Source organism: Centroberyx gerrardi, chromosome 7 (genome assembly GCF_048128805.1).
Source record: "Centroberyx gerrardi isolate f3 chromosome 7, fCenGer3.hap1.cur.20231027, whole genome shotgun sequence".
NCBI classification, from domain to species: Eukaryota; Metazoa; Chordata; class Actinopteri; order Beryciformes; family Berycidae; genus Centroberyx; species Centroberyx gerrardi.
This window is the reverse complement of record NC_136003.1, coordinates 32,705,585-32,763,471: the sequence shown is the minus strand read 5'-3', so window position 1 is coordinate 32,763,471 and position 57,887 is coordinate 32,705,585. Positions and strand designations below refer to the sequence as shown.

The window sequence follows — 57,887 nt, the reverse complement described above, 5'->3', positions numbered from 1 at the left end:
TGTCCAAAATCTCCACAGATTTTGATTGTCTGCCTATATCGGGTGATCATTGATAATCCAAATGATAACCATGCTATAGAGCTGACTAGCATGCTTGAGGCTTTTGGTCTGTCTCAGCATGTGTCGGGGCCCACCCACAATCAGGGGCATACCTTGGACTTGATTATCACTAGGGGTCTCAATATCACTAAAACTGCTGCTATTGATGTTGTCATATCTGATCATTTGTGTTTTCTTTGATGTGTCTATAAATCTGGAACAAAAAGCTAGGCCAAAAATAAAAAATAAAAAATAAAAAAAAAAAAACGCTACATCAACAGCTTTTATGAATGCCACATGTCACCAATGACCACTGCGAATTGTACTAATAACCTTGTTGAAAACTTTTTCAAATAGGAATGCCATTGATGACATTGCACCAGTTAAGGTGTAATTTTCTGGTGAGCAAAAAGCACCCTGGAGAAATGCTGTGTCTGTAACACAACGGAAAACAAAATGCCAGCGACCACCTACAACAGTGTTTCTCAGCTCAGTCCTCAAATACCATCTGTCCTGCAACTGCACTGTCGCACACCTGATTCAATTTAGGGCCACCCCCTCTCATGACACCCTAACTGAATCAGGTGTGCAAAAGTTGAGCTGGAGCTACAAGTTGTGTAAAAGTGTAAACTTACTGTTCCACTCTGGCTGAACATTTTACAACAAGTTCAAGTTTTGTTTATTTCTATAGTCCTTCATCACATGCATGTCTCAAAGAACTTTACATAGAATGAGCCTAACTAAATCAACCATAGAACAGAATGAATCATTATCATTAATAGACACACACACACACACAACACAAACTGAGCAGTTAAATGGTCACTCTCCTGTGTGAACTCTCATGTGTCTCTTCAAGTTTCTTTTATGACAAAAACTTTTACCACAGACTGAGCATTTGAATGGTTTCTCTCTTGTGTGGCTTCTCATGTGTAACTTCAAGTATTTATTTTGCGTATAACGTTTATCACAGACTGAGCATTTAAATGGTTTCTCTCCTGTGTGGACTCTCATGTGTGAAGTCAAGAGTTCATTTTTACTAAAACCTTTACCACAGACTGAGCAATTAAATGGTTTCTCTCCTGTGTGGACTTTCATGTGTAACTTCAAGTGTATATTTTGCGTACAACTTTTATCACAGACTGAGCAATTAAATGGTTTCTCTCCTGTGTGGACTCTCATGTGGATAATCAATTGTATTTTCGAACCAAAACTTTTACTACAGACTGAGCAATGAAATGGTTTCTCTCCTGTGTGGATTCTCATGTGTCTCGTCAAGTATTCTTTACAACCAAAACTTTTGCTACAGACTGAGCAATTAAATGGTTTCTCACCTGTGTGGTTTCTCATGTGTGTCTTCAAGTGTTTATTTTGACGAAAACTTTTACCACAGACTGAGCAATTAAATGGTTTCTCTCCTGTGTGGATTCTCATGTGTTCCTTCAAGTGTCCTTTATAACCAAAACTTTTACCACAGACTGAGCAATTAAATGGTTTCTCACCTGTGTGGTTTCTCATGTGTGTCTTCAAGTGTTTATTTTGATGAAAACTTTTACCACAGACTGAGCAATTAAATGGTTTCTCTCCTGTGTGGATTCTCATGTGTGCCTTCAAGTGTCCTTTATAACCAAAACTTTTACCACAGACTGAGCAATTAAATGGTTTCTCTCCTGTGTGGACTCTCATGTGAATCAGCACAGTTCCCTTGCGGCCAAATCTTTTACCACAAACTGTGCAACTAAAGCATTTCTCCCCAAGTACTTCACTGTTTTGCAGTGAGTCTGAACCTGACTGAGGTTCACTAGTTTCCATCCAATCATCATCACTGTCTTGAGGTGCAGGTTCAGAAGAGTCTGAAGTGTTTCCATCACTAATTGGTTGTAAATCACTAGCTGAATCCAAGTTCCTGGCTGGTTCTGATACTCCACAGTCCTCTCCATCAGCTTCTGTTTTCATCTGTTCAGTTGAGCTGCTGGCTAGAGGCTCTGCCTCTCTGTTCTCCTCAGTTTGGCTTTGATGAAGCTGTGAGGACTGAGGTTTCTCTTCATCATCATCTTCACTCTTCACAGGGACAGGAGTGGATGGGAACTTGGTGATATCAGCCTCCTCCAGCCCTTGAAACTGCTCTCCCTCCTGACTGGTCCAGAGTTCCTCCTGTTCCTCTTTAATGTGTGGGGGCTCTGGGTCCTCCTGGTCCAGACTGGGGCTCCACTCCTGCTGCTCAGGGGGAACCTCTTCTTTACTGACCAACAGCTGCTGGAGGTCTGGAGGTACGGCTGAAATACAGACATATTCACATTAAGGAAAACTGTGACTGTAAGTCAACCTAAACTTGTTACTGGGAATGGGATGATGTGGTATCTCACGATGCGATTCAGACCCGTCTGTTCTCCTCCCATTCCACACGTGGGCATGTGGGAAATGTTTTTTCCATGTCAAGAAGATGGCTGTCTGAATTCCCGAAAACTAAAAGTAACAGTTAACGTTACATGGAATACAGCAGGGTTTCCGAGATTAGCACGCGGTCTAGCTGCTAGTCAGTGTTACGTTAATATTACCTTTTTAACTCTGACTCTGAATGTTTGCTCCCTCAATCCAGATTAATATAGAAACATATTTTAAAAAAAGGCAAAGGACTTGTCCTGAGGAGGAGCAGGGACAGTCTGGACCAGAGGAGCTGCTGAGCAGTAAAACAAAGTAGATAATGTCACAATGTTAAAGGCTAGCAATTTAACGATGTAAAGATACAGCTGAGACTGACAGCACAGAGAGATGTAGCAGGGCAGAAAAGATGATTTTTCTGTAAAAGGGGCCTCATTTCTATTCTTCTGTGCCTTGTAGACAAAAGCAATCAACAAACAGAACAGTGTAGCACTGTTTCTATTTTGAAGTAACATTCTTTGACACAACATTGAAAGGGAGCACTTTAGATATTTACAGGTTAGTTATTTGTTTGACAAATTGACCTATTTAAAATGGAGTACATTAGATACCACCCCTACTACCCACCACAAATAGATTTGAATTCTGTGGGAAACACTGTCCTGTAAGCACCGGGTAGTAGTTCATAATTATAAGGTTGGCACTAGGGGTGAACGGATACCGGAAAAAAACGGAACCGTTCGGTTCGCCACACACGGTTCGGGTCGCGCATGCGGTTCTGTGTCCCCCCACTCCCCACGTGGGTCTGATCTCCCTGGAGAGTATCTGTCCAATCAGTTGTCAGAATTACATGTCAATCTATGATGACATCACAGCTGGATTAGCCTACTAACACAGGAGTAGCCTATGGAGCAAATTGTGGAATTTGAAGTTTGACTTTCAGACTCTGCTGCTGCTGCTCTGCTGGTCTGTGAATCACCAAATGGCAAACATAACGTGATGCGCACATCGGCGCATTAGAGATCGATTTGGATCAATTTGAGCAAGTTTTGATTTTGTGGCTTCCGTGTTGATATTGCGGCAGTGCGCCGCAGAAGAGCCCGACGTCGCTCACGTCACACAGCAGCAGGAGGAGAGCCGGTAGGACCAAAACAACTTTTTGTTCCCACAGCAGCGACTTCTCAGTGAGTTCAGACAGGCACAGAGCAGTAGCTAAAACATCGGGGGTAGTGATGCGAGGGTCAGGTTTTTTTTTTAACCCGCGACTGCCCGATCCGACGCTTCAACATCTGAATCCGCCCGTTCGTTCTCAATATTATCTTCAATCGGCCCAACCCGCGGGTTTTGGGTTTAGCCGCCCATCACTATTTGGGTGTTTATAGTAAAGATTTGTAGCCCTATTCAGTAGTGGAAGATTTCAGGAGGTAGGCTACATGATTTAAGTTGCATTTTATGTTGATGCCCTGGAGTAAAACCACTGAAGGTTGCATTTTATGTTGATGTTGGCCTATATTGGACATATACATGATAGCATACTGCGTTTAGAATAATAACCTTTGCGATTCATGTGTAAACTGTTGTAAATAAAATATCTTCACGGGTGCTATGTAACTATTTTGAACATTATAGCCTTTTAAAGTAATAGGATTGTGTTTTATACTTGTAAGCTGTTAGTAATTAGGAATGTGTGTGCGTGTTCAAAACTGCATGAGAAAGTACACTGTGTGCAGCAGAGTAGGCTGTGTGATAACTTTGTGTAAGGAGCTCAAGGTCAGTCTGATACAAGACAGGTGCGGAGCTTCTCGAAAGCAACTCCTTACTAAGATATGTTAGAGAACACAGGAAACCAACTGTCACACACACACACCCATGACCTGTGAAGACATGATACAGGCGCAGGAGAAATCACTCAACGTATAACCAAGATTGTGCAGGATTGTGTGTGTGTCTTATCATCCCTGAAAGTTTAGGTCCACCCAAGGATGGAGTCAGACGAGGAAGAGGAGACGGTCCGAACCAATGAGAAGAGGACAACACCCAACTTGCACATTTCTTTGTCTGTAATAGCATAAATACACTGGATCAGGAGAAGTTAGGTTGTCAGACTGTGGACTGGCTCTGATACTGTTATTGGTCAGGGTGAGGCACATTTGATCCAGAATTCTGTAACTGCTTTTTGCTTGCTGAAAGAATCACTAAAGTTTTGAACTAAGATTCTCAGTGTGGACATTTGACTTCTTTTGGTCTTTTGAGTATTCTGAACACTCTGCTCACCCTCTGGGGGCGAGAAGTTTTCTGTTTCAGCTTAAAACTCCTTCAAAACATTGCTGTTCGCACTCATGTTACAAAATGATATCCTTGTAAATGAATACAGTGTTTATTTGGTTAAACCACTGTAAAACAAGTTTTCCTCGAAATCACCATTCCCCCGCAGATTATATGCTGTCATGTCGGCAAATGGTCGAAATAAAGTCACGTTGTAACTCGACCTCTATTAGACTTGCTGGCTTCGATGTAGGTTGAGGAAATGTTTGCTGGGAAGTCAGATAAGAAAAAAAATTTGACCGGTTATTGATTGTTACAGTGTGCTGGAGTCACACACAGTACCAGAAACAAGACCAAGACCGCGACGCTGAAGTTTGTGGAAGCGTCCCTGCCGGGAATCGTACTCTGTTCTCCCGATTGAGAGTCTGCAGTCTAACTGCCTGCGGTACACTTTTACCCACGTGACCATAAAATGGTGAACAAAGAACGACCACAAAGCGACTGCTGTCGCGGGGATAAAAAGTAACATAATGCAATTAAATGGTAACACTCTGGAGCTCTGGTTTTAGGATTAATAAAATCACCTTTTGTGGATCAGAAGTAGAAGGAAACCCACAGACCGCTGGCCAAATTGTGTCCGCAAACAATGACGCCCATGGTCTACTGCCCTGCTTTGCTCACAAGAATATCATAGCATGTGTGTGAATTATTTGATTATTTATGTGAAAGTAACACTTAATTGTCACAAACCTGCTCTGTGTAACCGCACTTGAGGATTTAAAACAGCGTCCAGCAGCTTTCGTTGTCGGTCGATCTCCTCTTTTGAACGAGAAGCTTCCTCCTCGTACTCTGCTATCGTTCTTTCAAACAGCCCAAATATCTCTTCAACAGCCGCAGTTAGTCGCTGGTTCACCAACGCTCTCAGCTTTTGGACTTTAGACATTTTCACACAGTGACAGGAACTTTTCCTACTGAACTATTTACTGACAAACTTTGTCCTTCAAAGCTCCAATAGCTTCACAGCTAAACCATTCATCTGAATCCATGAGAGAGAGGAGCTTCTTCTTCTTCTTCCTCTCAGAGCTAAACGGAGCCTCGGCTCCAGCTTCTTTATCCGTGATAGTATCATCCATACATACAGAGTCTTCTGTTGGTCAGGTGAAGTTGTAAACTATACTTTTGAAAGGAAAAATCGGGAAGTAGGCGCCATCTTGCACAACGTCACAAAGCTTTTTTCCTGACTCCACCTTTCCTTCACGCTTCTTTTTTGCAGTAGTTTAGACGCTTCCAGGCGTATTGCCTCCCTCTACAGGTCAATGTAAAAAGGTTATAATGCCGTGGTTTTCAAAAACTGCACAATTCTTCATTCAGTTAGTTGATGGTTCTTTTGGCCGAGCAAAGTTTAAAAAGAAAAGGAAGAAACTCCTAAATGTTTAACATCTTCTAATTAAACCTCCCTTTCTTTACTGTGTTTCTCGAAGCTAAAATGAAGTGGTGGAAAGAGTACAAAAATGTCCAAGTCCTACTAGAATAGAACAGAACAGAATACTTTACTATCACACAGGGAAATTTGTTTTGCAATAGTAAGCATTAGATAGATAGATAAATAGATAGATAGATAGATACTTTTATTAATCCCGGAGGAAATTTAGGCAGCCAGTAGCTTAAATATGGCACACAACTAAATACACACAATAAAAATGTATGTATTGTATTTGTGTATGCTAATGCATACATAAAGGCGTAACTTTGGTTTGAGTATTGGGGGGTTTGAGATGAAAAGTCCCCAAGAACACCAACCCGGGGGTCCGGGGCCATGTCGCCTGGGAGATTTCTTTTTAAAGAACAGCTGTGAAATGATCATTTAGGTGAATTTTCGGGGGAAAATACTTAAAGAATACCGATCAATAAATCAAACATGAAATCACAAGATTTGTAAACAGTTGATCAAACCAACAGTTCAGAAAGTCACAGACTTCAGTGGGCTGGTCGGTGGTCAGCTGAGAGAGATGACTGGAGCTTCTGACTTCTCTAACTTTTACTAATTAATAGATTAAAGGAAACTTGTTCTTAAAATAACTTTTGAAACAGTAGTCAACGATGTTAACAATAAAAAAAAAGGAGGTTCCACTTCAGAGTAGGCTATGTGGCTTGTAGAGAGACAGAATAAAACTAGGACTGCAAGCGGTCATGGACGGGGCCGGCCAGATGTAGCGTAAGAGGAAAAAGAGAGTTACAGCAAGCAAAGCACATTTACTCAGCATCACCCAGGACTCAAACTCACAACCTTTGACACCAAAGGGAAGTCACAAACTTTTTTTTTTTTGACATTTTGATGAGCTGTGGGCTCAATTTTTGATCAAATGAAAAACCCAACGATTGTTTTATTTGGGCAGGTCTAATGATGCTCTGTATTGATGTGATAATGTGATAGTGATAATGATTTTCATGTAATTTGTGCAAGTATGTGGGACTAGTTAGAATTAATTAGTTTTACAGTTTTTAATAAAAACAGAGTGGTGGACTTCAAAATTTAATATAGGTAAGAGTGTATGAAAGTTTTGTCTTGTTTGGGCCGATAACCTCAGAAAATTACAGAGCTGTAGCATGGATTGTTGATTTTTTATGATTTTCTAAAGTTTTAAACTTTAAGCCGCTGCTGTAGCGCCACCATCTGGACTATTTGCCCCATACTTTAGTGAGTGTCGTTTGGCATGGAACTGGAGCTATGTGCTCCAGCAGCGGAGCTGCTGCCGGCCCCTAATGAACGACAAAGAGTACAAAGCAGTGAGATTTGAATCTCCGATCTTAAGTCTTGGTTTGTTGGTCTTGACATTTCATATTGCCGTTTATGGCGTCCGGCATGGAACAAGGGTTGTAAAGCTCTTGGTTTCCTAAGTTTGTATCGGCCTCGTAGCCTCCGGCATGGAGCTCAGGGCGTGAAACACACAAGGGAACAATACGGTAGTCCATAGAGGACATACATAAAAACTGGAACCGCTGCACACTGCCTCGACATCCACACATAACGTGGCGCAGTTCAGCAGCATGGCTGGTTCTAGACTGCTTTGATTAGGTGCAGGAACTACGGAGCCCCCGTGGGGTCACCTGAAAAAAAAAAAAAAAAAAAAGACATGGAAATCCGTAACCTCGGATTTGTAAACCGTGTCCTGAATACGAGGGCATGGTTTACCAATCTGTGGGTACGGATTACCAGGTCTTTTTTTTTTCCCCAGGTGACCCCAGGGTGGGCTCCGTAACAAACATTTATGGATTGCCTAAAACAATTACATGAAACATGATTAGACAATAGCTGTATCTGTCATGCTGGAGTTGGGGAGAGTTGGGTAGTAGTAATAATACTACTAATAGTAGTTGCAGTACTAGTTATGTAGAGCTGGGCAGGACAGCTGCTGTCAAATCTGTTGAAGGGCAAATTCACATTATTGGCCCTATCTAGGTTCTTAAACTGTAAGTAGTAGAGTACTACTACCATTTCTGGTCCTATCCACTACCTAAAGTTAAAATTAATAATGTACTACTATACTATTTCTAGCCTGTCGTCTTTATGCTATTGAATGAAAACGGTTGCACTCCACATAAATAGTTCTATAGCAGATCACTTTATTTCCATTGCAGACACACAGAGTACAAAATTAAGTATTCAATCACGTGTAATACCACCCAAGTGAGACATTTTATTTGCCAGTGCAAAATATAGTATGTTGGTCAAACATCCCGTCAACTAAAGCCTGTAGCATAAAAAGTGGAAATATGACATTTCCTGTAGCCCGCCACTTTATAGAGTGGGCACATGGTGGAGGACCTAAAATGTATCGGGATTAAAAAAGTGGCAAAAACGATGGCGATATTGAAACAAGGACACACCGTGTCATAGATGTGAAGCATGAGGTGAGTGAATAATCCTGGTTCAGTGTGTCTGTAGACATTGGAATGCCACCGAACGGCCGCAAGGCAAGGCAAACTTTATTTATATATAGCACATTTCATACACAAGGCAAATACAATGTGCTTCACATAAAACAGAAAAAATACATAAAAATCCTCATAAGCCAACTTGCTCAGGGTCACACACCACATCTATTTAAAATGACATTAAAAAAGAAAGACAGATAGAGATAAAATAGGTAAAACATAAATAAAAGAAATAAATGATAAACATTTTACATCTTTTGAATACCTTGCTTTTACTTAAATGTAGGGCTGCAACTAACGATTATTTGGTAATCGATTAATTTGTCGACTATTTTTTCGATTAATCTAACGGTTATTTTCTTAGTTACATTAGTCATAACAAAATAAAACTGGATCAAGCGGCTCAACATTGAAAGCTTTATTGAGCTCTCAAGTCATTGAGGAGCAGGTGGAGGATGCTTTCTGTCAAGACTTCAAGGAGAAGATCATCTATACACCTCTGTATGTTATGATAGAATAATATTGTTTTAGGTGTTGATAATACAGAAATGTATTGATGAATTTTATTCAGTAATTTAATGTCTGTAAAAATGCCATGGATTCTCTGTAGTAGAGGTGAGAGACCAGATGAATTTACTACTTTAACTTTGGGCTTGTTCTTAACATTGTGTAACTGTTATTTGAGCGCCTTTGTTTAATTCAAAATGATAAAATAGCCTACTCTTCACATAAACATTAATTTAGTGGCAAAGAAAATAGCAGACTGTGGATTTATGGCTTTTAAGTTTTATGAAAAAGTTTTGCTGTCAGTTATATTTATCCTCTCAGGTCAGTAGTTACCTAACCATAACCAGCTAGAGCTTCAGCACATATCAGGTCTGTAGTCACGGTACTCATCACTGACAGCCAGGTAGCATAAACAACGTTACTCACCAACTACTATCAGTTTCAGAAGTGGCTCCGGGATACTTTGGTTTTAAATGGCGGTGTGGTGCTGTTCTCCATTTTACTCTACAGGGGTCTTACTCTGCTGTATCGTTGGCTTCAGAGCTGAAAAATTCCTGGACTTTTGAAAGTTGCGGTCTCGCGGTAAATTTCTTCGAACGTCCCGCAGGTCCGGTGGTATTTTCCATGGTATTTTCAGTCATCTTCCATTAGGGAAACATCTTCTTTGCCTGTCTACTGCATGTCGATCAGCTGGACATTTTAAGCATTGCTGCCACCCAGCGCTGCCTTTGCGCATTGCATCATAGACTGTATGAAGCCCTGATACAGCCTGAAAATGTACAGATATGCGATGCGTTGATAATAAAAATCCACGTTGATGTATTTTCGTAATCGACGTAGTCGATTAGGTCAACTAATCGTTTCCGCCCTACTTAAATGTACTCTGAAATGTACTCTTCAAGTTTTATTTCTGATTGAATATAGACACCTAAACAGTCTAACAATTTCTTTGACGATTTTGTTGAACTACTGTCCAAAATCTCCACAGATTTTGATTGTCTGCCTATATCGGGTGATCATTGATAATCCAAATGATAACCATGCTATAGAGCTGACTAGCATGCTTGAGGCTTTTGGTCTGTCTCAGCATGTGTCGGGGCCCACCCACAATCTGGAGCATACCTTGGACTTGATTATCACTAGGGGTCTCAATATCACTAAAACTGCTGCTATTGATGCTGTCATATCTGATCATTTGTGTTTTCTTTGATGTGTCTTAAATTCTGGAACAACAACCTAGGCCAAAAATTGTAAAAAAACAAAACAACAAAAAAAAAAACAACAATACTGCTGCAGCTTTTATGAATGCCATATCTATGTCACCAATGACCACTGCACATTGTTCTAATAACCTTGTTGAAAACCTGTCAAATTAGGAATGCCATTGATGACATTGCACCAGTTAAGGTGGAATTCTCTGGTAAGCAAAAAGAACCCTGGAGAAATCCTGTGTCTGTAAAACAACGGAAAAGAAAATGCTGAAAGACTGAATGTAAATGGCGAAAAACAAAACTCCAGGTTCACTATGATATCTATAAAGAGGAGCTTCAAAACTACCTGTAAATGAGCGAAATGAAACTGACATGAGAATGTCAGTTTACTGTGGTGTTACTGCGTTCAGCTCAACCAGCAGCTCTGCAGCTTCACCTGCTGTAGCCCTGATACAGGGCCCTTTGGTCGTATTGGTTGTTGTCTCTCCCAAAGAGTTCTGTCCTCCTCCATTAATAATTCTCCCTACAAAAGTCGGAGAGATCTCCAACGACATTGAATTTCACTTTCACTTCACCTAAACAGATGCACGTAATCCCTGACTTGTCTACTTCCGCAGCGCTGGGATGCGCTACATCTTCTATGCACAAATAAACTTTAAAATGTAGTTAAAGATAAGTATGCCCAATATTTCCATTGTAACTGAATCAACCACGGCCGACAGACACCGTGACTTAGTTGCTCGTACTGCGCTTCTGAGCAACTCACTCGCTGCTGCCACTGGTGGTTGAATGGTAGACTGCAGGTGCTTTTTCAAGTGGGCCAGGTAAGCAACCACCTACAACAGTGTGTCTCAGCCCAGTCCTCAAATGCCATCTGTCCTGCAACTGCACTTTTGCACACCTGATTCAATTTAGGGCCACCCCCTCTCATGACACCCTAACTGAATCAGGTGTGCAAAAGTTGAGCTGGAGCTACAAGTTGTGTAAAAGTGTAAACTTATTGTTCTACTCTGGCTGAACATTTTACAACAAGTTCAACTTTGTGTATTTCTATAGCCCTTCATCACATGCATGTCTCAAATAACTTTACATAGATAGAGCCTAACTAAATCCAACTAATCAACAATCAACCATAGAACAGAATTATATCATTAAAACATACACGCACACACACACACACACACACACAACACAAACTGAGCAGTTAAATGGTCACTCTCCTGTGTGGACTCTCATGTGTCTCTTCAAGTTCCTTTATGACAAAAACTTTTACCACAGACTGAGCAATTACATGGTTTCTCTCCTGTGTGGAATCTCATGTGTAACTTCAAGTGTTTATTTAGACCAAAACTTTTACTACAGACTGAGCAATTAAATGGTTTCTCTCCTGTGTGGATTCTCATGTGTTTCGTCAAGTATCCTTTACAACCAAAACTATTACCACAGACTGAGCAATTAAATGGTTTCTCTCCTGTGTGGATTCTCATGTGTTTCGTCAAGTATTCTTTACAACCAAAACTTTTGCCACAGACTGAGCAAGTAAATGGTTTCTCTCCTGTGTGGCCGCTCATGTGTAACTTCAAGTGTTTATTTTGCGTATAACTTTTATCACAGACTGAGCATTTAAATGGTTTCTCTCCTGTGTGGCTTCTCATGTGTAACTTCAATTGTGTATTTTGCGTATAACTTTTATCACAGACTGAGCAATTAAATGGTTTCTCTCCTGTGTGGACTCTCATGTGTAACTTCAAATGTTTATTTCGCGTATAACTTTTATCACAGACTGAACAATTAAATGGTTTCTCTCCTGTGTGGACTCTCATGTGGTCCTTCATGTGTCCTTTATGACCAAAACTTCTACTACAGACTGAGCAATTATATGGTTTCTCACCTGTGTGGATTCTCATATGTTCTTTCAAGTGTCCTTTCTGACCAAAACTTTTACCACAGACTAAGCAATTAAATGGTTTCTCACCTGTGTGGACTCTCATGTGAATCAGCACAGCTCCCTTGCGGTCAAATCCTTTACCACAAACTGAACAACTAAAGCGTTTCTCCCCAAGTACTTCACTGTTTTGCAGTGAGTCTGAACCTGACTGAGGTTCACTAGTTTCCATCCAATCATCATCACTGTCTTGAGGTGCAGGTTCAGAAGAGTCTGAAGTGTTTCCGTCACTAATTGGTTGTAAATCACTAGCTGGATCTAAGTTCCTGGCTGGTTCTGATACTCCACAGTCCTCTCCATCAGCTTCTGTTTTCATCTGTTCAGTTGAGCTGCTGGCTAGAGGCTCTGGATCTCTGTTCTCCTCAGTTTGGCTTTGATGAAGCTGTGAGGACTGAGGTTTCTCTTCATCATCATCTTCACTCTTCATAGGGACAGGAGTGGATGGGAACTTGGTTATATCAGCCTCCAGCCCTTGAAGCTGCTCTCCCTCCTGACTGGTCCAGAGTTCCTCCTGTTCCTCTTTAATGTGTGGGGGCTCTGGGTCCTCCTGGTCCAGACTGGGGCTCCACTCCTGCTGCTCAGGGGGAACCTCTTCTTTACTGACCAACAGCTGCTGGAGGTCTGGAGGTACGGCTGAAATACAGACATATTCACATTAAGGAAAACTGTGACTGTAAGTCAATCTAAACTTGTTACTGGGAATGGGATGATGTGGTATCTCACGATTCGATTCAGACCCGTCTGTTCTCCTCCCATTCCACACGTGGGCGTGTGGGGAATTTTTTTTCCATGTCAAGAAGACAGCTGGCTGAATTCCCGAAAACTAAAACTAACAGTTAACGTTACACGGAATACAGCAGGGTTTCCGAGATTAGCACGCGGTCTAGCTGCTAGTCGGTGTTACGTTAATATTACCTTTTTAACTCTGAATGTTTGCTCCCTCAATCCAGATTAATATACAAAAATATTTTCAAAGAAGGCAAAGGACTTGTCCTGAGGAGGAGCAGGGACAGTCTGGACCTGAGGAGCTGCTGAGCAGTAAAACAAAGTAGATAATGTCACAATGTTAAAGGCTAGCAATTTAACGATGTAAAGATACAGGTGAGGCTGACAGCACAGAGAGATGCAACAGGGCAGAGGGGCAGAAAAGATGATTTTTCTGTAAAAGGGGCCTTATTTCTATTTTTCTGTGCCTTGTAGACAAAAGCAATCAATCAACAAACAGAACAGTGTAGCACTGTTTCTATTTTGAAGTAACATTCTTTGACACAACATTGAAAAGGAAGCACTTTACATATTTACAGGTTAGTTATTTGTTTGACAAATGGACCTATTTAAAATGGAGTACATTAGATACCACCCCTACTACCCACCACAAATAGATTTGAATTCTGTGGGAAACACTGTCCTGTAAGGACCGAGTAGTAGTTCATAATTATAAGGTCGGCACTAGGGGTGTAACGGATACCGGGAAAAAATGGAACCGTTCGGTTCGCCACACACGGTTCGGGTCGCGCATGCGTGCCGAGGTTCATTCGGTTCTGTGTCCCCCCACTCCCAACGTGGGTCTGATCTCCCTGGAGAGTATCTGTCCAATCAGTTGTCAGAATTACATGTCAATCTACGATGACATCACAGCTGAATTAGCCTACTAACACAGGAGTAGCCTATGGAGCAAATTGTGGAATTTGAAGTTTCACTTTCAGACTCTGCTGCTGCTGCTCTGCTGGTCTGTGAATCACCAAATGGTAAGTTCTGCAAGTTCTATCAACGGTACTCGCATTCGTCTTGCAATATCCAACAGCTACCCTGTTCTTACAGCACCGTATGTTAAAGTCGTACCATTACCATTATAGTTAATCGTTCTAGATGTGAATCGGCTGAATACAGCCAATTTCCTCAACCGTCCTGTTTTCCTCAAACTACAAATTTCCTCCAACTGCGTCGAGGCCAACAAGTCTAAGAGACGTGACTTTATTTCGACCATTTGCCGACATGACAGCATATAATCTTTGGAGAATGGCGATTTCGAGGAAAACTTGTTTTACAGTGGTTTAACCGAATAAACATTTTATTAAATTACAAGGATATCATTTTGTAACATGAGTGCGAACGGTAATGTTTACGCATAAATCGCAAAGGTTATTATTCTAAACGCAGTATGCTATCATGTATATGGCCAATATAGGGGCTAAAATAATATTATTAAGACAGCATTCAGGATATAAAGAAAACACAAAAAACATAATATCCGACAATAAAGTCCTAGGGCTGCTTTTTTGTTTTCTGTGGCCTTCACCTTCCATCTCTTCACAGCAGCTGGAAAAAAGGCACAACAAAAAAAATAATATTCATCTTTACAGAGCCTCTTCTGATGCTGGAGCATTTTTTGACTGAACGGCGGAGGCGCCTGTCTGCGGCCAGGTCCTGTTGGAAATTAACGCCATCTAGCGTCCCAGTCTAAAGGGCTTTCTGTCGGCTACACCAACTCCATTTAGCTAGCAACATCAGAAGCTACCACCCCCCTCGCTATGAATAAAGACTTTAAAATAGAGAAGAGTGGGTCCTGAAAACAACCAAAAGCTCACAGGATTAATGCACGGGAAAACTGCTTTGCCACACGAACATGCACGTTTCATTTTCCACTAAAGAACACATAACCAGCATGCTAGCTGTGTCCCCCCCCCCCTTCTTATTTACGAATACGAAAACCAGCTATCTAGAAAAAAAAAGCAACGTAGCCTCAATCTCAAAAGTTTTGAATGCAAAGGGTAAAAGCACAATACGTCTTTGCAAATATATTTGCATTTTAAATCGAACTGCCTTGTTAACTCACCTGACCAGCTGAAAGCGCCTGATTTCACCGGTTTGATTGATGCGCAAGGAAAAATAGTTCCTATAAAAGGCAACTAGAGGAAATGCTGGAATAAAAGATAAACCTATTTTAGCCTCTATATTGGCCATATACATGATAGCATACCCACGTGACCATAAAATGGTGAACAAAGAACGACCACAAAGCGACCCATAGAGCCGCTGCTGTCGCGGGGATAAAAAGTAACATGATGCAATTAAATGGTAACACTCTGGAGCTCTGGTTTTAGGATTAATAAAATCACCTTTTGTGGATCAGAAGTAGAAGGAAACCCACAGACCGCTGGCCAAATTGTGTCCGCAAACAATGACGCCCATGGTCTACTGCCCTGCTTTGTAGTTGCTCACAAGAATATCATAGCATGTGTGTGAATTATTTATGTGAAAGTAACATTTAATTGTCACAAACCTGCTCTGTGTAACCGCACTTCAGGATTTAAAAGAGCGTCCAGCAGCTTTCGTTGTCGGTCGATCTCCTCTTTTGAACGAGAAGCTTCCTCCTCGTACTCTGCTATCGTTCTTTCAAACAGCCCAAATATCTCTTCAACAGCCGCAGTTAGTCGCTGCTTCACCAACGCTCTCAGCTTTTGGACTTTAGACATTTTCACACAGTGACAGGAAATTTTCCTGCTGAACTATTTACTGACAAACTTTGTCCTTCAATCCTCCAATAGCTGCACAGCTAAACCATTCATCTGAGTCCATGAGAGAGAGGAGCTTCTTCTTCTTCCTCTCAGAGCTAAACGGAGCCTCGGCTCCAGCTTCTTTGTCCGTGATAGTATCATCCATACATACAGAGTCTTCTGTTGGTCAGGTGAAGTTGTAAACTATACTTTTGAAAGCAAAAATCGGAAAGTAGGTCTCGTTCAAGCATGCTTGCATACACCGTCCGCCATCTTGCGCAACGTCACAAAGCTTTTTTCCTGACTCCACCTTTCCTTCACGCTTCTTTTTTGCAGTAGTTTAGACGCTTCCAGGCGTATTACCTCCCTCTACAGGTCAATGTAAAAAGGTTATAATGCCGTGGTTTTCAAAAACTGCACAATTCTTCATTCAGTTAGTTGATGGTTCTTTCGGCCGAGCAAAGTTTAAAAAGAAAAGGAAGAAACTCCTAAATGTTTAACATCTTTTAATTAAACCTCCCTTTCTTTACTGTGTTTCTGGAAGCTAAAATGGAGTGGTGGAAAGAGTACTAAAATGTCCAAGTCCTACTAGAATAGAACAGAACAGAATACTTTACTATCACACAGGGAAATTTGTTTTGCAATAGTAAGCATTAGATAGATAGATAGATAGATAGATAGATAGATAGATAGATAGATAGATAGATAGATATTTTTATTAATCCCGAGGAAATTTAGGCAGCCAGTAGCTTAAATATGGCACACAATTAAATACACACAATAAAAATGTATGTATTGTTATGTATTTGTGTATGCTAATGCATACATTAAGGCGTAACTTTGGTTTGAGTATTGGGGGGTTTGAGATGCATAGTCCCCAAGAATACCAACCCGGGGGTCTGGGGCTATGCCCCCTGGGAGATTTCTTTTTAAAGAACAGCTGTGAAATGATCATTTAGGTGAATTTTCGGGGGAAAATACTTAAAGACTACGGATCAATAAATCAAACATGAAATCACAAGATTTGTAAACAGTTGATCAAACCAACAGTTCAGAAAGTCACAGACTTCAGTGGGCTGGTCGGTGGTCAGCTGAGAGAGATGACTGGAGCTTCTGACTTCTCTAACTTTTACTAATTAATAGATTAAAGTAAACTTGTTCTTAAAATAACTTTTGAAACAGTAGTCACCGATGTTAACAATAAAAAAAAGGAGGTTCCACTTCAGAGTAGGCTATGTGGCTTGTAGAGAGACAGAATAAAACTAGGACTGCAAGCGGTCATGGACGGGGCCGGCCAGATGTAGCATAAGAGGAAAAAGAGAGTTACAGCAAACAAAGCACATTTACTCAGCATCACCCAGGACTAAAACTCACAACCTTTGACACCAAGGGGAAGTCATGAACTTGTTGAGCTATCTGTCAGTGGTTTAAAGACAGGAGGCGTCACGCTATGACTGAGGCAACCAGCAGGGTGCATGATACGATCTGTCCATCCATATTAAGGCAGATTTCAAGCTAGTGTGAAATATTCCGTTTTCAAGATAAAATTCTGAGAATTTGCGTACTTTATCTAGACAACATAGAGCTGTATGTAATTTATTTGTACAAGTATGGAATGCTCCATAAGCGAATAACTGATGTTTAAAGATGCTCCATTTTCCATTGACTACAATGGTTTCCATAAGGGCAGAATTCAAATCATTTTTAAAAATTCTGTTTTTCAGAAAGAACTTGAGAAATTTTGTACGTTTCATCTACCAAGACAGGAAAATATTTTCTATTTTTTACATGAAGATTGGACATCAAGTAAGCAGCAATTCACCGTGGCTGTGTACAGTACCATTTACAGTCAGACATTTTGATGAGCTGTGGGCTCAATTTTTGATCAAATGAAAAACCCAACGATTGTTTTATTTGGGCAGGTCTAATGATGCTCTGTAGTGATGTGATAATGTGATAGTGATAATGATTTTCATTTAATTTCTGCAAGTATGTGGGACTAGTTAGAATTAATTAGTTTTACAGTTTTTAATAAAAACAGAGTGGTGGACTTCAAAATTTAATATAGGTAAGAGTGTATGAAAGTTTTGTCTTGTTTGGGCCGATAACCTCAGAAAATTACAGAGCTGTAGCATGGATTGTTGATTTTTTATGATTTTCTAAAGTTTTAAACTTTAAGCAGCTGCTGTAGCGCCACCATCTGGACTATTTGCCCCATACTTTAGTGAGTGTGGTTTGGCATGGAACTGGAGCTATGTGCTCCAGCAGCGGAGCTGCTGCCGGCCCCTAATGAACGACAAAGAGTACAAAGCAGTGAGATTTGAATCTCCGATCTTAAGTCTTGTTTTGTTGGCCTTGACATTTCGTATTGCCGTTTATGGCCTCCGGCATGCAACATGGGTTGTAAAGCTCTTGGTTTCCTAAGTTTGTATCGGCCTCGTAGCCTCTGGCATGGAGCTCAGGGCGTGAAACACACAAGGGAACAATACAGCAGTCCATAGAGGACATACATAAAAACTGGAACCGCTGCACACTGCCTCGACATCCACACATAACGTGGCGCATTTCAGCAGCATGGAGCAGGCCGGTTCTAGACTGCTTTGATTAGGTGTAGGAACTACGGAGCCCCCCTGGGGTGACCTGAAAAAAAAAAAAAAGACATGGAAATCCGTAACCTCGGATTTGTAAACCGTGCCCTGAATACGAGGGCATGGTTTACCAATCTGTGGGTATGGATTACCAGGTCTTTTTTTTTTTTTCCACAGGTGACCCCAGGGTGGGCTCCGTAACAAACATTTATGGATTGCCTAAAACAATTACATGAAACATGATTAGACAATAGCTGTATCTGTCATGCTGGAGTTGGGGAGAGTTGGGTAGTAGTAATAATACTATTAATAGTAGTTGCAGTACTAGTTATGTAGAGCTGGGCAGGACAGCTGGTGTCAAATCTGTTGAAGGGCAAATTCACATTATTGGCCCTATCTAGGTTCTTAAACTGTAAGTAATAGAGTACTACTACCATTTCTGGTCCTATCCACTACCTAAAGTTAAAATTAATAAAGTACTACTATACTATTTCTAGCCTGTCGTCTTTATGCTATTGAATGAAAACAGTTGCACTCCACATAAATAGTTCTATAGCAGATCACTTTATTTCCATTGCAGACACACAGAGTACAAAATTAAGTATCCAATCACGTGTAATACCACCCAAGTGAGACATTTTATTTTGCCAGTGCAAAATATAGTATGTTGGTCAAACATCCCGTAAACTAAAGCCTGTAGCATAAAAAGTGGAGATATGACATTTCCTGTAGCCTGCCACTTTATAGAGTGGGCACATGGTGGAGGACCTAAAATCTATCGGGATTAAAAAAGTGGCAAAAACGATGGCGATATTGAAACAAGGACACACCGTGTCATAGATGTGAAGCATGAGGTGAGTGAATAATCCTGGTTCAGTGTGTCTGTAGACATTGGAATGCCACCTAACGGCCGCAAGTCAAGGCAAACTTTATTTTTATATAGCACATTTCATACACAAGGCAAATACAATGTGCTTCACATAAAACAGAAAAAATACATAAAAATCCTCATAAGCCAACTTGCTCAGGTCCACACACCACAACTATTTAAAATGACATAAAAAAAAGATAAAATAGGTAAAACATAAATAAAAGAAATAAATGATAAACATCTTACATATTTGGAATACCTTGCTTTTACTTAAATGTACTCTTCAAGTTTTATTTCTGATTGAATATAGACACCTAAACAGTCTAACAATTTCTTTGACGATTTTGTTGAACTACTGTCCAAAATCTCCACAGATTTTGATTGTCTGCCTATATCGGGTGATCATTAATAATCCAAATGATAACCATGCTATAGAGCTGACTAGCATGCTTGAGGCTTTTGGTCTGTCTCAGCATGTGTCGGGTCCCACCCACAATCAGGAGCATACCTTGGACTTGATTATCACTAGGGGTCTCAATATCACTAAAACTGCTGCTATTGATGTTGTCATATCTGATCATTTGTGTTTTCTTTGATGTGTCTATAATTCTGGAACAAGAACCTAGGCCAAAAATTGTAAAAAAAAACAACAACAACAAAAAAAAAAAACAATACTGCTGCAGCTTTTATGAATGCCATATCTATGTCACCAATGACCACTGCACATTGTACTAATAACCTTGTTGAAAACCTGCCAAATTAGGAATGCCATTGATGACATTGCACCAGTTAAGGTGAAAATCTCTGGTAAGCAAAAAGAACCCTGGAGAAATCCTGTGTCTGTAAAACAACGGAAAAGAGAATGCTGAAAGACTGAACGTAAATGGCGAAAAACAAAACTCCAGGTTCACTATGATATCTATAAAGAGGAGCTTCAAAACTACCTGTAAATGAGCGAAATGAAACCGACATCAGAATGTCAGTTTATTGTGGTGTTACTGCGTTCAGCTCAACCAGCAGCTCTGCAGCTTCACCTGCTGTAGGGCCCTTTGGTTGTATTGGTTGTTGTCTCTCCCAAAGAGTTCTGTCCTCCTCCATTAATAATTCACGCTACAAAAGTCGGAGAGATCTCCAACGACACTGAATTTCACTTTCACTTCACCTAAACAGATGCACATAATCCCTGACTTGTCTACTTGCGCAGCGCTGGGATGCGCTACATCTTCTATGCACAAATAAACTTTAAAATGTAGTTAAAGATAAGCATGCCCAATATTTCCATTGTAACTGAATCAACCACGGCCGACAGACAGCGTGACTTAGTTGCTCGTACTGCGCTTCTGAGCAACACGCTCGCTGCTGCCACTGGTGGTTGAATGGTAGACTGCAGGTGCTTTTTCAAGTGGGCCAGGTAAGCAACCACCTACAATAGTGTTTCTCAGCTCAGTCCTCAAATGCCATCTGTCCTGCAACTGCACTGTTGCACACCTGATTCAATTTAGGGCCACCCCCTCTCACTGTTCCACTCTGAACATTTTTTTTTTCTCACTGTTCTGGCTGAACATTTTAAAACAAGTTCAAGTTTGTGTATTTCCATAGCCCTTCATCACATGCATGTCTCAAAGAACTTTACATAGATTGAGCCTAACTAAATCCAACTAATCAACAATCAACCATAGAACAGAATTACATCATTAATACACACACACAACAAAAACTGAGCAATTAAATGGTCACTCTCCTGTGTGGAGTCTCATGTGCATCGTCAATTTTAGTTTATAACCAAAACCTTTACCACAGACTGAGCAATTAAATGGTTTCTCTCTTGTGTGGACTCTCATGTGTGACGTCAAGTGTTTATTTAGACCAAAACTTTTACTACACACTGAGCAATTAAATGGTTTCTCTCCTGTGTGGACTCTCATGTGTGACTTCAAGTCTCCTTTATAACCAAAACTTTTACCACAGACTGAGCAATTAAATGGTTTCTCACCTGTGTGGACTCTCATGTGTGCCTTCAAGTATTCTTTACAACCAAAACTTTTGCCACAGACTGAGCAATTAAATGGTTTCTTTCCTGTGTGGACTCTCATGTGTTTCGTCAAGTATTCTTTACAACCAAAACTTTTGCCACAGACTGAGCAATTAAATGGTTTCTCTCCTGTGTGGACGCTCATGTGTAACTTCAAGTATTTATTGTGAGTGTAAGTTTTATCACAGACTGAACATTTAAATGGTTTCTCTCCTGTGTGGCTTCTCATGTGTACAATCAAGTTTTTATTTTGTGTATAACTTTTATCACAGACTGAGCATTTAAATGGTTTCTCTCCTGTGTGGACTCTCATGTGTATAATCAATTGTATTTTAGAACCAAAACTTTTACTACAGACTGAGCAATGAAATGGTTTCTCTCCTGTGTGGATTCTCATGTGTCTCATGAAGTATTGTTTACAAACAAACCTTTTACCACAGACTAAGCAATTAAATGGTTTCTCTCCTGTGTGGTTTCTCATATGTGTCTTCAACTGTTCATTTTGACCAAAACTTTTACCACAGACTGAGCAATTAAATGGTTTCTCACCTGTGTGGATTCTCATGTGTGACTTCAAGTCTCGTTTATAACCAAAACTTTTACCACAGACTGAGCAATTAAATGGTTTCTCACCTGTGTGGACTCTCATGTGAATCAGCACAGCTCCCTTGCGGCCAAATCTTTTACCACAAACTGAACAACTAAAGCGTTTCTCCCCAAGTACTTCACTGTTTTGCAGTGAGTCTGAACCTGACTGAGGTTCACTAGTTTCCATCCAATCATCATCACTGTCTTGAGGTGCAGGTTCAGAAGAGTCTGAAGTGTTTCCGTCACTAATTGGTTGTAAATCACTAGCTGGATCTAAGTTCCTGGCTGGTTCTGATACTCCACAGTCCTCTCCATCAGCTTCTGTTTTCATCTGTTCAGTTGAGCTGCTGGCTAGAGGCTCTGCCTCTCTGTTCTCCTCAGTTTGGCTTTGATGAAGCTGTGAGGACTGAGGTTTCTCTTCATCATCATCTTCACTCTTCACAGGGACAGTAGTGAATGGGAACTTGGTGATATCAGCCTCCTCCGGCCCTTGAAGCTGCTCTCCCTCCTGACTGGTCCAGAGTTCCTCCTGTTCCTCTTTAATGTGTGGGGGCTCTGGGTCCTGCTGGTCCAGAGCGGGGCTCCACTCCTGCTGCTCAGGGGGAACCTCTTCTTTACTGACCAACAGCTGCTGGAGGTCTGGAGATACGGCTGAAATACAGACATATTCACATTAAGGAAAACTGTGACTGTAAATCAACCTAAACTTGTTACTGGGGATGGGATGATGTGGTATCTCACGATTAGATTCAGACCCGTCTGTTCTCCTCCCATTACACACGCGGGCGTGTGGGATATTTTTTTTTCCATGTCAAGAAGACAGCTGGCTGAATTCCCGAAAACTAAAAGTAACAGTTAACGTTACTCGGAATACAGCAGGGTTTCCGAGATTAGCACGCGGTCTATCTGCTAGTCAGTGTTGCGTTAATATTACCTTTTTAACTCTGACTCTGAATGTTTGCTCCCTCAATCCAGATTAATATAGAAACATATTTTAAAGAAGGCAAAGGACTTGTCTTGAGGAGGAGCAGGGACAGTCTGGACCAGAGGAGCTGCTGAGCAGTAAAACAAAGTAGATAATGTCACAATGTTAAAGGCTAGCAATTTAACGATGTAAAGATACAGGTGAGACTGACAGCACAGAGAGATGTAGCAGGGCAGTACAGCCAATTTCCTCAACCATCCTGTTTTCCTCCAACTGCGTCGAGGCCAACAAGTCTAACAGACGTCGAGTTACAACGTGACTTTATTTCGAAAACTGCTTTGCCACACGAACATGCACGTTTCATTTTCCACTAAAGAACACATAACTAGCATGCTAGCTGTGTCCCCCCCCCCCCCCCATTGTTATTTACGAATACGAAAACCAGCTATCTAGAAAAAAAAGCAACGTAGCCTCAATCTCAAAAGTTTTGAATGCAAAGGGTAAAAGCACAATACGTCTTTGCAAATATATTTACATTTTAAATCGAACTGCCTTGTTAACTCACCTGACCAGCTGAAAGCGCCTGATTTCACCGGTTTGATTGATGCGCAAGGACAAATAGTTCCTATAAAAGGCAACTAGAGGAAATGCTGGAATAAAAGATAAACTATTTTAGCCTCTATATTGGACATATACATGATAGCATACTGCGTTTAGAATAATAACCTTTGCGATTCATGTGTAAACATTGCAGTTCGCACTCATGTTACAAAATGATATCCTTGTAAATGAATACAGTGTTTATTTGGTTAAACCACTGTAAAACAAGTTTTCCTCGAAATCACCATTCCCCCGCAGATTATATACTGTCATGTCGGCAAATGGTCGAAATAAAGTCACGTTGTAACTCGACCTCTATTAGACTTGTTGGCTTCGATGTAGGTTGAGCAAATGTTTGCTGGGAAGTCAGATAAGAAAAAAAAAATGGACCTAAATATCCTTGTTTAGTTTGGCAACTTCTAATCATTTAATTCCATTCTCTCCCTTGTAAAACATTTCAGTTTTTAGTCAAGAGGTTATGTTTAACTGTAAACTAACTAAAAAGTGTTCTCTGTCTGTAGAACACAGACTGTGTAGAAAACGGTTATTGTTACAGTGTGCTGGAGTCACACACAGTACCAGAAACAAGACCAAGACCGCGACGCTGAAGTTTGTGGAAGCGTCCCTGCCGGGAATCGTACTCTGTTCTCCCGATTGAGAGTCTGCAGTCTAACTGCCTGCGGCACACTTTTACCCACGTGACCATAAAATGGTGAACAAAGAACGACCTCAAAGCGACTGCTGTCGCGGGGATAAAAAGTAACATAATGCAATTAAATGGTAACACTCTGGAGCTCTGGTTTTAGGATTAATAAAATCACCTTTTGAGGATCAGAAGTAGAAGGAAACCCACAGACCGCTGGCCAAATTGTGTCCGCAAACAATGACGCCCATGGTCTACTGCCCTGCTTTGCTCACAAGAATATCATAGCATGTGTGTGAATTATTGATGTGAAAGTAACATTTAATTGTCACAAACCTGCTCTGTGTAACCGCACTTCAGGATTTAAAAGAGCGTCCAGCAGCTTTCGTTGTCGGTCGATCTCCTCTTTTGAACGAGAAGCTTCCTCCTCGTACTCTGCTGTCGTTCTTTCAAACAGCCCAAATATCTCTTCAACAGCCGCAGTTAGTCGCTGGTTCACCAACGCTCTCAGCTTTTGGACTTTAGACATTTTCACACAGTGACAGGAACTTTTCCTCCTGAACTATTTACTGACAAACTTTGTCCTTCAAAGCTCCAATAGCTGCACAACTAAACCATTCATCTGAATCCAGAAGAGAGAGGAGCTTCTTCTTCTTCTTCCTCTCAGAGCTAAACGGAGCCTCGGCTCCAGCTTCTTTATCCGTGATAGTATCATCCATACATACAGAGTCTTCTGTTGGTCAGGTGAAGTTGTAAACTATACTTTTGAAAGGAAAAATCGGAAAGTAGGTCTCGTTCAAGCATGCTTGCATACACCGTCCGCCATCTTGCGCAACGTCACAAAGCTTTTTTCCTGACTCCACCTTTCCTTCACGCTTCTTTTTTGCAGTAGTTTAGACGCTTCCAGGCGTATTACCTCCCTCTACAGGTCAATGTAAAAAGGTTATAATGCCGTGGTTTTCAAAAACTGCACAATTCTTCATTCAGTTAGTTGATGGTTCTTTCGGCCGAGCAAAGTTTAAAAAGAAAAGGAAGAAACTCCTAAATGTTTAACATCTTTTAATTAAACCTCCCTTTCTTTACTGTGTTTCTGGAAGCTAAAATGAAGTGGTGGAAAGAGTACTAAAATGTCCAAGTCCTACTAGAATAGAACAGACTTTACTATCACACAGGGAAATTTGTTTTGCAATAGTAAGCATTAGATAGATAGATAGATAGATAGATAGATAGATAGATAGATAGATAGATGGATACTTTTATTAATCCAGGAGGAAATTTAGGCAGCCAGTAGCTTAAATATGTCACACAATTAAATACACACAATAAAAATGTATGTATTGTATTTGTGTATGCTAATGCATACATAAAGGCGTAACTTTGGTTTGAGTATTGGGGGGGTTGAGATGAAAAGTCCCCAAGAACACCAACCCGGGGGTCCGGGGCCGTGCCCCCTGGGAGATTTCTTTTTAAAGAACAGCTGTGAAATGATCATTTAGGTGAATTTTCGGGGGAAAATACTTAAAGACTACGGATCAATAAATCAAACATGAAATCACAAGATTTGTAAACAGTGGATCAAACCAACAGTTCAGAAAGTCACAGACTTCAGTGGGCTGGTCGGTGGTCAGCTGAGAGAGAGATGACTGGAGCTTCTGACTTCTCTAACTTTTACTAATTAACAGATTAAAGTAAACTTGTTCTTAAAATAACTTTTGATACAGTAGTCACCGATGTTAACAATAAAAAAAAGGAGGTTCCACTTCAGAGTAGGCTATGTGGCTTGTAGAGAGACAGAATAAAACTAGGACTGCAAGCGGTCATGGACGGGGCCGGCCAGATGTAGCGTAAGAGGAAAAAGAGAGTTACAGCAAACAAAGCACATTTACTCAGCATCACCCAGGACTCCAACTCACAACCTTTGACACCAAGGGGAAGTCATGAACTTGATGAGCTATCTGTCAGTGGTTTCTAAAGTTTTAAACTTTAGGCCGCTGCTGTAGCGCCACCATCTGGACTATTTGCCCCATACTTTAGTGAGTGTCGTTTGGCATGGAACTGGAGCTATGTGCTCCAGCAGCGGAGCTGCTGCCGGCCCCTAATGAACGACAAAGAGTACAAAGCAGTGAGATTTGAATCTCTGATCTTAAGTCTTGGTTTGTTGGTCTTGACATTTCGCATTGCCGTTTATGGCCTCCGGCATGGAACATGGGTGGTAAAGCTCTTGGTTTCCTCAGTTTGTATCGACCTCGTAGCCTCCGGCATGGAGCTCAGGGCGTGAAGCACACAAGGGAACAATACGGCAGTCCATAGAGGACATACATAAAAACTGGAACCGCTGCACACTGCCTCGACATCCACACATAACGTGGCGCATTTCAGCAGCATGGAGCAGGCCGGTTCTAGACTGCTTTGATTAGGTGCAGGAACTATGGAGGCCAATCTACCAATCTGTGGGTACGGATTACCAGGTCTTTTTTTTTTTTTTCCTCAGGTGACCCCAGGGTGGGCTCCGTAACAAACATTTACGGATTGCCTAAATCAATTACATGAAACATGATTAGACAATAGCTGTATCTGTCATGCTGGAGTTGGGGAGAGTTGGGTAGGAGTAATAATACTACTAATAGTAGTTGCAGTACTAGTTATGTAGAGCTGGGCAGGACAGCTGCTGTCAAATCTGTTGAAGGGCAAATTCACATTATTGGCCCTATCTAGGTTCTTAAACTGTAAGTAATAGAGTACTACTACCATTTCTGGTCCTATCCACTACCTAAAGTTAAAATTAATAAAGTACTACTATACTATTTCTAGCCTGTCGTCTTTATGCTATTGAATGAAAACGGTTGCACTCCACATAAATAGTTTTATAGCAGATCACTTTATTTCCATTGCAGACACAGAGTACAAAATTAAGTATTCAATCACGTGTAATAACACCCAAGTGAGACATTTTATTTTGCCAGTGCAAAATATAGTATGTTGGTCAAACGTCCCGTAAACTAAAGCCTGTAGCATAAAAAGTGGAGATATGACATTTCCTGTAGCCTGCCACTTTATAGAGTGGGCACATGGTGGAGGACCTAAAATCTATCGGGATTGAAAAAGTGGCAAAAACGATGGCGATATTGAAACAAGGACACACCGTGTCACAGATGTGAAGCATGAGGTGAGTGAATAATCCTGGTTCAGTGTGTCTGTAGACATTGGAATGCCACCTAACGGCTGCAAGGCAAGGCAAACTTTATTTATATATAGCACATTTCATACCCAAGGCAAATACAATGTGCTTCACATAAAACAGAAAAAATACATAAAAATCCTCATAAGCCAACTTGCTCAGGGCCACACACCACAACTATTTAAAATGACATAAAAAAAAGAAAGATAGAGATAAAATAGGTAAAACATAAATAAAAGAAATAAATGATAAACATCTTACATATTTGGAATACCTTGCTTTTACTTAAATGTACTCTGAAATGTACTCTTCAAGTTTTATTTCTGATTGAATATAGACACCTAAACAGTCTAACAATTTCTTTGACGATTTTGTTGAACTACTGTCCAAAATCTCCACAGATTTTGATTGTCTGCCTATATCGGGTGATCATTAATACTCCAAATGATAACCATGCTATAGAGCTGACTAGCATGCTTGAGGCTTTTGGTCTGTCTCAGCATGTGTCGGGGCCCACCCACAATCAGGGGCATACCTTGGACTTGATTATCACTAGGGGTCTCAATATCACTAAAACTGCTGCTATTGATGTTGTCATATCTGATCATTTGTGTTATATTTGATGTGTCTTAAAATCTGGAACAACCTAGGCCAAAAATTGAAATAAAAAAAACAACAATACTGCTGCAGCTTTTATGAATGCCATATCTATGTCACCAATGACCACTGCACATTGTACTAATAACCTTGTTGAAAACCTGTCAAATTAGGAATGCCATTGATGACATTGCACCAGTTAAGGTGAAAATCTCTGGTAAGCAAAAAGAACCCTGGAGAAATCCTGTGTCTGTAAAACAACGGAAAAGAGAATGCTGAAAGACTGAACGTAAATGGTGAAAAACAAAACTCCAGGTTCACTATGATATCTATAAAGAGGAGCTTCAAAACTACCTGTAAATGAGCAAAATGAAACTGACATCAGAATGTCAGTTTCGACCACCAACAACAGTGTTTCTCAGCCCAGTCCTCAAATACCATCTGTCCTGCAACTGCACTGTTGCAAACCTGATTCAATTTAGGGCCACCCCCTCTCATGACACCCTAACTGAATCAGGTGTGCAAAAGTTGAGCTGGAGCAACAAGTTGTGTAAAAATGTAAACTTACTGTTCCACTCTGTCTGAACATTTTACAACAAGTTCAAGTTTGTTTATTTCTATAACTCTTCATCACATGCATGTCTCAAATAACTTTACATAGATAGAGCCTAACTAAATCCAACGAATCAACAATCAACCATAGAACAGAATTATATAATTAATACACACACACAACAAAAACTGAGCAATTAAATGGTCACTCTCCTGTGTGGACTCTCATGTGTGAGGTCAAGTGTTTATTTAGACCAAAACTTTTACTACAGACTGAACATTTAAATGGTTTCTCTCCTGTGTGGCTTCTCATGTGTAACTTCAAGTGTTTATTTTGCATGTAACTTTTATCACAGACTGAGCATTTAAATGATTTCTCTCCTGTGTGGCTTCTCATGTGTGAAGTCAAGTGTTCATTTTGAGTAAAACTTTTACCACAGACTGAGCATTTAAATGGTTTCTCTCCTGTGTGGACTCTCATGTGTATAATCAATTGTATTTTATAACCAAAACTTTTACTACAGACTGAGCAATTAAATGGTTTCTCTCCTGTGTGGATTCTCATGTGTTTTGTCAAGTATTCTTTACAACCAAAACTTTTGCCACAGACTGAGCAATTAAATGGTTTCTCTCCTGTGTGGACGCTCACGTGTAACTTTAAGTGTTGATTTTGTGTATAACTTTTATCACAGACTGAGCATTTAAATGGTTTCTCTCCTGTGTGGCTTCTCATGTGTGAAGTCAAGTGTTCATTTTGAGTAAAACATTTACCACAGACTGAGCATTTAAATGGTTTCTCTCCTGTGTGGACTCTCATGTGTAATTTCAAGTGTTTATTTTGCGTATAACTCTTATCACAGACTGAGCAATTAAATGGTTTCTCTCCTGTGTGGACTCTCATGTGTATAATCAATTGTACTCTATAACAAAAACTTTTACCACAGACTGAGCAATTAAATGGTTTCTCTCCTGTGTGGATTCTCATATGTACCTTCAAGTCTCCTTTACGAGCAAAACTTTTGCCACAGACTGAGCAATTAAATGGTTTCTCTCCTGTGTGGATTCTCATGTGTCTCAGCACAGTTCCCTTGCGGTCAAATCTTTTATCACAAACTGAGCAACTAAAGCGTTTCTCCCCAAGTACTTCACTGTTTTGCAGTGAGTCTGAACCTGACTGAGGTTCACTAGTTTCCATCCAATCATCATCACTGTCTTGAGGTGCAGGTTCAGAAGAGTCTGAAGTGTTTCCATCACTAATTGGTTGTAAATCACTAGCTGAATCCAAGTTCCTGGCTGGTTCTGATACTCCACAGTCCTCTCCATCAGCTTCTGTTTTCATCTGTTCAGTTGAGCTGCTGGCTAGAGGCTCTGCCTCTCTGTTCTCCTCAGTTTGGCTTTGATGAAGCTGTGAGGACTGAGGTTTCTCTTCCTCATCTTCACTCTTCACAGGGACAGGAGTGATTGGGAACTTGGTGATATCAGCCTCCTCCAGCCCTTGAAGCTGCTCTCCCTCCTGACCGGTCCAGAGTTCCTCCTGTTCCTCTTTAATGTGTGGGGGCTCTGGGTCCTGCTGGTCCAGACTGGGGCTCCACTCCTGCTGCTCAGGGAGAACCTCTTCTTTACTGACCAACAGCTGCTGGAGGGCTGGAGGTACGGCTGAAATACAGACATATTCACATTAAGGAAAACTGTGACTGTAAGTCAACCTAAACTTGTTACTGGGGATGTGATGATGTGGTATCTCACGATTTGATTCAGACCCGTCTGTTCGCTTCCCATTACACACGCGGTGCGTGTGGGATATATTTTTTTCCATGCCAAGAGCACGGCTGGCTGAATTCCTGAAAAGAACTAACAGTTAACGTTACTCGGAATACAGCAGGGTTTCCGAGATTAGCACGCGGTCTAGCTGCTAGTCAGTGTTACGTTAATATTACCTTTTTAACTCTGACTCTGAATGTTTGCTCCCTCAATCCAGATTAATATACAAACATATTTTCAAAGAAGGAAAAGGACTTGTCCTGAGGAGGAGCAGGGACAGTCTGGACCAGAGGAGCTGCTGAGCAGTAAAACAGAGCAGATAATGTCACAATGTTAAAGGCTGTAATGTAACGATGTAAAGATACAGGTGAGACTGACAGCACAGAGAGATGTAGCAGGGCAGAGGGGCAAAAAAGCAGATTTCTCTGCCTTATTTCTATTTTTCTGTGCCTTGTAGAAGCACTTTAGATATTTACAGGTTAGTTATTTGTTTGACAAATGGACCTATTTAAAATGGAGTACATTAGATACCACCCCTACTACCCACCACAAATAGATTTGAATTCTGTGGGAAACACTGTCCTGTAAGGACCGGGTAGTAGTTCATAATTATAAGGTCGGCACTAGGGGTGAACGGATACTGGAAAAAACCGGAACCGTTCGGTTCGCCACACAAGGTTCGGGTCGCGCATGCGGTTCTGTGTCCCCCCACTCCCCATGTGGGTCTGATCTCCCTGGAGAGTATCTGTCCAATCAGTTGTTAGAATTACATGTCAATCTACGATGACATCACAGCTGGATTAGCCTACTAACACAGGAGTAGCCTATGGAGCAAATTGTGGAATTTTAAGTTTCACTTTCAGACTCTGCTGCTGCTGCTCTGCTGGTCTGTGAATCACCAAATGGCAAACATAACGTGATGCGCACATCGGCGCATTAGAGATCGATTTGGATCAATTTGAGCAAGTTTTGATTTTGTGGCTTCCGTGTTGATATTGCGGCAGTGCGCCGCAGAAGAGCCCGACGTCGCTCACGTCACACAGCAGCAGGAGGAGAGCCGGTAGGACCAAAACAATTTTTTGTTCCCGCAGCAGCGACTTCTCAGTGAGTTCAGACAGGCACAGAGCAGTAGCTAAAACATCGGGGGTAGTGATGCGAGGGTCAGGTTTTTTTTTAACCCGCAAACGCCCGATCCGACGCTTCAACATCTGAATCCGCCCGTTCGTTCTCAATATTATCTTCAATCGGCCCAACCCGCGGGTTTTGGGTTTAGCCGCCCATCACTATTTGGGTGTTTATAGCAAAGATTTGTAGACCTATTCAGTAGTGGAAGATTTCAGGAGGTAGGCTACATGATTTAAGTTGCATTTTATGTTGATGCCCTGGAGTAAAACCACTGAAGGTTGCATTTTATGTTGCAATTTATTTTGCTGTTGGCCTACATAGCCTACAACACAGGGATATTTTATGTTAAAATAACAAAGAGCCAGTAGTATTTACTTTACTTTTGAAAGAAAGTCTGTTGATTTAGTTATACTGAACTTTATTTTTCAGTGAAAAAGTTTTAATTCAGGAAACCTTAAGATAAATACATTGTGTAAATTGGAATTTGCAATTGCACTTCCAGTGTTTCCCCTAGAATTTTTTTCAGGCCTGATGGTACGTACCAAAAAAACCCGAAACAGACGAGGCGCGCGGGATGGCATATTGGCGCGGTCGGCTTTGGTCAGATGGCGCAGCAGGCGGTCTGCAATTTATATTTGCGTTCAAATTTTTGTTCACTTGGTATATTCAAGACTTAAAACAAAGTGATCACAAGGAGAGGATGACTTAATAAGCTGCATTTATTGCATAAAAATGTATTGCTTAAACGGTAATGTTTAAGCATGAATCGCAAAGGTTATTATTCTAGAATAATAACCTTTGCGATTTATGTGTAAACATTGCAGTTCGCACTCATGTTACAAAATGATATCCTTGTAAATTAATACAGTGTTTATTTGGTTAAACCACTGTAAAACAAGTTTTCCTCGAAATCACCATTCCCCCGCAGATTATATGCTGTCATGTTGGCAAATGGTCGAAATAAAGTCACGTTGTAACTCGAAGTCGGTTAGACTTGTTGGCCTCAACGTAGGCTGAGGAAATGTTTGCTGGGAAGTCAAATAAGAAAACTTTTTTTTTTTATCTAAATATCCTTGTTTAGTTTGGCAACATCTAATCATTTAATTCCATTCTCTGCCTTGTAAAACATTTCAGTCTTTAGTCAAGAGGTTATGTTTAACTGCAAACTAGCTAAAAAGTGTTCTCTATCTGTAGAACACAGACTGTGTAGAAAACGGTTATTGTTACATTGTTATTGTGTGTGCTGGAGTCACACACAGTAACAGAAACAAGACCAAGACCGCGACGCTGAAGTTTGTGGAAGCGTCCCTGCCGGGAATCGTACTCTGCTCTCCCGATTGAGAGTCTGTAATCTAACTGCCTGCGGCACACTTTTACCCACGTGACCATAAAATGGTGAACAAAGAACGACCACAAAGCGACCCATAGAGCCGCTGCTGTCGCGGGGATAAAAAGTAACATAATGCAATTAAATGGTAACACTCTGGAGCTCTGGTTTTAGGATTTATAAAATCACCTTTTGTGGATCAGAAGCAGAAGGAAACCCACAGACCGCTGGCCAAATTGTGTCCGCAAACAATGACGCCCATGGTCTACTGCCCTGCTTTGCTCACAAGAATATCATAGCATGTGTGTGAATTATTTGATTATTTATGTGAAAGTAACACTTAATTGTCACAAACCTGCTCTGTGTAACCGCACTTCGGGATTTAAAAAAGCGTCCAGCAGCTTTCGTTCTCGGTCGATCTCCTCTTTTGAACGAGAAGCTTCCTCCTCGTACTCTGCTATCGTTCTTTCAAACAGCCCAAATATCTCTTCAACAGCCGCAGTTAGTCGCTGGTTCGCCAACGCTCTCAGGTTTTGGACTTTAGACATTTTCACACAGTGACAGGAACATTTCCTCCTGAACTATTTACTGACAAACTTTGTCCTTCAAAGCTCCAATAGCTGCACAGCTAAATCATTCATCTGAATCCATGAGAGAGAGGAGCTTCTTCTTCTTCTTCCTCTGAGAGCTAAACGGAGCCTCGGCTCCAGCTTCTTTATCCGTGATAGTATCATCCATACATACAGAGTCTTCTGTTGGTCAGGTGAAGTTGTAAACTATACTTTTGAAAGGAAAAATCGGGAAGTAGGTCTCGTTCAAGCATGTTTGCATACACCGTCCGCCATCTTGCGCAACGTCACAAAGCTTTTTTCCTGACTCCACCTTTCCTTCACGCTTCTTTTTTGCAGTAGTTTAGACGCTTCCAGGCGTATTACCTCCCTCTACAGGTCAATGTAAAAAGGTTATAATGCCGTGGTTTTCAAAAACTGCACAATTCTTCATTCAGTTAGTTGATGGTTCTTTCGGCCGAGCAAAGTTTAAAAAGAAAAGGAAGAAACTCCTAAATGTTTAACATCTTTTAATTAAACCTCCCTTTCTTTACTGTGTTTCTGGAAGCTAAAATGAAGTGGTGGAAAGAGTACTAAAATGTCCAAGTCCTACTAGAATAGAACAGACTTTACTATCACACAGGGAAATTTGTTTTGCAATAGTAAGCATTAGATAGATAGATAGATAGATAGATAGATAGATAGATAGATATTTTTATCAATCCTGGAGGAAATTTAGGCAGCCAGTAGCTTAAATATGTCACACAATTAAATACACACAATAAAAATGTATGTATTGTATTTGTGTATGCTAATGCATACATAAAGGCGTAACTTTGGTTTGAGTACTGGGGGGTTTGAGATGCATAGTCCCCAAGAACACCAACCCGGGGGTCCGTGGCCGTGCCCCCTGGGAGATTTCTTTTTAAAGAACAGCTGTGAAATGATCATTGAGGTGAATTTTCGGGGGAAAATACTTAAAGACTACCGATCAATAAATCAAACATGAAATCACAAGATTTGTAAACAGTGGATCAAACCAACAGTTCAGAAAGTCACAGACTTCAGTGGGCTGGTCGGTGGTCAGCTGAGAGAGATGACTGGAGCTTCTGACTTCTCTAACTTTTACTAATTAATAGATTAAAGTAAACTTGTTCTTAAAATAACTTTTGAAACAGTAGTCACCGATGTTAACAATAAAAAAAGGAGGTTCCCCTTCAGAGTAGGCTATGTGGCTTGTAGAGAGGCAGAATAAAACTAGGACTGCAAGCGGTCATGGACGGGGCCGGCCAGATGTAGCGTAAGAGGAAAAAGAGAGTTACAGCAAACAAAGCACATTTACTCAGCATCACCCAGGACTCCAACTCACAACCTTTGACACCATGGGAAGTCATGAACTTGTTGAGCTATCTGTCAGTGGTTTAAAGACAGGAGGCGTCACGCTATGACTGAGGCAACCAGCAGGGTGCATGATAAGATCTGTCCATCCATATTAAGGCAGATTTCAAGCTAGTGTGAAATATTCCGTTTTCAAGATAAAATTCTGAGAATTTGCGTACTTTATCTAGACAACATAGAGCTGTATGTAATTTATTTGTACAAGTATGGAATGCTCCATAAGCGAATAACTGATGTTTAAAGATGCTCCATTTTCCATTGACTACAATGGTTTCCATAAGGGCAGAATTCAAATCATTTTCAAAAAATTCTGTTTTTCAGATAGAACTTGAGAAATTTTGTACGTTTCATCTACCAAGACAGGAAAATATTTTCTATTTTTTACATGAAGATTGGACATCAAGTAAGCAGCAATTCACCGTGGATGTGTACAGTACAATTTACAGTCAGACATTTTGATGAGCTGTGGGCTCAATTTTTGATCAAATGAAAAACCCAACGACTGTTTTATTTGGGCAGGTCTAATGATGCTCTGTAGTGATGTGATAATGTGATAGTGATAATGATTTTCATGTAATTTGTGCAAGTATGTGGGACTAGTTAGAATTAATTCGTTTTACAGTTTTTAATAAAAACAGAGTGGTGGACTTCATAATTTAATATAGGTAAGAGTGTATGAAAGTTTTGTCTTGTTTGGGCCGATAACCTCAGAAAATTACAGAGCTGTAGCATGGATTGTTGATTTTTTATGATTTTCTAAAGTTTTAAACTTTAAGCCGCTGCTGTAGCGCCACCATCTGGACTATTTGCCCCATACTTTAGTGAGTGTGGTTTGGCATGGAACTGGAGCTATGTGCTCCAGCAGCGGAGCTGCTGCCGGCCCCTAATGAACGACAAAGAGTACAAAGCAGTGAGATTTGAATCTCCGATCTTAAGTCTTGGTTTGTTGGTCTTGACATTTCATATTGCCGTTTATGGCGTCCGGCATGGAACATGGGTTTTAAAGCTCTTGGTTTCCTAAGTTTGTATCGGCCTCGTAGCCTCCGGCATGGAGCTCAGGGTGTGAAGCACACAAGGGAACAATACAGCAGTCCATAGAGGACATACATAAAAACTGGAACCGCTGCACACTGCCTCGACATCCACACATAACGTGGCACCTTTCAGCAGCATGGAGCAGGCCGGTTCTAGACTGCTTTGATTAGGTACAGGAACTACGGAGCCCCCCTGGAGTCACCTGAAAAAAAAGAAAAGAAAAAAAAGGACATGGAAACCTCTGTAACCTCGGATTTGTAAACCATACCCTGAATACGAGGGCATGGTTTACCAATCTGTGGGTACGGATTACCAGGTCTTTTTTTTTTTTTCCTCAGGTGATCCCAGGGTGGGCTCCGTAACAAACATTTATGGATTGCCTAAAACAATTACATGAAACATGATTAGACAATAGCTGTATCTGTCATGCTGGAGTTGGGGAGAGTTGGGTAGTAGTAATAATACTACTAATAGTAGTTGCAGTACTAGTTATGTAGAGCTGGGCAGGACAGCTGCTGTCAAATCTGTTGAAGGGCAAATTCACATTATTGGCCCTATCTAGGTTCTTAAACTGTAAGTAATAGAGTACTACTACCATTTCTGGTCCTATCCACTACCTAAAGTTAAAATTAATAAAGTACTACTATACTATTTCTAGCCTGTCGTCTTTATGCTATTGAATGAAAACGATTGCACTCCACATAAATAGTTCTATAGCAGATCACTTTATTTCCATTGCAGACACAGAGTACAAAATTAAGTATCCAATCATGTGTAATACCACCCAGTGAGAAATTTTATTTTGCCAATGCAAAATATAGTATGTTGGTCAAACCCGTAAACTAAAGCCTGTAGCATAAAAAGTGGAGATATGACATTTTCTGTAGCCTGCCACTTTATAGAGTGGGCACATGGTGGAGGACCTAAAATCTATCGGGATTGAAAAAGTGGCAAAAACAATGGCGATATTGAAACAAGGACACACCGTGTCATAGATGTGAAGCAACCTACACAATGGCCACAAGGCAAGTCAAGGCAAACGTTATTTATATATAGCACATTTCATATACAAGGCAAATACAATGTGCTTCACATAAAACAGAAAAAATACATAAAAATCCTCCTAAGCCAACTTGCTCATGGCCACACACCACAACTATTTAAAATGACATTAAAAAAGAAAGAGATAGATAGAGATAAAACAGGTAAAACATAAATAAATGATAAACATCTTACATCTTTTGAATACATTGCTTTTACTTTGAAATGTATGATATTTTTGATTGAATATAGACCACCTAAAGAGTCTTTGAGTCTTAACAACTTCTTTGAAGATTTTGTTTAACTACTGTCCAAAATCTCCACAGATTTTGATTGTCTGGCTATATCCGGTGACTTCAATATTCACATTGATAATCCAAATGATAACCATGCTAGAGAGCTGACTAGCATCATCACTAAAACTGCTGCTACTGATGTTGCCATATCTGATCATTTCTGTGTTTTCTTTGATGAGTCTATAAATCTGGAACTACAAGCTAGGCCAAAAACACTACATCAATGATAATACTGCTGCAGCTTTTATGAATGCCATATCTATGTCACTAATGCCCACTGCGCATTGTACTAATGCGCAGTGGGCAATTGTCAAATTAGGAATAACATTGATGACATTGCACCAGTTGAGGTGAAAATCTCAAATAAATAAATAACAAACTTTAAAACGGAGTTAAAGATAAGTATGCCAAATATTTCCAAGTGGGCCAGGTGAGCGACCACCTACAACAGTGTTTCTCAGCCCAGTCCTCAAATGCCATCTGTCCTGCAACTGCACTGTCGCACACCTGATTCAATTTCGGGCCACCCGCTCTCATGACACCCTAACTGAATCAGGTGTGCAAAAGTCGAGCTGGAGCTACAAGTTGTGGTAAAATTTTCAGCCAGAGTGGAACAATAAGTTTACACATTTACACAAGTTCAAGTTTGTGTATTTATATAGCCCTTCATCACATGCATGTCTCAAAGGACTTCACAGAGAATGAACCTAACTAGATCTAACTAATCAACAATCAACCACAGAACAAAATTATATAATTAATACACACACAACACACCAACTGAGCAATAAAATGGTCACTCCACTGTGTGGACTCTCATGTGTCTCTTCAAGTTTCTTTGATGACCAATACCTTTACCACAGACTGAACAATTAAATGGTTTCTCTCCTGTGTGGACTCTCATGTGTGTCATCAATTGTACTTTATAACCAAAACTTTTACCACAGAATGAGCAATTAAATGGTTTCTCTCCTGTGTGGATTCTCATGTGTGATGTCAAGTGTTTATTTTGAGCAAAACTTTTACCACAGACTGAGCAATTAAATGGTTTCTCTCCTGTGTGGATTCTCATGTGTGACGTCAAGTCTTTATTTTGAGTAAAACTTTTACCACAGACTGAGCAATTAAATGGTTTCTCGCCTGTGTGGACTCTCATGTGTATCATCAATCGTACTTTATAATCATAACCTTTACCACAGACTGAGCAATTAAATGGTTTCTCTCCTGTGTGGATTCTCATGTGTGCCGTCAAGTATCCCTTACAACCAAAACCTTTACCACAGACTGCGCAATTAAATGGTTTCTCTCCTGTATGGATTCTCATGTGTGTTGTCAAGTGTTTCTTTTGAATATAATGTTTACCACAGACAGAGCAGTTAAATGGTTTCTCTCCTGTGTGGATTCTCATGTGTGACATCAAGTATTTATTTTGAGTAAAATGTTTACCACAGAGTGAGCAATTAAATGGTTTCTCTCCTGTGTGGACTCTCATGTGTATCATCAATTGTACTTTAGAACCAAAAGTTTTACCACAGACTGAGCAATTAAATGGTTTCTCTCCTGTGTGGATTCTCATGTGTGACGTCAAGTGTTTATTTTGAATAAAACTTTTACCACAGAATGAGCAATTAAATGGTTTCTCTCCTGTGTGGACCCTCATGTGTATCATCAATTGTACTTTAGAACGAAAACTTTTATCACAGACTGAGCAATTAAATGGTTTATCTCCTGTGTGGATTCTCATGTGTGACGTCAAGTGTTTATTTTGAGTAAAACTTTCACCGCAGACTGAGCAATTAAATGGTTTCTCTCCTGTGTGGACTCTCATGTGTCTCAGCACAGTTCCCTTGCGGTCAAATCTTTTACCACAAACTGAGCAACTAAAACGTTTCTCCCCAAGTACTTCATCGTTTATCAGTGAGTCTAAACCTGACCGATGTTCCCTAGTCTCCATCCAATCATCATCACTGTCTTCAGTCTCAGGTTCAGAAGAGTCTGAAGTCTTGCCATCACTAATTGGTTGTAAATCACTAGCTGGATCTAAGTTCCTGGCTGGTTCTGATACTCCACAGTCCTCTCCATCAGCTTCTGTTTTCATCTGTTCAGTTGAGCTGCTGGCTAGAGGCTCTGCCTCTCTGTTCTCCTCAGTTTGGCTTTGATGAAGCTGTGAGGACTGAGGTTTCTCTTCATCACCTTCACTCTTCACAGGGACAGGAGTGGATGGGAACTTGCTGATATCAGCCTCCAGCCCTTGAAGCTGCTCTCCCTCCTGACTGGTCCAGAGTTCCTCCTGTTCCTCTTTAATGTGTGGGGGCTCTGGGTCCTCCTGGTCCAGACTGGGGCTCCACTCCTGCTGCTCAGGGGGAACCTCTTCTTTACTGACCAACAGCTGCTGGAGGTCTGGAGGTACGGCTGAAATACAGACATATTCACATGAAAACAGGAAAACTGTGACTGTAAGTCAACCGACACTTGTTACTGGGGATGGGACGATGTGGTCACGATTCGTTTCAGCCATGATTCAATGTAATAAAAGTTAGATAATTATAAGCTATGATTTTACAACATTGCCATTATTTTACAAAACTATAAATCTTTTTAGCAATGTTTTTCGTGCAATGGTAAATAAGAATAGTAGCCCAATCACAATAAAAGTGCCTCATATAACCACCTCAATCAGAATAAACAGGCCCATTATGAATTAAATTTCATTCCGTTTGAGAGAGCTAGTATAACCCAATAGATAACAGTCAATAGATAACATTTCATCATGTAAACGCTCATTCCAATCATTTTCTTTTGTTGGAATAGGCTACACTGGTTATGAACACCGGGGCGCTCAGGCTTGACGTAGGCTGCGCAGCCCGTTCTTTTTTTTAGTTCATTTTTTTGTAGTAAAAATTTGAAACATAGTGGTACTCATCTCAGGGCTCTCTATGTTCAGCAAAACGTAATGCCTGTTGCACTGTAACTTGAGAGAAATTTAGCACTTCTAATGTATTACAAAATATTTTTTTAAGTAATTTCCGGACTCAAAGATTTGTGCCTCAGCTGCTGTAACTGTTATTGCGATCGATCCAGAACATCCATAATGAGTTTGTACTGTGGCAGCTGTAGCAGGGTCTGTTTGGTCGTAGAGCTCCTGTGAAACAACGCTGCCACTCGTCTCACCGGCCAACTCTACTCAAATAGCCTTTTCCTTGTCCACCATGTCTGCCGCTTGGCTTTGCTGTTTTGCATTGTAAAGTCTTTGCACCCTCTGCTGGTCAAACTGTGTAATGAGTGGAGAAGGAGAAGGAGGGGCAGAGGCAGCAGATAACAGTAGGCAGCAGACTGTAGCTCACAGGCTGTACGTCCGACGCACATCGTTATATTTCATGATGTACATTGTCATGATTTTACATCGCAAATTATCGTACTACGATATATCGTCTCATCCCTACTTGTTACAATTAATTCATAATGTTAATGAGATCCAAAAACATAAACATTAAAAATGATAACGATAACTATATTTTTGGTTCGATCTCTGCAGAGACAATGTAAAACATTGGGCCTCATGCAAGAACATTTTCGTATTCTCATCTTAAATTTCTCGTACTTTTTTCGTGAGGTGGACTCGTACGAGTGTGCCACGACAGATTCACCAAACGCTCATATCTTCAGAAAACTGTCGCAAATGACCTGCGTAAACATGATGAATTCCACCTGTTCTAAATGAACGCGCGTTCACGAGAATTGTGAATTTGCATAATTTACGCCCCAATAATGCCATATAAGGTTAGGCGTCCGGGAAGCTTCATTCATAAAACTGACAGGAAGACTAAGAAGAAGTCTACCAGCTCTGAGACTGAAGTCCTACTATCAGAAATAAGTCACCCAAAGCATATAATATTTAATATAATTCAATAGTGGAATCAAAGGCCCTGCTAAAGCCAAGGAATGGGAAAAAATAACTTATGCTGTTAATGCAGTGTGGTCTGTGCGTTCCCTTACGAAAAACAACTGTAGTATTCTACACATTTTAGATGAATACGAAATAAATATCACAACAAAGCTATAATTCTCTATAGGAATATTATAATGATACTAGGCTACAGAAGACAAAAATACCATTAGATAAGGTCACTATAAACTAACTATTGAGTACTACAGACACTCTTAAGTCCCTATCGGAGTATTATAGGAATATTATAGGACTATAGTGATTTGTCGTTAGGGCACCGTCACAGAAATAAAAAAAGAAATGGCTTGAAAATAGATGCAAAAAGCAAGGCCATCCATGACTGTAACAGGAGGGCCAGGAGGTATTCTCCGTTACAGAGACAGATGAAAGAATAGGCCTATACTTGCCATAACTGGCGATATGGCAGTGTCATGTGTTCAGCAGAGGATGTCACCCTGGACAGCGACTTGCACCTCAACCTGGTAAGACCTAAATTTAGATTCACTTGCACTTACCCACATTAACGTTATCAACTGGAGTAAAATAGCCTAGAAATCTGATTTATCTCCCTCTATAATGTATTTCCCCCAATACAATCTAACCTTGCCTTTGTCTCATCTGAGTGTTTGTCAAATAACCTGGCAAATTAGTGTTTTTTGTTTTGTCTTTGTATTGAGCGCACTTATAGGCTACTATGTAACCCACATGGATAATTATGAGATTTTATGCAGCTCTGGTAAAATAAATTACGCACTACCTTCTTTTGAAAAAGCCAACAGTGCTCCCTTGCTATGTTTCCTATGACTATAACCACTGTACTGGTTAATCTCAACATGATTATACATTACTTTACAGTGTCATTTATATATTCAAACTCAACATTTCTTCAAAGTGACAGAGATACAATCTATTAGTCAACAACAAAGTTTTTTTTTGCTTTGGAGAATGGCAGGTTGATTGTACGTGACTCGTACGACAGGTCTGGACTACTCCTGCATTTTGTTTGTACCTAAGAGAAAATTCTAAATACGAGAAAATTGGTGAATGTGGCAAGTTCTCTTAAATCGCTCATACAGCAGTGAAATAGGCCTTTAATGCACACATTCACATTTAACAGTGCTATAGCTGGCTAGCTAGATATAGATGTTGCCACTAGGGATGCACATTTAAAAAAAAAATCTTGATCGATTTGCACTGTTAGTTAACGATCAAATATCGATGTTTGGGACAGAGGTCCCGGGGTGCAGAGGCACCGCTGCGTTAGTGCCGTCAGCCTGGGAATCCTACCTGGTTGGCTTTCCACCAGTCCAATGGATTCGTATCAAGTCATGGAGGCATTTCTTGCAAGTAGCTCTCCACTTTGGTTTAATGGTCATTTGCGCAGTTGGACTAACCGGCTGCAATTACACAATTCAAACAGTCGTTAACCGTTAAGGTTTATCGACGTGATACATAACAAACAATAAATCGATCATTGATTTATGTTGGACATCCCTAGTTGCCACAATGCTTCTGTTCATTTGTTGGTCTAGGTGCTAGGTCTATATGCACTTAGTTTATCTGAACATATTGTCTTTCCCTGATGTAAATGCATTCTCTACATAAATACTATTCTAATTGAGAGTCCTCGTTGAGTCAGTAAATATTCCATGCATATTTTTGTTTCAAGGCAGCCATGAGAAGACCAAAGAAGTACAGCTCTCATCCTGACGGGTTTTAAGGAGAAGCCACTTACAAACTGGACTGGCACAGAGGTAAGTGTCCTCTATATAAATTCATGTTACAGTTTCTGTATGATTATCTGTTCATTAGAGTTGTCACGGTGGTGTCATTTTGACACCGGTGTCGTTTCCCTCCTCAACACCGGTCACACCGGTTATACCGCCTGTCGCCACTAGAGGGTCTAAGCGTTATCAAAGTCAGCGTCACTACAGTGAAAGTGAAACTTATAATTCCTCTCCAAACTCACGTTAACGGCATTTGTAAACGTAACACGTTTTAATCAGCGATTTATAACACTGCTCAACACTCAGGTAGTTAATGTGAGTGCAGTGCAGATTCTGGCATATTGCCCTTCTTTAAGGGGCGATCACACCGAGAAGCGTCGCTACAGGTGCATCCGCTTCAAAAACGCCTCGGCAGACTGCGTCGGGCAAAACAGCTTGATGGCCTGTGGAGCAGGGCTGCGTGTGCGACCGGGTTAAAGGCCGCTAATATCAGCTTTTCATCTGTGTTTTCCTCTGTCCCGCCGTTCCCACCACATCAAACCGCATCAAAACAGGAAGGAAAGCCTGCCTTCTGCTTGATTTGATTGGTTGCCTGGCCCAAATGTGACATTGACGAGCGGTGCGACTCCGCGCCTTGCGCTGAAAAGTTGAGAATATTTTAACTTTTATGTGCGCCTAAAAACCGCCAGAAAAACGCTATGCGTGTCGCAAGAGAAGAGCACGCGCCAGGCGCACCGTACCATAGGAAAACAATGGTTTTGGTGGCGACGCGTTTCTAGCGACGCTTCTGGGTGTGATCATCCCCTTAGGCTACCATTGGATTGTACTGGACAGATTGCTGTCACTAGGTAAGGACAAATAATTAATCCTATTCATCCTAATCTGTCATATTAGTGATCAGATTTAGTGATCAGTATGTTGTTAGTATGTCCATTTATCATTTTGTAGCCTAACTTGAACATGGAAGCTCTGAATATGTGCTTTTATTTTACAAAATACAAAATAACGGTATTCCCGGTGTGGGGCTAATGCCACCGGTGTGGACTCCAAAACCGAATGCCACCGGTAACACCGCCACAACCCTACTGTTCATATCCATCTTTTTCACTTTGCATATCTTGTATTCCATAGAGATCTGTCGGGTATGCAACTACTCCTCACCACCCTCAAGACATCAGAGTACAACACTGTCACCTCCAACATGTCCCGGCTTATGGCCTCAGAGTGCTATTGGAGCATCGTCAGTCTGCAGAACCTCCTCGCCTTTACTCCAGAAAGTTGATGCAGAGCTATGCAATCAGCTTCAAATGCAGCTAACTTAGCTATAGAACAATCAAAACTGCAGTAACATTCCTTCAGTCCCTCTTTCACAAAACACAAGATGAAGTTTTTGAACATTCTGTGCACAGGGACCTGTCCACCTTAGTGAATAACATTTCTTGTCAGCACAGATGCTGTGATTGAATCAGCCGATATACTGAGGTTTTTCCTCCTCCTTTGTTAGCCTACATGTTTGTTTTGATATTTAACTAATGTATTTATAGCATTATTATTGAGTAGCCATTGCTTCCCTATCTTTGCTATTTAAATGATTTTCATTGTTTTTTTAATTTACTATTTAAAGTGTTATTATGCATGGTTTTACTGTATGAATATATTTAATATTAATTACATTTTGAACCCTTTAAACAAGTTGTGTGTTTTATTTGGATTTTCCAAGTGCAGGGAAAACATGCAAACAAGCCCTTTTTGGGCCCATATCAGCCGTGAAATAGCCCACACCAAGCCGTACAGCTTTGGGCCTGGTGTGGGCTGCCCACGGCTGATATGGGCCCACTGTGAGCAGCCCACAAGGGGCCCCAAAAGGGCTTGTTTGCTGATCTGGCGCGCTGGTTTTAGGATTTATACAATCAAGTTTTTGTGGATCAGAAGTAGAAGGAAACCCACAGACCGCTGGCCAAATTGTGTCCGCAAACAATGATGACGCCCATGGTCTACTGCCTTGCTTTAGTTGCTCGCAGCAAGAATATCATAGCATGTGTGTGATTTACGTGAACATAACATTGAAATGTCTCAAACCTGCTCTGTGTAACCGCACTTCAGGATTTAAAACAGCGTCCAGCAGCTTTCGTTGTCGGTCGATCTCCTCTTTTGAACGAGAAGCTTCCTCCTCGTACTCTGCTATCGTTCTTTCAAACAGCCCAAATATCTCTTCAACAGCCGCAGTTAGTCGCTGGTTCACCAACGCTCTCAGCTTTTGGACTTTAGACATTTTCACACAGTGACAGGAACTTTTCCTCCTGAACTATTTACTGACAAACTTTGTCCTTCAAAGCTCCAATAGCTGCACAGCTAAAACATTCATCTGAATCCATGAGAGAGAGGAGCTTCTTCTTCTTCTTCTTCCTCTCAGAGCTAAACGGAGCCTCGGCTCCAGCTTCTTTATCCGTGATAGTATCATCCATACATACAGAGTCTTCTGTTGGTCAGGTGAAGTTGTAAACTATACTTTTGAATGAAAAAAATCGGGAAGTAGGCCTCGTTCAAGTATGTTTGCATACACCGGCCGCCATCTTCCGCAACGTCACAAAGCTTTTTTCCTGACTCCTTCCCGCATCTTCCTCTTCTTCCCCTAAGATTTCCGGTAGTTTAGACGCTTCCAGGCGTATTACCTCCCTCTACAGGTCAATGTAAAAAGGTTATAATGCCGTGGTTTTCAAAAACTGCACAATTCTTCATTCAGTTAGTTGATGGTTCTTATTTCGGCCGAGCAAAGTTTAAAAAGAAAAGGATGAAACTCCTAAATCTGAAACATCTTTGAATTAAACCTCCCTTTCTTTACTGCGTTTCTGGAAGCTAAAATTAGGCTATGTGGTGGAAAGAATAAGATCACTTTATTAATCTCCTTGGGGAAATTCGGGACTAGAAAGTACTAACATGTCCTAGGCCTACTTGAATAGAATAGAATAGAATAGATTAGAACAGAACAGAATAGAATAGGATACTTTACTATCACACAGTGAAATTTGTTTTGCAATAGTAAGCATTAGCATACACAAACACAAAGGCGTAACTTTGGTTTGAGTATTGGGGGGTTTGAGATGCATAGTCCCCGAGAACACCAACCCGGGGGTCCGGGGCCGTGCCCCCTGGGAGATTTCTTTTTAAAGAACAGCTGTGAAATGATCATTTAGTTGAATTTTCGGGGGAAAATACTCAAGACTACTGTAATGTAAATATATATATGTAAATATAACATGTTAAAAGGGACCATGATAATTGACATTATATGATTTAATGTTTATCTAAATACATGCAAACGCATTTCACACCTTAGAATCGATTAGCCTGTCAATTTGTTGTTACCAGAACAGCGTTTGGGTGGGTTAAAGTCATATTAAAAATGATTTAGCCATTTCCCATTCTCTCAGGTTTGGCCGGGTGTAGTAGCCACATGTTTCAATTGGACTGTTGTCAGGCTGTGTGCTGTCACTGACTGGACCATCTTTTTTTTCTTTTTAGATATTGAAAGATTCTAAGTGCCCGTCCATTGGGGCAAGGCCAGACTGATATAGTCAAGTGAAAAAATAGAATGGAGTAAATTAGATAATATCAGTTTGGATTGCAGGCAACATCCAGATCCAGATAAACCTGTGAGTGAGCGTGAAGTCTCTCGGTGCGAAGGTTTAGCACTCCCTGGTTAGATGTAGCACCAGTTGAATCTTCTGATTGTTTTTGAACCAGGATAGTATGATCCAGTTATTGAAATGCAGAATCATGCTTATAAAAATGAATGATTTTTATTTTAATATTCCATTACTGTACTGACCCCTGCATTCATAGGTTTCCTGCAAAATCAAATCAATATTTTCCTACTGACTTACTGACACTAGTACTGACCATTTTCCAAGGCATTTGAAGAATGGGCTAAATTAGGGGTCTTTGATATGAAAAAGGTTGAGAATCACTGGTCTACAGCCCTGAAACAAGCCAATTGGTTATACTGGTAAGTCCTCATCACTCTCCCTCTTTCTCTCCACCACCTCTGCACTCCAGAGTGTTGCCCATATTTACTGGTATAATGCATCTCAGAGTAAGAGTGCCGATAGAGGAGAGAAGAGTGCTGATAGAGCTCATAATGAAATATGAAACTGCCTAATTGAAATATGCTCTGAAGCATATGTTGATGCTTTGTTTCAGACACACACCAACCCTTTAACTATGGTTTTATACATAGTCTCTTCTTCACTTTCAGTATCTTCATCCTAGATAGGTCGAGGTCAGGTATTAGTCTAACCAGCCCTATATGGGCAAAGGCAAGTGCAATGTTAAAGTACCCTATGGCTTGATCTATAAGTGAGTGGTGATAATTGTTACGACCATTGGTTGTTTATTTTGTTATTCTCTCTGGTCTGGTGGGCGCATGTCCTTGTTGTGAAGTCACGGGTGTTGTGATTGACAAATTACTACTACTACTACTGGTTTGACAGGTGGCAGCTCATTGGCTGGGACGAGGGAGCGGCCGGGGATGCCTGCACCCGATTGGTCTACCGACAAGACGGCTGCAGCTGTAAAAAGGAGCCAGTCCAGTCCGCAGTCAGAGCTGTACCCTCCATCGTCGGTTCCCAACCCGCTGTCCAGTTAACCTGTGACTGTTGTAGTACAAGATGAGTTCATTTAGATGTTGGCTTAGACCTGCCAGCCGTATGTTATGCAGCTGACAGTATTGTTGTAACTAGACTGTTTTCCTTTTGTGTTAGGAAGCAGTAGGGGTGGGTCGCCTTTTCTTTTGGTCCAGTTTTCTCCTGTGTTTATTAAATTAGGAGGTTAGGGAGGGTGTTTGTCTTTTATTTTGTTTTTGCTTTGGAAAGGTAAGATAGTTATAACCTCTACATTTAGTTTCTTTTGTTTGTTGTTTTGGCCTTGGCCCATCCTGAAGCTTATAGCTTCCTTTCAATATTGTTTGTAAATAACTCCTCTATTCAGCACCCTGGTGTCACCGAGGTTGGTTTTGGGAGCCGGGGATGGAGGGTCACTCTCACTTCATGTTCCGCTTTTAGTTTCCCCTAGACCGGGGCGTAACAATAATGCAATACCCAATATAGGCTACATGCCACCTCAATTGTAATAGTGGTTGTTCTGTAATATATATTCTTGCAGAAAGATCTGGAGGAGGTGGTGTGAACATGATCAGACCCAGGCCAAGCCAAGATGTGCATGGAGGTTGTCCAGTTGAGGACAAACTCAAACTATTGGACCTTGAGGAGGGGGCTGTGTGCACGGATGAGTGTACACCTGAGAGTCAGTTCCCTTGTGATGAGACTGTTTTTGAGCTCTGTGTACTACTGATGCAGGCGAATGAAGGGGATGCTCCTGCAGAGGCATTTGATGCTGCTGAACTGTACACCAAACAGTGATATTGCAAAATATCTAAAGATGGGCTTTACTAGTCCCCATTTATGAGCGACTCTATTGCATTCTCACTAATGCGTTACCGGTGGCTTAATTAATGCATAATAATTTATACAGACAGGAGACATAAGAGACGTGAAAGCAAATAGAGAAGAATATTAGTGATAAAAAGAACAAAGACCTACTATAGTTACAATAGTTTGGGAAACTCAACCCTGAACATTGTCAGTGGGTTACTATCTTATCAACACAATGTCATTTTAAGTTGTGCTTTTTTTTAATACAAATTGCTTTCCATTTAAAAACTTATGCAAAGAGGGAAAGTATTATGCTTCCTATACATTTTAGACTATGTGTGTATGTCCAGGGGTTTGGGAGGGAGGAGTGAGAAGACTGGGGAATGGTGGATGGGGGAATAGAGAGTTGTAGGGGCTTGGTGTGGGTCAAGGGTGAGGATATGGACGAGGTAAAATGAAATGTTTCAGATCGAACAGGGTTAGTACTGTAGTGAGGCAGCAGGGGATGCTGTCTGTCTACACATGACAAAATTCACTGCAACACATCAGATAATATGGATATGTTGTTTTGCCCCAGATGTTTCATCTCCCTGTGTAGTTTGGTGAACATCAAGGAATCTCAGTTTGCTGAAGGGTTTAACTCCAATGTAAGTTAATGTACTTTTCCCCTCAATCTTCCTCTCTACTGTTTTTTCTTGATTTCCTGGTTGGAGAGTGAATTGAACCCAAGTCATAAAACGATCACTTTTATGCCTTATCATTTAGGGTAGACAGACATTTTCATGTCCAGAGGTAGTGGCACTCTGCCTGTCTTTGGGTCTACATGCAGGTCTTCCCCTGCTGGTCTGGGCTTCCGTCCCACCAGAACCTTCTCTGATGTTTTCCCCTACTCTGTACCCCTCTCAGCTTTCCTATTGTCTCAATAATTTAAATAACTAAGGGGAGTGGACTGGCCACTCTAAAAGCAAAATACTGTCATTAACCCAATATAAAGAGAAACCAGCAAGACTAGAGCCAAGGTGTGTTTCATGAATTTCCCCAGTCATAGAGAGGAATTAAGAAAAGCAAAACACAATGATAGAAACACAAATGGGATTTACAAGAGATGTATGAGAAAGGTCACAGTGGCTCAGTGGTCTAAGAAGCTAGTTCACAGTACAGGCTGCAGAAGTGAAGGTCATGGGTTCAAGACTCACTCATTATTTGGTTTGTTGCATGTCAGCCCTATCATGTCAGATAGCATATATTCCCACTTATAAATCATGAATTGTTTAGACTTTTTTATTAGGATAGGATAGGATAGCACTTTATTAATCCCCTTGGGGAAATTCAGGACTAATTAACTAAATTACTAACAAACATTAACCCATTTTTACAATCCATCTTATATTTAGAGATCTAGAATTTTTTTTGGACGTTTGGAAATAGCATGTACAGAAAATACTTTATGAGGTTATATTTTTTTTGGCCACTGAACATGACAAGCGTCCACGGGAAACATATTTGTACAGCAAGCCTGCCTGCAGTAAACAGTGTCTTTGTGCCCAGATGACACCTGGCGGCTGAAATACGGTACTACAACGGGGCAGCGCTGTACGGGAGGCAGGATTGTACGACGCGTGTGTTTACACTGGGGAGGCACGCATGTACGGGGGGGCAGTCCTGCGCGGAACACCGGCTCTGCTGGCTAGTAATGTGTGGGATGAACTTGACTCCCTGTAAGAAACACAAGATAACGCTCAACACACGAGTGGAGCACAAACCACACATGCAGACTGTAGTCTATGATCTAGCGAACCTTTCTAACTTTAAGTTAACCCATAGATGTGTTAGCTGACTCTAGCTAACCATTACCAATGTTAGCTTAGCTTGGCTTTATCCAGACTGAGTCACTTCACATCGGATGTAACATTTATACAAATAAAGTCAATGTTATATGATTGAATAAATGATAGAGTCATACCTGGACGATGGTTTCCCCGAAGAGCCGGAGTGTGCAGCAGCAAAAGTGAATCAGAAACAAAGAAGGCTCCATCTTTAGTTTAATACATCCATGGTAATCAGTACTTGGCGGTGACAAGCTAATGCTGCGTTCAGGACAACTGGGTTAGTCAGCACACTGCACCATCGCACCATTTATTTCTCTATTTCTCTATAAAACTAGTCCAATAACAAGAACGACGAAAACAATTGACACATTTCTGTGCTGAATGAATGAATATTCAACACACAGCATTATTAATCTATAAACCTAGTGCAATAAGGATAACTGTGGAGCCCCCCAGAGGTCACCTGGTACAAAAAAAAAAAAAAATGATGCGGAAATCAGTGGACACTGTTTTCTTACAGTTTACTCCTAAACCGTGCCCACGGATTAGTAAACCATGCGCACAGATTTGTAATATCTACGTTGATAACATCAAAGAGGGACTTTTAGGCCTATATACAGTGAGCCAGAGCCATTATACACCGCTTGGCATACATATAGTGAGCTGTAATTGCCATAGGCACCTAGACCATATGTGAACCATAACCATTGATTATTCACATCAATAGGTCTAATTTATGATCCGATGTGTGTTTTGGTGACAATATGAAACCTATTTACTCCCTATAAATTATGCTTGTAGAAAAAGCATGTTAATTAAATTGTATATGCAACTCTGTGGGCCGCTGTGGTGTCCCTGTTTGACGTTATCAATATACATATTATAAATCCGTGTGCACGGCCTACTAATCCGCGGGCATGGTTTAGGACTCCGTGCGCACTGATTACTAATTCGAGGGCACGGTTTACTATTCCGTGCGCATGGAGCCGTGCGCGGTTTACCAATCGGTGCCCGTATGGATTTCCACATAAATTATTTTTTTCTTACCAGGTGACCCCTGGGGAGCTCTGTAGAGAACAGCCAAAGCAATGCCACATGTTTATGCTGAATGACGATTGTAAATTGTGAAAGACAGATCATGTTGCGGTCTGTCCTTGCTGCTGGAGCGGCAGCTGTAACTGTCGCTCCCGGTGTGGTGGAAAGTGTGTGTGGAAAGAGCACTTTCTTTCTGCTGGTTGAGCACACAGTGCAGAACAAACACCCGGCTCCCTTAATTTGTTGCACCAAGTGTCAAACGGTTTCCCGTCACCACCCGTTCCATATCCGTTCCAATCCATACCTATCGCCGTTTGTTTTTTACTCCTGTCTCAGTGACGCGTGTATCTCCACCAGCTTTCATAAACTTCGTTTCCATATTTCAGCTGTGCTACACTACGGAATCGGTGCTACATTGCGATAGAAAGTAGCTTGCTGTTCATTGGATTCAAAAAAACTTGCTCGCATTCCATTGGTAAATGTAAAATATTGCTTTGCTTCGCTGAATATGATTGGATAAAACGCATCAAAAATAAAAACCCACATGGAGTGAGTTTTTTTTTTTTTTTGGTTGAAAATAGTTTGTGAATCTAAAACGTCCATATGCCGGAAATCAGGCACCTGGCCGGAGGTCTTTAAGCCCTGTATCTCATAATTCTGAGATGCCAAGTCATAATTATGAGTAGCCTATTTCATAATCTATCCACACTCTATCCACTCTATCTCATTTAGCATCTCATAATTGTAGTAGTAGTAGTAGTAGTAGTAGTAGTAGTCGTTGTCTTTATTGTCCCCAATGGGGCAATTCGGTTCACAGCAAGCAGTTGCAACACATCAAAAACATCAAAGGAACATAAGCACATATTACAAAAACACAGACAATATCAAGAAATGTCAATTTATACCAACAGAAAGCTGTAGGCTTATATCCTATCCCCAAGTATGCATGAGCATGGAACAGACCCTTGTTCCACATACCTAACTAGCCTTTAGCTAGTTAGGTGTGTTAGCCTACACATTTAATCTGCGGATTGCTTTAGGGATAAAGAACGCCGAAATCTGTTACTGCTACCTTTAGGTAACGTACCTACACCCAAAGGGAAGAAGGGAAAACTCTGATAAAAGAGGGTGCAGGGTGCACATGAATATCGTGAGCTTTCTTAGTAACTCTTTTCTGATAGATAGAACTAAGATCATTGAGGTCACTCCCAGTGATTTTAGAGCACAACTTCACAATTCCTCTTAAGTTCTTTTCTCGCTGATTTATATTACCAAACCACCAGATGAGAGCAAAATAAAGAACAGACTCAATGCAGGATGAATAGAAAACTCTAAGAAACTTATCTACATCAAAACTACAGAGCTTCCTTAAAAAGAATAAACATTGATGACCTTTATTTGCGATTGCCTTCACATTAGGCTAAAAGCATAAATCATCTAAAATTGTCCCTAGATATTTATACTGCCTTACCACCTCTACCTGCTCACCGTTAATAAGGGTAGGTGACAGGGGGAACAGCACCTCCCCTGCAAAAATCAATGGCCATCTCTTTTGTCTTGGACACATTGAGTTTAAGAAAAGATTGGTTACACCAGTGTGCAAACTTATTAACAACTGGGCCATGGCGAGTCTCACCATCCCTTTGAAGGCTCACTATAACAGAATCATCTGCAAATTTAGTAACATATCTGGACTCACGATGGCTCACACAGTCATTGGTGTACAACACAAATAACAGGGGTGAGAGAACACACTCTTGTGGCGAGAGGGCCCCATTTACTCTCACCCTCTGAGAATGGTCAGTTAAAAAGTCCACAAGCTAGCAAACAATATTAAAATCAAAAGCAAAATTACTTATGAGCCTTTCTGCAAGAATATGGGACTGAAAACAGTTAAAAGCGATTATTTTTTAAACAGGTGGCGGAAACGTGCTTCCATACAAAGCAGACCAAGTACTCTTTCTTAAAGAAAAGGTTTGTGTTTTTGTGCCCAGTATGGTAGAACAGTTATACAGTTAATTGTGGGCTCTTCAGAAAAACCCTCCAAATAAAACGTTTACTACAATCTGAACAACTGGTTTCTCCCCTGTGTGGACTAACGTGCATCTTCAAACATTTTCTATTACACTTGTCCCACAGGTTGAGCAAATGTAGGGTTTCTCTCCTGTGTGGACCCACATGTGTCTCTGAAAATGTCCTTTATCACTAAAACTTTTGTGAATTTTCATGAGTAAACGCAATGTTCCACTCTGGCTGAACATTTTATCACAAGTTCACGTTTGTATATTATACAGCCCTTACAGCACAGCACTTAATTGCTCTGTTTGTATATATGTGTATATACAAACAGAGCAATTAAGTGGTTTCTCTGCTGTGGGGTATCTCATGTGACTCTAATTAAATGGTTATTCTGTGTGGACTCTCATATGTCTCTTCAAGTGTCCTGTACGACCAAAACTTTTACCACAGACTGAGCAATTAAATGGTTTCTCTCCTGTGTGGACTCTCATGTGTGTCTTCAAGTTTCCTTCATGACCAAAACTTTTACTACAAACTGAGCAATTAAATGATTTCTCTCCTGTGTGGACTATCATGTGTCTATTTAAGTGTCCTTTACTACTAAAACTTTTACTACAGATAGAGCAATCAAATGGTTTCTCTCCTGTATGGACTCTCATATGCATCTTCAAGTATGATTTTTGACTAAAACTGTTACCACAGACTGAGCAATTAAATGGTTTCTCTCCTGTGTGGACTCTCATGTGTGTCTTCAAGAGTGCTTTATAACGAAAATTGTTACCACACACTGAGCAATTAAATGGTTTCTCTCCTGTGTGGACCATCATGTGGGTCTTCAAGAGTGTTGTTTGACCAAAACGTTTACCACATACTGAGCAATTAAATGGTTTCTCTCCTGTGTGGATTCTCATATGTATCTTCAAGGATGATTTGTGACCAAAACTTTTACCACAAACTGAGCATTTAAATGGTTTCTCTGCTGTATGGACTCTCATGTGTTTGTTCAAGTTTCCTTTTTCACCAAAACTTTTACCACAAACTGAGCAAATAAATGGTTTCTCACCTGTGTGGACTCTCATGTGTATCAGCAGAGTTCCCCTGCGGTCAAATCTTTTACCACAAACTGAGCAACTAAAACGTTTCTCCCCAAGTACTTCGTTGTTTATCAGTGAGTCTAAACCTGACTGTGGTTCCCTAGTCTCCATCCAATCATCATCACTGTCTTCAGTCTCAGGTTCAGAAGAGTCTGAAGTCTTGCCATCACTAGATGGTTGTAAATCACTAGCTGGATCTAAGTTCCTGGCTGGTTCTGATACTCCACAGTCCTCTCCATCAGCTTCTGTTTTCATCTGTTCAGTTGAGCTGCTGGCTAGAGGCTCTGCCTTTCTGTTCTCCTCAGTTTGGCTTTGATGAAGCTGGGAGGACTGAGGTTTCTCTTCATCATCTTCACTCTTCACAGGGACAGCAGAGAATGGGAACTTGGTGATATCAGCCTCCTCCAGCCCTTGAAGCTGCTCTCCCTCCTGACTGGTCCAGAGTTCCTCCTGTTCCTCTTTAATGTGTGGAGGCTCTGGGTCCTCCTGGTCCAGACTGGGGCTCCACTCCTGCTGCTCAGAGGGAACCTCTTCTTTACTGACCAACAGCTGCTGGAGGTCTGGAGGTACAAATGAAATACAGACATATTCACATTAAGGAAAATTACCTAAACTTGTTAGCATTACTTCATAATGTTAATGGGAAAATTATTGAGGGGTACCAAAGACTGTCGGCTGTAGCTTGCTGCTGATTGCTGCCCCTAAATCTGAATGACAAGATCTATCACCCCTGAATCTCAATTACGAAATAAGCGTTTGAGTTCTTAATACTATAAAGATAACTGGCCCATTCATATCTAGAACGATAATTATAAAGATAAAGATTTAAATTGTTATTGGTAAATAGAATGTCTGTCGTCCCACTTTAACTATATAAACATCCAAAATGATCACTATAGCTATATTTTTGGTTCGAACTCAGAGAAAATTTTGGATGCAGAGACAACAAAACATTTTCAACCAATCAACGTAGTTCTAAAAAGGAAGAGCGGGTTAATTCAGTAGCTCACTGCAGTGATGGTGTTGCTTGCAGAGGAACTGATTACAGAAGTCCAGGAACCCGGCACTATTTGACAAAGGCCACCCCCTCTATAAGAATGTTGAAAAGCAACATGACATACCAGTCGGGATCAGAGGAGCTCTTGGGATTAGCGGTAAATCAGAAACATTTATTCCACTAGGCCAGGCATCACTAACTGGCGGACTCCGGGCCGGATCCGGACCCAGTGACGGTTCTGTCCTGACCGCAACCCATTTCTGATCAATTCATGAGAATTAATAAGATTGATGGAGCTTAGGCGCAGCTATTTCAGCTCATATGGTAATCGCTCAGTGGAGCTAGAGGTCACAGACCAATCACATGTGTCTACTTTACTGAATTCAGCCAATCAAAGCGATTGTTTATGGTGCATCGCTAGGGAAACGCACAGAGAGATTGTTATTTCTCTTACTAAGAAAGGTAGAAAGGTGAAGAAGTTTTCTTCTTCACCTTTCTACCTTTCTTAGTAAAAGAGTACGGAAAAAGAAAGAGAACAAGTACAAATCCTGTACAGGCTCACGGCGCATTTGTTGAATAGCAATAGCTGCGGCCACACAGATCCATCAGAAAACAGACAGAATTGACAGATTGACAGCAGGAATACAGCAGCCTAGCTTCGCTCATAACGGTGCTACTTCATAGAAAGAAGTTAAATTCACTTGAGCACTTGAAAATAGGAAAGAATGTCTAGTTTCTTCTGTCTCGACATTTTCACAACAACCTGTCAGGTCCGCGGCTCACAGTAAACTGTCTGTGCCTGTCATTTGATTGTGCGTTTGTTTAATGTCGTCCGAGATCCTGGTTGAGTGGAGTTTTCCGTTTTTAAGCACTGTGATTGGCCCGAAGGTCCAAACACCGCCCAGCCGGAAACCTTTGGTCATAAAACGAACCGAGCCAGTAGTTTCAGCTCCTAAAACAGGTACAACTACCGGTACTGCTCTGTATTTATGTATTTTACATGTGAAATCTCTCAACTCTCTCAGCTGAACAAATAAAGAAATCTCCTTAAAACTCCTGACCCGTTCAGTTAAAGAGAACAAATTTGGCGAAAAAATACCGCCATATAAGACAGTTATTTGCACAAACATGACTCATTTCTCAGTAACCAATGCTGTCTCAAGGAGGAGAAACCAAACAGCTTGATTTTATCCTAACATTATCATAGAAAGAAATAAAATTGTTTATAATTAAACATAAACTCAGCGGACATGCCAACAGCTTTCTCGACTACACTGGTTGCGTTTCTATTCTGTCCATTTGGGTTGGATCAGATACGCAGCTGCTGCACTAGCTGCGCACACAACACGCTGCTGGATCTGAAACTCTGATGCACATAGCTTCTATTTTCGACGGACTACGAATCCATCTGTTCCGTATTTGTAGAGATGCCGCGATCGATCGGCCAGCAATCGGAATCGGCCGATATTCAGTATGAGATCGGAGAATTCCGATAATGCGTTATAGTTGCCGATTGCAAAAACCGATCGATGACGCAAAACACGTGAGCCATTTCTCAGCGGAGTTGGTGTCATTGTCACATGCTAACTCACCTCAAAACATGTCGGCGGCGTGGAACTTTTACAAAGTGTGTGAGACAGATGCAACACAGGCCATCTGTAATGTATGCCAGGACAAAATACCTTGTGGGGGAAGCAAGGTGAACAATTTCAACACAACAAATTTAATACCGCACCTTAAGTTGCATCACCCAGCGGAGCATGGCGAGTTCCTTAAGCTGACCGCGGAGAGTGAAAAAAAAAAAAAGCAGAGAAAGGACCACAACGGCCGCTAAGGCAAACCACTTTAGAGAGCACCCACGCGTATAGCCATGATAGTAAGAAGGCTAAGGCGATCACAAGAAAAGTCATGGAATTCATAGGGCTGGACGACCAGCCATTAAATGTGGTCGAAGACATCGGATTCCGACGACTACTCTCTCACAGTGAGCCCCGCTACACTCTCCCAGGTCGCACATTTTTTTCAGATGTTGCCCTACCCGAGCTCTACCAGGCAGTGTATTCACACATCGATAGCCTTCTGAAAGAAGACGTTTCTTCAATTAGCTTTACGAGTGATATTTGGAGCTCGGACGTCAGCCCCATGTCAATGCTGAGTTTGACAGCTCAGTGGATTGATGCAGACTTCGTAAAGCGGTCCTGCATTCCCAAGAGTTCTCTGGCTCCCTTACTGCTGCAGCGCTGGCAACGGCATTCGAGAATATGTTCCAGACATGGCATATTCCGAAAGAAAAGGTGCATGTCGTACTCAGAGATAATGCCCGAAACATGGTAAAAGCTATGCAAGACGCAGGATTACAAAGTTTGGGATGTATGGCCCACACGCTTCAGCTGGCTGTCCACAATGGAGTGCTGTCACAGTGCAGCATAAATGACATCATAGCTACAGGGAGACGCATCGTGGGACACTTCAAGCACTCTTGCCTAGCATATTCCAGACTGCAGAGTGTGCAGACACAACTCGGCCAGCCTATAAAAAGGTTGCAGCAAGACGTCAGCACCAGATGGAACAGCACTTATTATATGCTCCAAAGTCTTCTTGAGCAAAAACGGGCATTGGGTGCTTATGCAGCTGACTTCGATCTACCCGCTACCTTCACTGCCAACCAGTGGGGACTGATCGAAAACACGCTATCCCTTCTGGAACTTTTTGAAGAACTCACGAAGGAAATAAGCTCGTCCTCTGCATCTGCCGCCCATGTCATACCTTCTGTGATGGCTTTAAAACGTTTCCTGGGCAAAGATGTCGCATCAGATCATGGCGTGAAGACGACAAAATCCACACTGCTGGACTCTGTAACCCTCAGATTCGCCGACATCGACAAAGAGCCCCTCTACAGTTTGGCAACCATAATAGACCCAAGG

At 41.0% G+C, this 57,887-nt stretch overlaps 3 protein-coding genes across 4 annotated transcripts in view; all 3 read right to left on the bottom strand.

Moving 5' to 3' along the window:
- Positions 1-861: 861 nt before the first annotated feature.
- Positions 862-29,425, bottom strand: LOC139929410 (uncharacterized). 2 transcript variants are annotated; one of them, XM_078284778.1, is made up of 3 exons: positions 12,316-12,383; positions 2,153-2,303; positions 862-2,098 (listed from the first exon to the last, which is right to left on the bottom strand). In XM_078284778.1, the coding sequence occupies exons 1-3, from the start codon at positions 12,329-12,331 to the stop codon at positions 862-864; spliced, it is 1,404 nt and encodes a 467-aa protein (XP_078140904.1). In that variant the 5' UTR covers positions 12,332-12,383. The 2 variants fall into 2 exon arrangements, with proteins under 2 accessions (XP_078140904.1, XP_078140903.1); XM_078284777.1 differs by lacking the exons at positions 862-2,098; positions 2,153-2,303; positions 12,316-12,383 and adding exons at positions 20,975-21,966; positions 28,711-29,425.
- An 8,023-nt stretch (positions 29,426-37,448) lies between these two features.
- Positions 37,449-45,093, bottom strand: LOC139926813 (uncharacterized). Its single transcript, XM_078284779.1, has 3 exons — positions 44,640-45,093; positions 38,856-39,299; positions 37,449-38,816 (listed from the first exon to the last, which is right to left on the bottom strand). Exons 1-3 carry the CDS (start codon positions 44,830-44,832, stop codon positions 37,684-37,686), a joined length of 1,770 nt encoding a protein of 589 aa, XP_078140905.1. The 5' UTR covers positions 44,833-45,093; the 3' UTR covers positions 37,449-37,683.
- An 8,057-nt stretch (positions 45,094-53,150) lies between these two features.
- LOC139927282 (uncharacterized) overlaps positions 53,151-57,887 on the bottom strand; it is a 15,674-nt gene continuing 10,937 nt past the window's right edge. The window contains 1 exon segment of the mRNA XM_078284540.1: positions 53,151-54,526. Within this exon segment, the coding sequence (XP_078140666.1) occupies positions 53,151-54,526 (1,376 nt within the window).

Coding starts and splice junctions, on each gene's coding strand:
- LOC139929410 (XM_078284777.1), bottom strand. CDS start 29,425: ATGAGAATCCACACAGGAGAGAAACCATTTAATTGCTCAGTCTGTGGC. Junction 21,967..28,710: donor ATCATTTAAATGCTCAGTCT/GTGATAAAAGTT, acceptor TTAGTTGTTCAG/TTTGTGGTAAAAGATTTGGC.
- LOC139926813 (XM_078284779.1), bottom strand. CDS start 44,832: ATGTCTAAAGTCCAAAAGCTGAGAGCGTTGGTGAACCAGCGACTAACT. Junction 39,300..44,639: donor AGTGCGGTTACACAGAGCAG/GTTTGAGACATT, acceptor TCTGTATTTCAG/CCGTACCTCCAGACCTCCAG. Junction 38,817..38,855: donor TGAACCTGAGACTGAAGACA/GTGATGATGATT, acceptor AACATCGGTCAG/GTTTAGACTCACTGATAAAC.